This window comes from Excalfactoria chinensis, chromosome 8 (genome assembly GCF_039878825.1).
Source record: "Excalfactoria chinensis isolate bCotChi1 chromosome 8, bCotChi1.hap2, whole genome shotgun sequence".
NCBI classification, from domain to species: Eukaryota; Metazoa; Chordata; class Aves; order Galliformes; family Phasianidae; genus Excalfactoria; species Excalfactoria chinensis.
In genome coordinates this window covers 11737558-11809646 of record NC_092832.1, presented here as the reverse complement: position 1 = coordinate 11809646, position 72089 = coordinate 11737558, and the positions used below count along the sequence as shown (strand labels likewise).

Here is a 72089-nt window from a genome sequence, read left to right as displayed (position 1 = left end):
GTGGATACAAGTCTTCTACTGTTATTAGATCACAAAGCACTTTGAAGTTCAGACTGCATGGATTATGCCCACTGATAGCCTGTGGTAAAGCAATCATTTAAAAAAATATATATGTATTTTAAATTCATGTATGTTAGGAGTGAAATTCCCTGAAGTTCCCTTTTCCAAGTATCACAGTGACAAAACATTCACGGTTCAGAAATAGTAAAATTTTCTCCTAGATTATTAATCCAGTAATTATTGTGGTAAATGTCTCTTTTTCCCCACTAGGAATCATAGTAGAAGCATGCACTGAATGCTGAGAGCACAGGAGACCTGGCAGACAAAATTCAGGTCCATGCTTTAGGCATTAGGTAGGAATATGAACATTATAAATAGGTAAAATTGCCAAACAGAAGTAAGGTCCTTACCTATACAGTAAAAGACGGTGTGGATATGCTGATGCAAATACAGCAGAGAAGCAGAGCTGAAAGTCCCTAAAGCTTGAGATGGAACGATGAAACTTACAATTGCATTATGGGAGGAAAAAGAGAAAAAAAAGAAAATTAAGATTTAAACCAGGGAATGATTGGCTTGAACCAGTTTACTTGGGCATTATATAAAACAGTAATATTTTCATGTAGCTCAAGATGATCAGAGGAAGAGACGTAACAGGCAGAACGACTGGGGGGTGAAGGCTGGCTGCACCATAAGTGGGAGCTTCAGGGCAGCAGCACCACCTTGGCTCCCAAGCGCTGCCCAAAGCAGCATCTTGTGCATGAACAAGCTCAACGTCAAGAGCTGCTACCAAAGAACAGAGCTGCTGACAGCATCTTCCCAATATCAAAGAATCATTAAGGATGGAAAAGGTCACTAAGGCCATCCAGCTGAACCACGGACCCATCAACACCATAGCACTAATCACACCCACACATTTCTTGAGTATCTCTAAAGACTAAGTTGAAAAGGAGCTCTTAAAATGTAATAGGATAAGTAACACCAAACAAGAACTGTTTAAACATTATTTCCAGAGGAATGAAGCAAGAGCTAAAACTGAGTTAAAAATGGTTGATATTACATACCCATAATAACAGTTGCTGTCTGTCACTATGTAAGTTTTATTAGCGTGCTCTCTGATGCTCAGTTTAACCACATTGAATGAGACAAATGATAATGAACTCCCAACCCTTTGAAAATGTACTGTGATAGTTACAGGTTAGCATAAACCCTTTGCGATCCACCCACGATTTATTAGAAATTTGGAAACGAGTATTTCACATTTCCTTCCTCCATTTGCTATCTTCTGCCAGCTGTGTAAGGACTCAATAAAAAAGCCATCTATCCTCTTTTGTCAACCAATAGTTCTCCAGTCTCAAGTTACAAATGAACAGCACAATAAATTAAATGTTTGACAGGGAAGATGTATGGGTTCACAGCACTGTTTGATCTATGTTTTAAAGGAGAAAGCACTGAAACACGTAGCTTTAGTTCAGCTATCGATTACTGGAAAGACCTGTTTAAATAAAGAATACAGAACATCTCTTTTCACGTTTTCATCCAACCATGGAAATTATTCTCATTCACAGAAGAAACAATAAGAAATAAAAAAATAACAGCAAGAAAACTCAGTTGGGTGCTTCAAACAACTTTTTCTACAATCACAAGGAAAGATATTGATAGCTCAAGCTTAAAAGATGTTTCTGAAAAACACAGCAAAGGATGGGCCTTCTCTTGCCTTGTTGTCAGAAGTCACTGAATTAGGGGAAAATTCAAACCAAACCAAACCAAACCAAACAACAGCAAAAACCAGTTTTCTCCTGAGCTGACTTGCCTGCCAAATGCTGCTAGAACCCTCCCTAACACAGGTCAGACTGACCCATTGAGCTGCTTATCTCTCATGATTAATTTTGAGGCTAAGCTAGATGACTGGTTCAGATGAGATGCCTACTATTTAGGCAGCTAAACTTAGGAGAGATGAATCATGCCAAAAAGCCCACTAAGCTGTGGTTACAGTCAATAGGAAGATGACTTCATTTTGAGTCCTGTGCTATAAATGTCAAACTGGCCATTTTAGCAAATTAGTCCTGTTACTGTCATTCTGTAACACGCCATACCAAAACCCTTCAGTACTGAACTGTTTGAAACATTCCAGGATGCCTCTAGACCAGGCTTAGCACAGCTTTCTGCATTTATCACATGGGAAGAACTGCATCCAAGGAAGCCACCAGTGTGGGTGATTTGGCTTGTTAGAGTGGCTTTCAGGCAAGGAAAGCCAGGAAAGTTTGTTTCATAGTTAAAAATATAGAGCTGTAGCTTTAACCTGCATTCAAGGTACCTGTATCTGTGGTGGATAGTGCTCCCGCAGTACTGCCAGACCTTGCAGCACAACTCTACGGCTATGAAACATCAACATACACAGTGGTTAAAAGAGATGTCAACAGCTGGCACCTGCGAATGAGCTGTACCTCCGTGAAGTCAGGAAAACGTGCACCGCAGCTCTCCAGCAGCCTTCATGTGCTCTTCAACAGTGCTGAAAAGCATTCACCTCAGTTTCAATGTCTCACAGTAGGCAGAATCCAGACCGAGTATAATGTCCTCTTCAAGGAGCATCAAGATGTCCAAACTAACACGATTACAAAAGATAACTGCCCCTAAAAGGGTAGCATTAAAATATATATATATATATTCTGTAGATTACAAAAAGTGAAGTCTTACTAAAGATTTTCCATCCATGACCCCCTTTTCCTGACACATGAACTTTCAGCATCCAGTGCTGCACAAAATAACTGCAATTTTCCTTCGAGCACCTATTAACAGTGATGGGCTGACAGATGGGAAGCACGTGACCAGCCCACTCAGCTCTGTGTACCTGCCACAACAACGATGCTACTGAATGAAACCTGCCCCCAGATTTACAAATTTCCCAGAGAAGCTGGTGTGAAAACTTTCAGAACATCCATAAAGTAACAGGAGAATCAGCAGCAAACAATTTGTGAAGAGTCAGCCTGACATTTCTTTCAGATAATACCTAAATAATGAAGTTTACAGGGAAGTGGATGTTTGCTGCAATTTAAAACTGATGCAGAGCACTCTCTTAAAAATGTCCCCCTTCTAACAAGTTGCTAATCTGCCTGTAAGAAGTAATTTACAAGCACTTCTCACACAAAGATTATGGCACATCTTTATACTAACTGGAGTTGTTCAAGGCCAGCTTGGATGGGGCCCTGGGAAGCTTGGTCTAATATCAGATGTGGAGGTTGGTGACCCTGTCTGTGGTAGGGGGGTTGGAGCTTGGTGATCCTTGAGGTCCCTTCCAGCCCAAGCCATTCTATGATTCTAACAATTCTACTGGAAAAGGCTCCCTTATGTTTAGTGCATTTTTATAAAAGGAGTGACAAAAGGGTGGCTAACCCAGCATTTTGCCCATTGCAGGGGAGTTGGATTAGCTAACCTTTAAAGGCCCCTTCCAACTCAAATGACTGTAGAATTCTAACATCTGGGCTCACAGAGCTATGCCAATAGGGTACTGCCAAGCAACCCAAGCTCATCCTGTCCCCATCATCTGTGGCTGGCATATCTCTGGGGCTGCCCATGCTCCCAGCAGCACTCTGCCACTCCTCCTCAGCTGCATCCTGCAGAACATTGCCAGCCTTAACATTCCTATGGATTAAGCCAAGGTCAGCTCTACAGCAGTCCCCACAGCAGATCAGATACTGGCCTCCCTGGGCTGGGCAGACACTAGAAGAGGTTTTCCTTTCAGATGGCCTGTGGGCTGTCAGCATAGTTCACAGAATTTCCTCAACTGACCCAAGCTTCAGCAAGGAGAAACTTTGGATATTCAGAGCCAGATACACCGAACGATGCAAAGGATGTGGCAGCAGCAAGCAGCATGATCTGGTGCCATGAGTAGACTGCTTTATGAGCCACTACAGCTGGGAGCCTGAAGCCCACAGAAGGTCTTCCCCAACCTCATGGGAATGAGGGCATCCCCAAAGCCTAGGATAGCCCAGGGAGGTGCCTCAGCCTATATTGATGGGGTCAAAGGTTGCACTGGTGTGTCACACATAGCATGTCCCTGCGCTGCCTTAAGTAACAGCCTTCCCAGAAGTACTCCTAAAAAAATATCAAGTTACCATCATCTACTGTATTACAATAGCAACCAAAGCACTTATTTTTTTTCCCTGAAGCAGAGCCTGGAAATCACAGTAAAAAAAAGAAAAATCATGTTTTAGAAATGGAATCCTAAAAGACTGCTCCTTTGAAGAGAGCTCAGTAAATCTCTCTAAATTAGCTTCTGAATAGCTCTAAATTAACTTCTATTCAGGACTAGATTAAGGCAGTCTAGGTTCAAAGGTGTGTTATGAGAGAGAGCCACCAAATGATCCTGCAATCATCCAAATAATCCCCCACCAGGGATATTCGACTGAAACTGCCGCTCAGGCCTTCTTCCTCCTCAGGAGCCCTGCTCTCTTTTCTGCAAGCAGAGCCCTGGTTACCAGTGGGACACACCAGTGTTGGTGGATGGGCAAGTGAGACCTCACGCCATACGGCACACACGCTGCACACTGTCTTTTGTTGGTGTTTCAAGCCGATGCTGAGACATGGGCAGGCACCACAGCCTGCTGCACCCTCGGGCTCTGGGGAAGCTGAAGCAGGAGAAGCAACGCTGGTTGCAGACACCCGTTTATTCGTTGCTTGGGACATAGTGGCAGTGCATGTCTTTGTAATGAAAGCAAGTTTAAAAAAAATAATTCCCTAATATAGCGTCTCACTCCAATTTATAGGAGGAAGAAGAGGTTCTTGGGTATATGTATACCCAGCCTGAGATTAAGAAACAACGGTTCAAATGTCTGACCAGTTTATTACAAATCTTAATCAGGGAGATGGGGAAGGGAAGGACGGATGATTTCAGGTGATGGGGAAGAGAAGGCAGGCGATAGAAAAGATAGAAAAAGGCAAGAATTGCACAAAGCAGGGATAGTCACCACCAGGATCCAGCAGCATCCCATTGCAAGATGTTTCAATTGTCTGAGGCAAAGCAGAGGGGGGGAGAGCAGCAGCAGTGTGGCTAGCTTTGGCAGCACGGATCTGCAGGGTCCAGGAAGTCCAGGAGCAGGTAGCAGGATTCAGGTAGCAGGTTCACGAGAGTCCATCAGCAAGCAGGACTTCCATAGTGAGGGATCTGATGGCAGACACCTTCTTCAGCATGCAGGTCAGAAACCTTACTTGTTCTTCAGCATGCAGGCATCATGTTGTGAGGAATCTGATGTCAGAAAACCTAACTTCATGGCTGCTGACCCCTCTTTTATCCTCCTTTTTTCCTGCCTACCTGACATCCCTGGATGCACCTCCAGAAATGGCCATCTTCCTCGAGATAAGCCCACACAAAAGACTGCTTCCTGGCCATTAAGCTGCAGCTTATCTCTCTCTCATTGCCCCTTGTCCATCTGTGTCCCTCAGACAAAGGATTTCTCTACCCTTGACCAGGACTTGCTTGGACTTGTTCCTCTGTGCCCTTCAGCACGCTTTGATTCAATGGTATAAAAGAATAATCTCTTACATATGGCAATTCCTTAAATAGCTTGTTCAAGAATTCCGTAAGATCAGTGCTATTTTAAAACAAAAATGATATCATCTAAATCTGAACTCTGATAATTACTTTCATTCCAGAATATTCACACTGTGTACAGGTTAACATTTTCTTGGCCACAACTTGCAGGTCCTGCATTCAGAGGCGGTTCCTGCCACCTGACAGAGGGTTTAACACACTGCTCTACAATTGTCAGCTTCATGCTCTCGTGTGGGTTTGCACTCCATAACGCCAGGGCAACCCTAAAAATACAGCACATGAAAAGCCTCACAGGCACCTCGAGCTGTTAAGCTCCCAAATCTCCCTCACGCATTTTTCAATTTTTCTGAAAACAAAACCAAAAACACCATACCTTTCCCACCTTCTGAAATCCAGATAATCCTCTGTTACTGGTAATCTTAACTTCAATATTAGCTCTCATGTAGAACAACCTCTTCCTTCAGATCCAAACTGTTTTTCACATCTTCTTCAGTTATCTTAATCTCACAGCCAGGCCTGGTCATTTGCTCGCAGCCCTAACAGACATATATGGTATTGGCTGCTCCAAAAGGAATGCCTTTCCATGGAAACTACAACAGATACAAAGAGCACAATAACACCATTTTATAAAGCAAATTCTCAGCTACAAAATGCTACTTTTCAACGCAGTCACTGAAGGTTCAAGTCCAGGTTGAACAGGGCTCTCAGCAACCTGATCTAGTTCTTGATCTAGTGGGCGGCAATCCTGCCAAGTCCGAGGGTTGGAACCAGGTGATTTTTGAGGTTCCTTCCAACCTGAACCATCCTATGATTCTATGATTCTGTAACTTCAGTGATCTTTGTTTTGCCAAGTGACCTCTGCTAATAAAATTTCCTCTCTTTTGAGTATGAAAAATAAGTACAAACATCTTTTGTCAAAACTCATCTCTATATCATTTACATCTTTTCTTTCAGTATTGCACCTAAGTGTGTACAAAGATACAAGATGGTGTATTTGTGTAGATATGTTCTACAGTAGCTTGAAAATAAACAGACAGACACCCCCAACGTTCCTGTTTTTCACACTGTGTTCATAGACCCTTAATCAGATATTTAGAATGTTTGGCCAGACACTCCACAAGTTTGTATCTACACTCCCTCAGCACAGCGCACAGAGTTTATAACACTCATCTTAAATCTTTATCCCTGTTTTATTATTCTTATGTATCTAAACACAAGTTGCAAGACTCTAAATTATCCCCTTCCCCTGCTGAACTTTCAAATTCACTCTAATTACTTAAGAAATGATAATTCAGTTTGAATTAGCAAGAGTCTTAAGTTACCGACATCTGTAGAGCACGGAATTACTGCACCTTATAAAGTTACACCTTATCTTCATTGTCTCTAAGAGTCTTAAGAGATACTGTAAGATTCCCATCACAAAGCACAACTTGAGGAACAGCGATCTCATGTTAATCACATTTAATCTCTCATTTCAAATAATGCACATAATAGATGTGGATAGGAAAAAAAAAGGGAAAACAATCAAGAACTTTCTAATACCACGTCTTAAGCCTGGTTTCTATGTAATACCTCAGCCAGCAGCAGCCCAAGAATAATTTAAAAGACACCAGACACATCCTATGTGACAAAAAAAAAAAGGGAAAAACTCAGCAAGCTTTTAGCCTGGGAGATTAAGAAGGAAAGAACTCCACAGAATTTTCAATTAACACCTTACATGTTTCCATGACTTGCCTAAAATTAATGACAACTTTTTTTTTTATCTGCACCCTGCACTGATTTATAGGAGCCAGCCATAAGGAAACATAAAATGAAAATATTCTTCCTTTTAACTTGGCACCAGCTGTAAGTACCTCAAAGCCAAAATCCACCAAAGCAAGCATTATGCACTGGGAAACAGTGTTTCTTTCCCACTGGCGCTATGAGGACCTTGGTCTCCAGGAATTTTCTGCCAGCTCTTGCTGGGGGTTTTTATTTGTTTTGAACAATTCTTTCCATGAACCTGAGATCCATACCACTGAAGCTGATTATTCTTTGCAGATGGTTTCCTTCCCTAACATCTTGAGGCTTAATTCTTGTTACAGTACTCTCCTTACCCCAAGGAGCACAATTCCTATTGACCAATACCCTGCTCAATTCTGATTATAATTGTAAAGGCACCGCATCGAGATTAAACCTCCTACTTCCACATCCCGTGCACAGCAATCTGAGAGGGTTATTAAAACAGACTCCCTTCTGATCATCTCTGTAGACATTTTAATCTTACATTCGGTGTTTTTATATCCAAACCTTGCTCCTCACACACAGGGGGGAGGGAATTAATTGAATTGAGTGGGAGGTTGATTTGGTGGAGTCCATCGGAACCGAGCAAAAGTATATCTCATCTATTGAAAAGCACTTACCCTGAATTCTAACAAAAGAAGCCAATTTTTAAACTGCTCACTTCAAAGGAAAGAGTGGGAATTGCTTGTACTCTGTCTTTCCCCACCAGTATTTCTATTATCATTTCCCTTAAAAACAAAACAGGCACCTGGGAAAGGGCGATACAGCTGCAATTTATGCAGAGGAGATATTTTTTTTTCCCCCTGCTAATGTTAATTTTGATAAGGAAACGTGAAAGGCTCTTCAGGAGTCGTGGGATGAGGACGGACTGCAGGGGAGACCAGAGGCAGGCAGAGCTGCTGTGCCATCTCCAGCTGCATAAAAGCAGAGGTCTGGGGGTGTGCAGGCTGCTTGCCTCACCTCTTTCTGTTAGTCATTTAATATACGTGAAGGCCATAAGTAATAGCAACAACAAGAGAAAGGACTTCCTTAAAGCAGCCACACAACTGTTAGAGCCAATGCAAACTTCCTCCTGTTAGCACTGTGGAATGTTGCTTGCTAGAAGAGACAACATACAGCAGTACACAGACAGTCCTCACATTAGACCAATTAGAATATTAGCTTTTAAAACATAGGTATGAAGGTTCATTTCAGCTTCTACTGCTAAATTAAGCCCTGAAGACCAGAAGGCAGCACTCTCAAGTAGTGCTGTGGGGCTGTGGTCTGGGCTTCAGGGCCAAGATCTTTCAGAGAAGGTGCTGGCCAGCCTCAGTGCCTGCTCTACAAAACAGTGTCCTCTGGAGTTGCACGTTGCCAGTTTTTGCACCAAAAAAAGTAAAGCTACATTTTACTACAATCTCTTTCTTAACATTTTTCCAATAGGAGAATCTCAAGCAAGCTTGCCAAGCATGAGGCACTTTAAATTTAAAAGCGTCTTCCAGGACCTAAAGCGAAGCCGTAAGAAAGAAGTGGTACGCTATGATTGCACAAGGGGAAATGATTTGAAACTAGAAGAGGGGAGATTTAGACTGGATATAAGGAAAAAGGGGATTTTTTTTGTTTGCATTTTTACAATGAGGGTGGTGAGGCACTGGCACAGGCTGCCCAAATAGATGGTAGAGGCCCCTGCCCTGGAGACATTCAAGGCCAGGCTGGATGAGGCTCTGAGCAACCTGATCAAGCTGTGGGTGTTCCTGATCATAGCAGCAGTTGGGCTAGAGGACCTTTAGAGGACTGTTCCAACTCAAGTGATTCTATGATTCTCATCAACAAGAAAAAAGCAGTCATAAGGTATCCTGGGACATCAAGAGTAAGAGCACTTTTCTGTGGCATTTTGCTCCTTACATTAAATTTCCCCTCACTGTATTTCAACAGTAAGCCACTGTCCTCCCCAGTATTTGTAATTAATTGCTTTTATTTACTACAATTTTACATTTGTAAATCTGATCGATAACAAATTAACCTAACCTTCAAGGTCATTAGCAAACATGCTGAATGAAACTGCTTTCAGAAAGCCATGGGAGAAGCACGTGCATCCTCCTTGTTTGAGGCAGGCAATCATCCTTCTTCCTATCAATCCTTTCACACTGCCGCAATAAGCAAAGGGTAGGAAAAAACTTCAAAATACTGTGCAGAATAACCAAGACTATCATCACTAACTCATCGTTAAAAATACTTTTTTATGCCTCATTGAGAGGAGAAAAGGCATTAGGAATTTAAGCAAAGCATTTAGCATAGCCCATGAAGCTGATGTAATTCACCATTTTGGCAGCACGTAGCAAACCATTTCATAAGATGCTGCAAAGTGATGCGCTTACTACATTAACTTATGTTGTATCTGTATAATACACAGTATTTTAGTAATTACTAGTGCCTAGAAGCTCAGCAGCTTCATATGGCCATTTAGGTCAATGAACAGTGGGTATTAACTTAAAGCCAAGAGCTACTCAGTATTTCTACCAATATCTAAAATCCACACCAGTTCTGCCATTAAGGATGATAAAGTGTTTAAAAACTGAGATTTGCCTTTGTTTCGGCTGGGACAGTTCATCTTTTTTCCTACTACTGTGTTATGGATTTAGGATGAGAATACTGTTGGTATCTCCAGCTGTTGGTAACTTCATGCAGCACAAAAGGTATACCCAGAACACCTTCCTATCCTTGAAAGTCATAATAATGAGCAGCAATCAGGATTGTTACATGTTTCTTAGTTATTCTGCAATGCCTTATTATCTGGGAAAATAAAATAACTTTATTATCTGTCCAATATAATGAAATTTGTTATTGCAGTGAGGCAGTGTCAGGGATTATCATCTAAACGCAAGCAGCAATATCAAATTTGGAACAAAGCTGACATTCAAAATATTTGAATTGTACCATCTTTCGTACTGCTTAAAATGATTGCAAAAGAGGAAGGTTAAATGTTAGTAAGCATAAGGCATTTTAACACTTACAAACTTACCAAATACAGGTCCCAGGTGAAGAATGAAGAAGTCAGCATTGAGGTTGGTACCTTCACATAAACCAAGCAGATTAAACCATCAGCTCCGTACCAGTGGAAGGAGCTAATGCCTCTGAGTAACAGAATGCTGGTAAAGAAGCATTCAGTTACCTGACAGAATGGCAACTCAATGCACAGGTATCTGTTAAATAAATTTACAAAGTTCTGTTGGGATTCCGTACTACAGACCATACCAACCCAGATTATAGTTGTATTTGCAGTTGTCAATAATCCCTACCAAAAAAATCTATTAAAATCAGTCTGCTAAGTCACAACTAAGTTCAGTGTTTTAGGTAACTTCCATTTCATTGACTCACTCAGCACAGTAAACTATACACAGCTTGCCTCCATAATGCTGCTTGGTGAGCTTTAAAACTAAGAGCATAATTAAAACAATTCCAACTCATTATTGAAAATAGGGAAAAAAAAAAAAACAAAAAACATTTAAAAAGATGTGTAAGGAGACATAGAAGATGCCACGTATCTCATCTCAGCCCCCTCACCCTACCCGTGCTGTCACCCTTGACAGGGGAAGGTATCCAGTACTGCTCATTTCTGGAGAGCTGAAGTTCTTATACAACAATTCAGTATTTGTATTGCTCTCTTTCTTCTTCCTTTCCCTTGCATACTCACCCACTACATCTGGATGAACATTTTCTCCTTTTGGCTGAGCAAAGCAGACATCTGCTAAGAGAACACAGCAGCATTCAGAAGCAGTTGCCTAGAAACCTCTTTCTAAGGGGCAGAAGTCTAGACTCAGTTTTTCCAGCACGGAAAACACTGGCTGTTCCAAACTCTAATCCTACTGAAAGTTCATACAATTCTATATCAAGTATTACTGAGTTATACTAACAAACTTTACATTTACTATCAAACATACTGAAAGCGTAACACCAGGTTTTTAATTACTACTATAAAGAATTTTCAGAGCTTAATATAGTTTCTAAAACATGTTAAAATATAACATGAATCCTTTGTAAAGTTTCTGATATAGAACAAGGTTGTTGGTTAATCAGAATCCCAGCAATTGCTAAATATTAAGTGAAGCTGAAATTTAAACAAAATCTAAGGACTTCCAATATAGAAACTATCTCAAATCAGAGCAGAGGGCATCAGAGTCAGAAAAGAGTACAGCACTCAATTCACTCCACAGCACGTACCTTAGGAGTGCCCCAGCTCAGTACCCCCAGCACATCACTGGCGCTTGTCAAGTACAGCTGCCAAGAAACCCCCTCCTGCTTCAGAGAAGAGCAGACTAGTCCACCATGATGTCAGCTGCATCTAAAACATTCAAAGGATGCTGATGCTGCTAGAGGTAAACTACAGCACAAAGAAATCAAAGTGGCTTGGGTCAGAACAAAGGATACTGAAACACTGCACTGTTCCATTGGGCACAGGTAGCTGGAAACTTTTTAGCAGACAGTTTTTCCACCAAAAAATGGTTTCCCAACACTTCACTTTTGACGACTGTTTTAAGAACTCTCTTATTAGATCTTCTTAGATCCTGGTATACAACCCCCTGGAAAGCTATTCAGTGCCAATCATCTTAAACCATGCAGACATGGAGCCCATCCTATGACTAGTGTTTTCAGGCTTTCAGTTCCACCAGCTTCTAGGTGTCATGATCACTCAGCCTAGAGAGACCAATGAACATCTACAGCAGCTGTAACCTCCAGCACCTCCATAGCTGGTAAGAAGGGATAAATTATAGCAACTACCTGCTATTTACATAGTTTTGACATGACTTGTTTGTAAAATAACAAAAAAAAAAAAGTGAAATATTCTCTTCTTACCAATGATTTTTAGGGCTATTTATGCACAAAGGAAACATACACCTACAGAAAATCCCTCAGCTCTCTTCTGTCCAGCAACTCTACCTGCAATAAACTCCACCCAACAAGCCCAGGTCCTGCCATGTTTTCCACCAGTTACACAAAACCAGACACATGACAATGCAGGAAAAAGCTGTTTTTTCATCCCCTTTCTTGTACCTTACAAGCTAATGGTTGAAACATAGAAATGGCAACATACTTGAGACCATCATCTTGCTGACAGAAAGCTGCCTGTCAGGGGCATGAGGAACAAGCGGAACCATGAGTTTAGGGAACACGACACACATGTGGAGACAGTGTGATTAGGCAATTGTCATTTCCTTAAGGCAGTGGGACAGAATTCATAAAACATGCAGAACTCTGCAATAACAGAAGTATTATTTTAAGCTAAGCTCCCAGGGAGATGTCTAAGCCAATCCACATTTAATTCACATTTTCCAAGACAAAGAAAAGTCATTTGCTTTTCCTTTACCGTCTGTGCGCAGAACCGATCAAGAAAGAATACACATTTCGAATGTAACACATGGCAAACTCTAAATGGAGAAACAAAGCAACATACTTCTCCATCAACAAGCTACATTTGGAAGAAATCGTGGCCTACTGAGAAAGCTAGAAGGAATGTACACCATGAGATAAAAAGGGCACTTTGAAAAGTGAAGCAGGAGTTGACCAGTTTCCTTTTGTAAGCCATCGCGATGAAATCATGTTGCTCTGTGGGTGCTCCTGTGCACATGTATCTGTGTATGCACGTGGAGATGCACTGCAGAGATGTGCAAAGCTCATGAGACTCAGATTAGGCAATTCCACATCAATTATTACATTACAGGAAAATTTAAAGTTCATTGATATTGTATACAACTCCTCAGCCAGGCAGGAACCAACCTGCATGGATGAGAACTGCACCAGAACAATGCAACTGTCTCTTATGACAGAGTCAGGTACGAAGTATTGAAGGTATGACACGACCAAGACCTGGGAAAACCTTTAAGGAAGTATCTTCAAATACAATCTCAGCCGCATTCATAATTTATATATTGGCTTTTCTGCACAAGTGAGGATTACAGGAGATGGGACACTAAGCCAAATTATTTAAAAGAAAATTTCTTCACCTCAGGGAACGCAGACTCAATTTCAGGCTGTCCCATTAGGTGGAATGGAGAGGGGAATGTACAGACCCACAACAAATTCAATTTAAAAAAAACTCTCTATGTAAGGCATTTAATATTTCTCGAGATGGACTAGTAGATTTACATACCTGTTTGTACAGAAACATCCTCCATGCATTTTTCTAGTGTCCTATCAGAACCTCTTTTCTAAACAGAATTAAACAAATTATCTGGAATAAACTACAGTATGAAAACGCAGTGCCTTAAATTCTGAAGATAAACGTCAGTATTGTTGCTTTCATGCTGTGACACACTATAATGAATAAGGAATCTTGCAACAAATCAAAGAGTTTTCATAAGGTGACTTAAGAAACAAAATTACTGTAAAACGTTAAAAACAATAATCTACAAGCAGCCATTTGAGCTGTTATTCCTGCAAGGCAAAGGTGCCTGCTAATACAACACTGAACCGTGATAAATACAAGTACTTTAAATTACATTCACTTAACTCAGAGGTATTAGTATTACCACGATTGTTAGTCAGAATGCTATCAAGTTTTGTTTTACTTCATCTGTATGCTGTATTTGCCAGTGGCTATTTCCTGACTAACGCATTTGGACACGGTCTAATCAATTTCATTGTTTCATTACCAAAACCAAACAATTCATGAAGAAAATAAAAATCAGTAACCACTTTCTCTTAATGTCGAAAAACATTTTAAAAAAAACCTGAAAGTCAGTTTGGGTTACCAATATGCTTATGGAAAGACACCAGTGATGATCTAAAGGCTCATTCCATGGAATGGATTCAGTTATTCACAATCCTTATTCTTAATTTCAATAATGATGCATTTTTTTCATGTTCTGAAGAGCTTAAGAATGTGTACTGTATACGTGTGTATATATATATATATATTTTACAACAAAAATGTACAAATTAACATACAAAATGAACCAACATGCTTTGGAAAGTTAGGATATAAAACCTGTATTTCTGAAGATATTTAAAGATGTCCTTAAGGATGAGGTATCAACAAAGAAACGGTGGTTTTATTCACTGAATTCATAAAAAACTCTCTTAGATATTTCTTATGACAATAATTGCTTTCAATTTTTCACATAACAAATTTTGATGGAAATAAAAATATAAATGAAAAAATAAACACTATTGAATTTATATAAATCAAATTCAACATCTGTTCTCTTTCTTGAGACCTTTGTCACATTACTTTGTAATCTAAGGAGTACAGAAATCTATTTTAAGGAAATAACTATAAAAAGAAGGAAACAAAATGAAAACACAACCCTGTATTTGTAAACACACAAGCACTGCAGACAGATGTTTCAGAGTATCCACAGAATACTAAGATTCAGATCGTATTTCTACTTGAAGCATGTGACCGTGCTCTGAAATATGAAACATTTTAGCACTTGTAGCAACATACTGTACAGATGAAAAGCCTGAGACAGCAGCTCCGTGAGTTCCACAACTACAGCTCAAGACAGCTGTGAGATATTCGCACCCACGTCTTCAGGAGTTTCAGTCTCAGTATAACATTTTGATTCAGAAGCTTCGTTTATGGACAAACCTGATTCTACCAGTATTTCAGACTAGGTGATCACTGTGATTTCTGAAATATAATTCAGAACCTGGGTATATTCCTGATAAGGCAGGTAGAGCTTAATACATTCTGTTTCACACAGTGAAAACTAATGAAGGCCCCCTTTGCTATACCATGACTTTTAAATAGCTGAGAGCTATTTATTGATTTCAAAGCCAACCCAAAAGCCAGGCAAGGGGTCAAAGTAACTGGATATCAATAAATCTACAGCAGTTGTATTGGAGAAGTGACAGAAAAAATGCTTTGAATTGAAGACTGTAATAGCTTTTTGCTGCCATAACGCTTCCAGATTGCACATGCACTCTTAATAGGGGCTGTGCAAAAATTTGAACCCTATTTTTAATTGAAGAAAACAACCACATGGAGCACACACACACACTATGACAATCAATCCAAAACAGCACATTGAAACACTATTAAAAGTGCCCAATCTGCTTTAACATTCACTTGAACCCACACCTCTAAAAAGTTGAAATAACCTGATCTAGAAACGCATGGTCCACTAAGCTAACAACCTTGTTATTTCAACCCATGAGTATATTGTATGATTAGTAGAAAATTTTTAGCAGACAAAAAATGAAAAATGAAACTGCAGCAAGAGAGCATGGCGAACCTGAGACCTATTAGTGCATACATCTGCTTAAAAAACTAAAAAGATAGAAAGAGAAAGCTAACAAACTACAATAAAAGTTATGTCTTTAAAGCAATAGGTTACAACAGGGTGGGAAATGTTTAATTTGTTTGCATATGCCTGCAAAAGGGTCGCTATCTTTCTGAAAGATCTGGTATTTTTCACAGCATCAGATTTATGGCTAAAAGCCATAACATTATCTTTAGTAATTATTATGCTTTTCCCACCCTGGCAGAGAATAAACATGAATTTAGAAGCACAGTAGAAGTGAAAAACAAAGAGGAGGAGGAGGAGGAGGAGAGAGAAAGCAGCAGAGAAAGACAGAAAAGGTGAATACAGAGCTACAGAAGTGTTTATTGAGCATGCTACAGAGGTAAGCAGAGTACACACAAAATGAAATTAAACAACCATCAAACCTCCCAACTTTGTTAGAAAATTAATTTTTAATTGTGCCACTTTCAAACTATACTGAATTTTACAATTCTAAAGATGTAAAAACTCAACTAATAGAAAATATACATGACCATTTTCTCTACATAGATAACAGAATCTATGAATCTTGAAACTAAGTACATCAATTTCAAAAAGTATTGGTCATTTAAACAGAATCAAGGTAACAGTTCAGACTGACAGAGAACTGCTTTCAAATTAACTGGATCTGTAGATTCTGAGCCATGTTTATAGTAAAGTCAGATTAATTTCTAAATATAAAATATTTTGAAGAGATTTATTAAAACTGAATATTACAATGCAAGGTAAATTAAGACTAAAGGCACATAAACTTTGGTCCCACCTGGTTGTCAGTTTTAAAAAACTGCCACAAAATTTCCTGCAAGTGTTTGTTTGCAGCAAACTCTCTTTATCATTGAAAAATACATGCACCATTTCCTGAACTAGCTTGACCAGTCTGTACATGCTCAGAAATCCACAACCATATTCCATATCTTAATTACAAACTAAAGATGGCAATATATATTTAAATGCACATAAGTCATGTCAACTTCAAAAACATCTACGAAAAATATTCAGCCACAAACAAGACATTACTCAGTGCTGACATTTATATGATACATCCCACAAGAGTGTGTACAAAAAGGTTAAGATTCCACAATGCTTTCCACTTAGGGCTCAAAGTCACAGAAGTCAATTCTTGTCCTTTAAGAAATTAATATTCCGTACCTTGGTAATTTTAACAAATGCCTACATTCATAACTGAATCTAGACCAGAATCATAAAATACAAAAGGCCGTTTTTGTTTTTTTTTTCTTTAAAAAAAAAAAGAAGCATAAAGCAAAAAGTAGCAAAATCAAATAGCAATGTTTTACTCTTTCAGTACAATGTATCTTACCAAATAAAAAGAAAATTAAGTGACAAGCTAGCAGATAAAGAAATTAATTCCAAGCAGGAGAAACAAAAGCTTAACCTTTTTACACACCCCTGCCTAAACATATTCAAATTATCATGTAACAATGTGCCCCACACAACCAAATTCGTTTTCACTAGTTACGCAATTCCAGCAGTACTAGCTTTCCTTTATAAGGCACGTATGTCAACTAAGTTGAGAAACTGTGGTATTAACTCGAAATCTTTTAAACAAAGTGATGGTTTATCTAAACAACAGTTGGACAACAGCAGTTAGTATCACTGCTCTTAAACTTTTTCGTATTTTTTAAACAACCAAGGAATGATAACAGCATGGAAACAGAAAGAAAATCCAAAAATAGAAGACAAACTCTGGTCCCCGCTCTCCGGAACAGTCAATAGGTGACAACACCAAACAATGCAATACACCCTCATTTTCAATCTGCCTTTTTAAATAGTTGACTTAGAGAAAGAAACTCTCAGATGGTGATTTTCTCCAAGATTGTAATTGTGAAGATCAATCAAAGCCTGAATAGCTTCTTCTACTGTTGACATCTGAAGAAGTGCCATCTTGTGATCTCTTCTGAAACAAAATAATGGCATTAGGAACTCAAACACTACAAGAGCTGTTCCTAATGTTTGCTATACTCTAAGCACCTTTCCTTAAGACACACTGAAAAAAACACAATTAGCCTGTTTTCTGTTAAAACTACGCACAGAAAAATTACTTACTGAAAAAATTTAAATGCTTTCACAGTGCCTCCAGTGTTAGTAAACAGTGTGCGTAAATCCTCTTCTGCTACCGATGGTCTACAGACAAAAAACAAGCATAATCAGAAAACAAATTAATTCACTGTGTTATGATTAACAAAAAATACTACAGGCTTCCTAACAGGCCAGACTTACGGAATATTGGATAGATGAAGCGTTGCAGATGGAGGGAATATATTCTGGAAGTTTTTTGAACCAGGTTTCTTGAAACGATGCAGAGGTGAATTACCAAAATCTTTAGTCAGCCCTTGATCATCGAGACCCTCTCGAGGTAGTTGAACTGTCTGATGTTTAGAAAGGGTAACACGGATTATCTTCCCATACATTTTCTGTCCATTAAGATGGCTCATAGCTGAAAGAGACAACAGGTTTCTCAATGTAGTATTACCTTTGAGCAGCATGTGATACACTGTACATAGCCCTTCAAACAAGAAAAATCAAATAGTTGGTGTGCAGAAGACTAAGCAAAAGCTTGGTCTGCAGAGTATGTGAGTATTTAGAAAGCCAGTTTCAACTTTTGAGTTATCCTACACCATCAGGCTTTTGGAATACACATGGATGAAATATGATTTCAGATCTTGTCGGGAACTAACATACAAGAACTTTCAGATGTAAACATCTTCAGTTTTACACAGCTTAATTTTTTGGGAATAAAAATAGAAATCTAATCTTACCCAGCTGCGACTGGTTTCCATCAGCCATCTGTATAAGAGCACTGTCTTTCTTATTGTATAAAATCTTCACACGCTGCACATCACCATAAACACCTTTTCAAAGTCAAAGGTAACCCAAAAGAAAAAGTTTATTTTAAAGCCAGTTAGCTAAGTTACATATTTTCACATACCAATGGAACACTCAGACAGCAACAAGATCACTCGCTCCAACTCAACACTCTCACAAATGAATAAAGGAGATAAAGATTTTGAATAGTGAGTTTTGAAAAGAATTTCTGATAAACCCTCAAAGCTATGCGAATGATATTAAATTAAAGACCATGCAAAATATATTAGCATGCATTAAAAGAAAATCTGTGTCTATGGAGAGTTTTAAACAGCAAAAGAAAAACAGCAAAAGATTTACTACTCAATTTTAAGCCAAAGTGCTAGCTACAAATAAGAATTAAGGTGAAACAAAACAAAACCAACAAAAAGAAAAACAAACCAAAACAGAACAAAAATCAAATCAATAATAAAAGTATAGTGCTAACAATAACATACCGAAGAGGGTAAACAGACTTTGGGGCGTAACCATCTTTAGAAGGAGAGAAGAGCAAGCAGCGTAAGACAAGAAGAGAGAAGAGTCGAGGAAGAGCGGAGATGAACAGATCATCCATAACGAAGGGTGGTTCCCGCAGAATGGTGAGGTGGTCATGGATCATGGTTTCAAGGCGGTTAATTGGGGCAAGTTGGTCCGAGGAACATTTTGTTCAAGCACAGAAGCATGAACATAGGGAATGAAGACAGGGGACACAGACAAAGACGAGGAGAAAAGGGTAAAACGGGAAGGGGCATGGGAATTTGGGTAAAGACAAGGAAAGGGAAGTTGAACACAAAGGGAAAAGGATGAAATGGGGAGGGGGAAACAGCAATGCAGAAGAAAAAAAAAATAAGTGGGGAACAAAAAAAATAAAATATAGGTCAGTACATAGGAAATGCAGGAATTTGGTCAGAAAATGGTTGGTTTATGTACTGTACAAGAAAAACTGAGTAAAATGTAGTCACCCAAGACAAATATGGGTAAAGTACATTCATATCGAGAGTAAACTACAGCATTTCATCTCAACACGAAAATAAATAAAAAAGCATGCAATAGAAATTTTGAAATTTAAACTTCAACTGCGTAAGCATGGCTGGTTATGAAATGCAGGCACAAAATCTTTCCAAATGGCACTCTGACCTACAACATTTTAGCATGCAAGACTGTGGATGACAAAATAGTACCAGATGATAAAATAAGCTTAATGATTTATAGTGACAGAGGCCAGTTAAAAATGGAACAGCTAGACTGAAACAAACTTCCCACATTTCATACCAGCTTTCACAGCCATCAAAATAAAAGTAAAGGACGGTAAAGATGCATAACTAAACAAACTCCTTTAGATTTCAAAGTTAGCGAGAAAGATACAGTTAAGGTGAAAGTGCTCTGTCAATTTTTCCTTATTACTTTTAGACAAATGAGAAACTGCAATGAAAAAAATTACTAAGAGAGACTGGAAGAGTGCTTCGTCAAGATCTTTGGGAGAACCTTTAAAGAAAAACGTGTTAGAGTAGTTCACGTAAATTAAGACCTTACAATGTGAGATACAAGCATGGAATGAAGCAGCAAACAATTAGAAGAAACAAAACAGGAATTCTAAGTTTAAATGATCGTAATTGCAAAATAAAACAAAAAGTATTTCAATTCAAATGTCAAACATGCAGTAGTTATCATATTTAAGAAAATATAGGTAGCCAACTATGAAAGGACATTTTAAGTCATTAGCTACCTTGGAAAATGAAAGTATTTAACAAGGATAACTTCAAAATTAACTTTGGGGGAGTAGTAAGATAATAAAATATAACAGCAAACATACTATGAGCTTAAAATCCAAATATAAGAGACCAAAATCAAAGAAATAAAATGATGACCAATGACATATGGGTAAAAAGGAAAAAAAGAGTCAAATTATTTCACTGACCTCTTCATTTAAATTGCTAACCAAGAGAACTGTATTGCCACCGGCTGAGACTCCAGGCATTCCCACACGGCCAGCAGCAGCAGCTGCAGCTGCAGCAGCAGCATTTGGAATAGCCAGAGGACTCAGAGCTCCTGGAACAGCTGCAACAGGAAGCCCTAATTTTAAAATAAAGCATATTTTACGAAACACACACAAGTCGCTTAAGAAAACAGCACCTACATCAGTACAAGTGTTGAACATGAGTCTACAAAGTTGACCATTCTAACCGCTGTAGATGTCCAGAGGGTTGTAAAATGAATTAAGTGAATGTGAGGAATAGAAATATTAAATATTATTCAAATCAAGGCTTCAAAGAGATGAGGTGTAGAAATTACTCTCTCCTCTTTTCAAATAAGCATTCTAGTGCACCAGAACTGCTCCCCACTGTATTTGTATTGCCCTTTGAGAGGTACTGCTCACTTCAACTTCATGCTTCATACTATATACTGCCGAGCTGGTCAGGTGAAAAGACCTATGCATCTCTCACACCATAAATGAAGTGAGGAGGCACAGGGCTGCATCAAACTGGTTATTCCATGGCTTTATATAATCTGATTCCCTAAAAAACACTTTACCTCTCTTCCAAGGAAACTCAGTTCCTACAGAAATCTGGTTGTTGCACGTGGTGATGTCACTGCTGTACCTGACAAGTATGCTAATTCCAGGAGCTGTGAAAGATCTCTGCAACATATCTGCACTGCAGACAGCTCATACAGGAATATCCTTATCATATTTTAATCAAAATTTTATTTGCACATTTTACAGAGTCCAGTAAAAGGACATATATGTAGCAAAACATGTGCAGAACTTGAGTGTTTAACTTTCTCTACATTTTAGCAAATTTTCAGCAAAATACACTGACTTCCAAATTTGTTTACACTCAGCTACTGTGGAGGTCGTAGAGACACAAATGTGAAGAATGATGGTAAGGTGTGACAGATTTTCAGCTAACAACATGTTTTACGCTAGCTCAGCAGTGACCATTTAGGTATGAGAAAGTATAAAAATATTAGTGTGCTTCAAGTCTTTTAATGTGTCTGAAGCACCTCTCCTTAGCTTTAGAAACTCTAAGCTAGTCCAGCACATCAAGAAATAAGGGAATTTGAAGATGCCTAACAAAGTTATTAAGGCTCTTTCCGTAACTGAATGTAATGACACAAAAGATGCTTTAAAAGCCAAAATTCTTCATAGCATTAAACTTTCTGTAGGACTCTCTTGATCATACTGATGAAGTAAAAAGAAAAGATTAATTTAACAGCATTCATCCAAAAATGTTTTCAATTGTTATCCTCTAAAACAGATTCATTTAATAAGACTTTTAAAAAGGGGAAATTAGTGAAAAGTTATAATAAAAAAAGCCTACGAAAGACAGCAAGAAATAATACTGTGGGAGTTGTAATAACAGCATATTTCTAGCTGTAGTAATGAACAGCTAAATTGAAGTTAAACTAAGATATATCTTGCAATTCCAAGTAAATTTTGTTTAGCATTTTATTTGCATTTAGTTTTTTTTAGCAGTTCATTACCATATAGCTGCTGTTACACAAAAGGCTTTTTTTCCTGAAATCATCTCCCATAACTTTTCTCTGCTTCACATATAAAAATATAAACATTCCAAGGGGGGGGAAAAAAAAAGCCTAATTCTGATATGATGGCCATGATACTCACTTGAAAGCAACCCACCTGGTTCATTAGAAATTTTCCCCTTCATTCAAAAAAAATTGCAGGACTCACTGAAAATATGTCCAGTTTACAGACTAAGATTTCTGACAACTCAGCTTTATCATAGCTGAGAATGTAGGATATGAACAAGTAACAACGCATGTGAGCCAGGATAATCTACACGTCCAACAATTTTCTACTTGCTTATATAGCACATAGCCCTCATTTCCTGGAAGGGTCAGGACATATAACAGGAATTGCATTTTTTTATGGCTTTATTTTGTAGGTCTCTAACATTTGCCACTCAACAGAAGTCAAAATCTTTTTCATGAATAAAATTTATATCACTGTTATTGATCATCACTCAACTCATTGTTTATTGTTTAATGACTTACCTGCAGCTATTCAGAACTGTTGCTACTTTATCAAGAAGATGCACTGTATTGGAAAGCTTGGTCAGCGTTAACTTAATTTTAGCTTCCAACAATCATAGATAACAGGACTTTGCTTCTTCTGGATATTAATGAAAGCACACAAACATTACAGATCCTTCTTCCTAGCCATGGAGCCTTTACCCTCAACACAGCATGTCATGCATTGCTTAATCCCAGAGTATTTTTTGTGTGACTTCTTTTGTACAAGTTATTAATGGTATTTTATTAATAGGCAAATTAAAGTGACACTAAAAATGAAATGTTTAATTGTGTGTGGAAACAATAGACAGAAGAAATAATCATCTTAATGTAGGTATGTAAGACTATGACTGAACTGGATTTATTCCTAGTTGGGCTACAAACTTCTTTGTAACCTTATGTCAAGTAATCACTACCTTCTGGCACTCATCACTTTGCTCTTTGTCTTCTTATACTTAGCCTGAAAGCATTTAGGAGGGCCTACAAGTTTCACATTTCAGGTTTTACTACAGCACATCATAAAGTAACAGCTACTGAGGAAGAGGGTTAATTTCATGCAGAAGGAAACTGAGATATCTATGACATATATATACACACATATGATATAGAAAGACAGAGTCTCACCCTGTCACTAAACCTCTACTCATAAAATATTCAACCTAAGCCTCACTTCTGACATATGAATTACTTCATACACTATAGAAAAAAAGTACCGAAGCTGCAAAATAATCCACTATATAGCAGCACAATGTATCAAAAAACAAGGTCAAAACTGAAGTCTTACCACATTTTCTGTTAGAGATCTCATATACTAAAACAGCTATAGCAAGAGTTTTAACAGGAATGCCACAGGTGCGACACAGCATTGCTGCAAACGTAACAGAACTTGAAGAGCACCACATCAAGCTCAAAATGGAGTTCCACTATTTCATGGTGAAGTACACCCTTTGGGAACCATTCATGAATAGTGAATGGCAGATAATCTACCTAAGCACACAATGAAGCTACCTTTATCACTACTGACATTAGAGAAGACAATTTAAAGCAAATAAAAAATATAAAATAAGAAGATAAACAAGCAGCAGGAGGAAGGTCACTGCTATCATTCTGCCATACTTCACATCATACATTCCCAACCTTCATCTTACAACTCTCTGAACTTACAGCTGTTCTCACCTTTCTCTGCATCTGAATACAAATACAGTCATAAACTACATAACCACCCATTCAGGCTTTCAAGTTTCTCATTTCCTCCCTTCATATTCATATCATGTATTTTGTGCCTTTTTTTTTTTTCCTCCTTTTTTGCATAGAGTGAGAGCCTTGTACTTCCATATTCAAACAAGTATAATTCCCATTATAACAACTATTTGATTGGCAAAGGCAGCAATAATACCAACAGAACCCTTTTGTGAAGTTCTTCAGCAGCAGAGCCTGAAGTCTGTGATAAGAAATTAAGGCAAGCAGGAGGCAGTCAAAATGAAAGAGGAAACTAATGCAAAGATCAGAGTATTTCTATTTGCAAGATGAAGCAAAGTTAAGAAACAAAGCTCACCCAACTGGTCATTAGAATCAGAAAAGTTACCTCCCTCTCTTTCTTCCAATATAAAATCTCCATTAATAACCAAGATAAAGATTATGAAAGCATTCACTGATGCTCAGGACACTTTCAAGAACTGCTGTTTAAGTTACTTGTGTCACATCCCTTTTATTTTTCTGTCATTTGGGACAACACTACAATCAACAACACACATTCAGAGCAAGGGCTTATTTATAGTTTGTGCATTTCTCATTTGTCATGCATTCTTTCGTTCACTTCTCCAGGGCTTCTAAGGATAATGCAACTATATTACTAGAATTCACACTGCAACATAAACTGAATAGGCCTCCAGACACTATTGCAATTTAAGACTAATAAATATTTTCATCAAGTGACTCTGCAACACGTAACAATAAAGTCAGAGTCATACCTAGAAGAGAAGTCTCCTTTGCAAATGCTGCAGCAATAGCTGGGTCCAGCGCTGGCTGTCCATCACCAGATGGAAGATCAGGACGAGTGTAGTCCCTGCTTTTATCATTGTTGTACTTGACATTTAGATTCACCAATTTGGAAAAATCAATCCGTAGTGTACAGCAAGCATTATAAATATTCTGACCATCTAGGGCCTGCAAAAAGGAAACAATTCATTTAAAATAAATAATACACAATATAGGTTGGTTGCACTGGATCAGTATGTAATTATTTATCCCTCTTACTGTCTAGCTTAAAACTAATTAAGATTACAATGTATTAACCTCTCTTAACATGACTCCAGGATGCTTGACGTTTACTTGACGTTTATTTCTCTTACCAATAGATGGTTCATGCAGCAAGGTGCAAAGAAGTTGGTGCAATCAAATTTCTGCTGAATATAATTAGTATGTATTCCACAGTATAGCTTTAATGCAGGAAAAATGCCAAACAGCTCTCAAAGTAAAAAAATAATAAAATTCAGACCAGAAGTAGTCTACAAAAAGCTGACTTAAGAAGACCTCAAAAAAACAAGGCTTGCACATCATACAGTAGATGGCTCCATGCTAAACCACCATATTTGTTCCTGCCTGCTTTTACTCTCCCCTTAGAGGTAAGCAGTGCCAAAATTGAAAAAAAGAAAAAAAAAAACAACACATAAAACCCATTACCTGCTAGTCTAATGCTACACCTTAATAAAAGAAAATCCTACTTTCACAATTCTTACTTCTTAGGAGATGCTTACTAACAACAGAATTCACATGGACTCTTACCACAGTACCACATCTAACTATGTGGAAACATTTTCCATTAAGACCTAATTATATATGCTCTGACTATTCTCATTCTACATCAGACTAATTTAATTCCATTTGCATCTTGAGCATGCTTTCATATAGTATGTATAGCTCTTAATGCTACACAGAAGAAATAAAACTTTTAAAAGCAAGTTATTTTATGTTTCCAAGAAACACAGACTATTCAGTAGAAACCCTGGACTTTCAAATACAAAAGAGAGATCTTTCGTTTCTCTTGAGTAATACTGGACAGAAACGCATCACCTCTGGACCAAAGCAAGCTAGCTTAGTTATACCAGCAATGCACATTCCAACACATTTATGTTTTGAAAAGATGTACCACTTTGAATTAAGTGCTGTATGGAACTATTAGGCCTTCTGGCCATGGAAAGTAACACAGCTGTTTTCATACAGAGATGAATCCGGGAACTGAGTGACCCGCAGACACCTCGTTATGTCTGGGTTAGCAAGGTTGTCCTTTCCTACAAGCTGTATTATATAAGAACAGGTAAGTTAGTACTATTAGAACTGTCAAGTACCAGGAAAATAAAAGAATACAGAGTAAATAAAAAACAAAAACTGATCCTCACAAAACATACTCCAGCTAAGGTACCTTAGAGGTTATACTGTAAATCTCTGGAGAGATGTATCCTTAATGTATCCTTTGGATAAGCATTTGAATGAGGTTTGTTTATTTTGAGACAAATGCCTTGGATACAAGAAGTTTCTGTGACTAAACAATGAATGTAAATCACAGACCATTATCCAAAACCAAGGTTTTCTTGCTCTCAGTTCCTTCATTAAGAGATCAGTTATAGATCACATTCTTCTCTACAAAGCCGGAGCATCCAGGAAGCAAACACTATTACTGTACTTGCTGGGCTTTCTGACAGAACTGACACAATCCAGCACTCTGGTTGATCCAGGCACTGCCTATCATTTCAGCACAATAGTCTTTAGGATTCAAGGGGCATGAATGTCCTTAAAGCAATAATCAAGGGTAACTGTCCTGAAGCTAAAAATCTTAACTGAAATGTTGTTGCTTTTTCTTTAAAAAATGACCACAGGAAGCTCACATTAGATTTTATGGCAACAAGGCCTGGCAGAGGTCTTCTCTGCAGACTGCCAGCAGAACACAGCCATCATGAAGCAGTCACTCAAAGAAACTGGAAAGAGGGCATCTCCAGTGTGGAGTAGAGGAACAAATTCTCATCAGTACTCCAGAACATGACATCTTAGGTTCAAATGACCAAGTGCAACAGAAACTAACTGTGATATTTTTAACTCATGCTGGGTCAAGATAACTTTCATGCACAGCATTACTCCCAGTATCAAACCGACAGAAGACATTAGTGGCATTCCAATGTTTGTAAAGGGATGCTCCAAAAGTAATGCCTCCTATTTGATTATGCTGGTCCACACTGGAAATGGATGTCAGTGGTATGGCAGTAGTGGTTGAACTTCCCACCAATATTTCATTACATGTAGTTGCTGTGTGACATAACAGCAGAAGGGCAGTCTAATGGAAGGGTGTCTGACATGGAAGTGCACAAGAAGCAAAGGAATGCTGCTGAATTCCTCCATGCAGAAAAAACAATAACCACACCAACATACCCCAGTGTTTGCTGAACATTTATGGAGACCAATTAGTGAGTGTTAGCCTAGTGAGGCAATGGATGGTGCACTTCAACAGCCACAAAAGTGAAGTGAAAAACAAGTCACATTTCCAGACAACCACATACACCCATCACATCACCAAATGAGAGGGTCTCAATCAGCTCATCCAGGCAAACTGGCAGAATATGATCAGGGAACTGTGTATGGAGCTGAACACTGGCTTAACTGCATTGGAAACTATAGTGGCAAACTGGAATATCACAGTTTTCATCAGGTGAGTCCTACAAATGCCCACATAGGAAGAGAAACACCATGGTATGCAAGCCTGACAGGATTTACAGAACCAATACAAAGCTGCAGGTGATAGTTTCCTGGATCACACTGTTACCAGAGATGAGACATAGTGTCACCACTATGAGCTGGAGTGAAAACAGCAGTCCATGGAGCACTGACATGTGAATTCCTCATTGAAGAAAAGGATCAAGATGCAGCCCTCTGCAGGTAAACAAATGCGTGCTGTGTTTTGAGATAGGAAAAGGGTTATCTTTCTGGATTTCCTGGAGCCTGGACAAACCATCAACTCTAACCGTCATGACACTGACAAGCTACAGGCTCAAACTTTCAGAGTCAGCCAGAGAAGAAGATAACTGCACTCTTGTAAAACAGCAGCTTCAGGCCCCATACCAGTCTGAAGACCATGTAGCCCACTGCCAATTTTGGCTGGCTTGTCTTACCACACCCACCATATAGTTCAGATTTGGCACCTTCTGAACTCCTTCTTATCAGGACTGATGAAAGTCGGACTTCACAGGCAACATTTTCCTAGCAACAATGCCATCACAACACCCATGAAACAGTGGGTCATGTCTGCTGGCACAGATCTGTATGAGCGCAACACACAGGCTCTTGTTCACTGCTGGCAAAAACACACAGCTAATGGTGGTGACTGTTGAAAAGCAGTGTTTTGTAGCTGAGGATTTGCTCAACCAAATACTGTTACTGTGCTCTTTGTATTTGTTGTTGTTTCCATGGAAATACACAGAAGGCATTACTTTCATAGCAACCTAAGCATGCTTTCGGCTTCTGCTGAGGGCACTATCATTAACTGTGAAAATGTGCTGGCTCTGATGCACAAAAAATTTCCATATGAATACAGACACCTCCAGAATATCCCTTTGTTTCATCAGAAGAAGCACAATAGTTCAGCATGCTTTAGTGCTGCACATTCTCAGTACTTTCTCCAAACCAGGGCTAGACCGCTGCACTCAAAGTAACCTCAAGTCTGTCTTCACCTTTAGTTACAGAAATAATGAACTATAATGATCCAATCTGAAGGTGGTGATGAAACATGAATCAGTGTAGCCACAGTCTACTTTTACAGGAAATGAGTTTCTCACACAACAAGTGCAGCAGGAACGCAATTTTTCACTACTTGCTCATTCAGATAGCAGAAGTAGTCCCACAGGGCTAGAAGCTTCATATTGTACATTCTTGTCAGTGTCACTGGTTTCTCAGAACCTTCAAATGAATAACATCTCTCCTTGGTACTTACATCACTTGAGTTTTTCAAATTGCTCTTTAACTTCCTTAATAAAGTCTTCAATTTCTATTAAGACCACATTCTGATTTCCTGTGAAGAGTGCCAGTGGAAAATTAAATTTCCCCATTATCTTCTATAGTAACAACTGACGGAAAACAAATTGAAAAGTTCTTTACTCTTTTACCACGCTTTTAATTTTGAATGCCACGTAACTCAAACGTTGCCACCACACCCCTTTGCTTCTAACACTATTTCCAGATGAATTTAAGCTGTAGGCTTTTTCCTTATCATGTGACTTTCTTTCCTTTTGTCAGCTTTGATTTGGTGACACTTCATGTTTTATCACATTACCTTAATTGTAACAACAGTATTAATTTTACTCTATCTCTGGGAGAGAAAAGAGGAAGGAGAAAAAATAAAAATCAAATCTTCTTTCATTGAAGCATTTACTTAGAAATTGGTTAAAATAAGAAGCTATAAGCCTATTCCCGTTTCAATTTGTCACTAAGATAGGCTTCAAGATAACTCTGACAACAGCACACGCAGGTATCTCTGTTATTCAATTAAGTTTAGTCATTCACACATGAGTGCCATTAGTGACACAGCTACCCTAGTCACATGCAAAACCAGAGCAAAACAGACTGTTGTTGTTTCAAGTATTATGGCCAATAGCGTCCTGCAAGCTAATATCAACTTATCAGAAGTCAGAGACAGCAGGTTTATTTCCTTTCATACTTTTACATACCTCATCCTGTGTTATTCTGTCACTTCTTCAATAATACAGTTCTAGAATTATACTGATAATTTTCAGATTGCTACAGTTTATTTCACAGATGCCATCTTTCCATTAAATCTTCTGATAACATATTTAAGACTCAAAAAATAAAGTAAAAAATGTGAAGTAAAACATAACTATTATTATTAAAAAATAACTTCACAAATGTTGATCAAAACTGAATTACAACATCTGCAACAAATACCTGAAGAACACTGGGATCAAGATGTATCTCACAGGTGAATCCAAATGGTTTGCAGTCAGTTCCCACAGCAATTTCAGGTTAACGATCAAGCTTTTATGTCATTCTAAGTCTATTTATAAACCTGACAGCTGCATCCCATCCACACAAATTTATTTATTTTTACTAGTTTCAGTAATACATTTGCACACGCCTCCCACCTAATATTTTATATTACATATGTCAGTAAACAATATGACTAATTTAAACTGGATTCCAAAGTCTACAAATATTTGCAGACTACCTTCCTGAGGCTGACTACTTTAAAGCACATAATCAGAAACCAAGTTGAAAACTCTGCTTGTCCTAAGCTAGCTTTACTTTTTCTCAATACTTCCATGCTGCTTTTTGAAAAGACCTCTTATTATTTGCGGTTCCCTGTCTTGGCTGTCTCATACTTTTAATCAATGTTCACTACTTTATATGGTAACAAGAATGAAAATAACAATCCTCCACTTTTTAATGACGGTCTTTATCTCAATAGTGTCATCAATCTTTAAGAAGCACAGCAGAAACCCAAAGCCTGCTTTTTCTTTCCTCCACTACCAGAAACTCTTTACCAACTTCATCAGAGGCATGAATTTTTCCACTTTTACGTGATATTCTCAGCTATTCTGTCACTTCTGGGTAATATGCTCTTTCTGTGCTGCCAAGCAACATTTAACCAGCACATCAGTTTTAACCAACCTTCCAAAAAAACAAAAACAAACAAAAAAAAACAGACAGCACATGAATGTTAAAGAATATAAAGTAATTCTATTTAGCCCTTAAAAAAATTAGAATAAAAAATTAGATATGTGTATATACACACACACATAATCTAGTCGTCGCCTTTGGTTTACTTTTCTTGTTGTCATGGATGTAGACACATCATTATCACTTAATTCAAAATGTCTGGTCTTGATGACATGCTATTGATCTTCGTCCAATTTATATAAACTCCCATTTTTTTATTTTCAAGGATTTCTCAAAACTGGAGGAGGGATATTACAACTACAGTAATCAGCATTCTGTTAACATTGTAAAAATGTCTAGAGCACAGAAACACACCTACCCTTAAAAGAAAACTATACTTACTAGTTTTGCTTGCTGTGCATTCACTGGATCACCGTACTGGAGTAAAGCTTGAAACTGGTTATTCTTTGTGAATGTGATTATCTTCAATACAGCACCAAATTTAGAGAATATCTGTCAAAAACAAAGTTTTATACACATGTTCCTGCTAATTACAAGGTCAAATTACAATGAAATGCGTCTTACCTGATGAAGAACATCCAGGGTTACAGGATAGTACATGTTGTCAATAATTATTCTAAGCACCGGACTTTGAGCTGGAGTAACTGCACTCTCACTAACAGTGGTCCCACTTATGGGAGCATTTGTTGCCTGCACAGCTGTCACTGCCTGAAGAACAGCTTGGGCCCGCTTGAAAAGAAAATAACAAAGATTTTGCTATCTCAAGACAACAGCTAGAAATTAATTAGTAAGTCACATGATTATCCAGAAAAAAAATGAGGCAGAATATAAATATAATGCACTCCAATCTATGAGAAAATAAAAACAAATACATAAATTAAGCCTTCAAATAGCACAAATATCAGTCTTCCTAGTAACAAGCTTATTGTTCTACTATTAACAATAAAAAAAATAGGATTTTGTGGATGTCAAAACTCCTTACAAACTCTTAAAGGGGAAAAAAGTGCAGAAGCCAGTAATTTTAAATCTTGTTATTTCAACAGTTTGTATTACAGTTAATATTCCATTGCCACTTTAATTATGTGGAAAGCTCCGTGATGAAGGGAAAATGCTCAACACTGCCAAATTTCTCTGATGTAACACAAAAAAATAATGCAGAAGATTGACAGCATCAGAAAAGCAGTACCCACAGAAAGGTAAACAACCTGGTGCCTGCTATTTACCCTTCTTACTAAAAAGAGAAATAGAGAATCCTCTACTACAATGGGCACTTCTGTTTCCTTCTGTTGTTATTTGGCTTTATTAAGTAACAGAAACAGGTTTTAGAAATTCAAAGGTTTATGATGACATCACAAAAACATGTATCTACATAGCTGCTGCTGCTGCCAAAACTGGAAGTATTAGAAAGATAACTTTTTTCCTGAGAAAGAAAATGGAGAAGAAAAAAAAAAAAAAAAAAAAAAAGGGGTTCCAGTTGCTACTTCCATTAGAGCAGCCTCATGAAACAAAACAATACAAAACAAAGTGAGCACACCAGGCAAAACAAGTAACAACCATTAGAGTAAGTCAATGCATTACTTCAGAGGTATCAGAGCTACCTCATAGCTTCACATCTCACAACTTACAACTATGCTCCTCAAACTGAAATGAATCAATTTGATAAGGAAGAATTAAGAAAAAAAATAAAAAATAAAAGACCTGATGAACACTAGCTGAGAAAACAAAATTTAACTCCGCATTTAACAATAATTACTGTAATTCTATAAAAATGCCTTTTGATAAAGACATTCTTCTCCTCCCCCAGTGTACAAAAAACACAAATTTCAGGCTGTTCAGATCTTTGGCTGAGTTGTATAATTATTTCCTGCTCAGTCTGCAAGCATAGAAACAGCACACCAATTAATATTCATGTCTTTAAGTGATTGAACAATGTTGAATCATGCAACCTACAGAACCAAGACTTGTGGAGTTACTTTTAACATACAACCCTTGACAGCACTATTCACGTACGCTTACATATCATACTTCACTGCACTGAAGTTAAATAAATACATGGAGTAAAGGAAAGTACATGACTTAACACTCTCAAACAAGGATAATCTATAGAATGAATACAACAGTGAGCATTTTTTCAAAAAAGTTCAAGAACTATATTTAGGATTTATATAAACAGACACTTTTAAAGATGAACGTAAGGAAACAATCTTGAAATTAAAAAAAAAAAAAAGGTCATCATATTAGGAAAACTTATTTTGCAATGTCACTACTTGTGCTAATTTTCCTATTAGAAAGGAACAAAACATTTCTGTACTAGAAACAGGTATACACACATACCTTTCTTTGAAAACAGGTTCTGCAGAGGCAAAAACTAAATATTTTTTTCTTTCTGCCAACATGCACGTTAATCTCTGCACTGAGCATTAATGTGTTCTTTGGGAACAGCAGATCACAGAAGAAGAGCCCACCAGTGCTACCAGAGTAATCATTCAAAGCACTGAAATGTAGGCATTCACATTACTCATTATCACTAGGGAAATTTAAAGAGATTAACATCTCAGGTGTCAGAATTAAAAAGTTAATTTTCTCATCCTACACTTTCTAAACTAAGATGTAAATCTGTGAAAAATATTCAAGTTAAAACATCTTCACAATCTTTTCTTTTACACTAAGTAAATTCATCCTAATTCAAGGATCACATTGAAAGCAAATCTTCACTACCAAAACCACTGGAAAAACTACAGTATGTGAATGTGGACAAAAGTAGATTTAAATAACAGGTATTCTTGTTTGATGCAGTATATGTGTCACACACCCCACCGTCTACATCTCTAATACCATGTAATAGCAAATATACCTGGTTCAGTGTATTATCAGTCTTCAGTTCTTTATGATTGGAATACTGGATATAGATAGGTTGATTACGAAGATGAGGCGTCACAGCTGTATAGTAATTAACCATAGTGATAGCTGCTTCTTCTGTTGCAAGTTCCAAAAAAGCCTGTAAAATCAAGTTATACAAGTAAATTTCAAGTAGATAACCTTTGTATTAGAAGCACAAGAAAGAAGACTTAAGAGGTCTAAGAACACATTTTCCCAAACATACATCCTTAGATGTCAACCTCCAGTTACCAATTATATTTGCTAAGCCACTTCATCTTCAAAACATCATCTGAAGGAATGCAGAACTGCATATTTAACTTACAGTATTTATCCTACTTCCTAACTTATTTAGCCATTAACCAACCCACATTCCCAAACAGAATTTACAAGACAGCAGAAGCTGATTTAAAGAAACAAACAATGGTTTCTTTCCTCATTACTACTTACTGTTGCGTGACTTATTTCAATAGTATCTTAGCAGCATATTTTGAAATGAGAAAGAAAAGCAACAACAAATTACCTGATTTTTCCCTTTCAGCATCAGGATGTTGGTTACCTTACCAAAAGGTAAGCCTAAAGCAATAACTTCTGTTTCTGTCACTTCCCCAGGCAGTTTTCTGATATGAAGAACACGAGAAGGAGCCCCATCCATTTTATCTTCACTTTTGAATTTCTTGTTGTCATTACCATTAGCTGAAAGACACATTAAGACTATTTGAAGACTTTACTGACACTGTTAGTGTTCCATTTAAAAATGCTTTTTATTATAAACATAACTTTTAGAAGAATCGCCTTCTGGTCCTGTCTAAAGGAAAATGGGAGCGTTTAGAACAAATTCTGAAGGGGCAGCTAGAAGAACATGAACAAATTGTCACACGCGCAGAAGAAGGCAAGCTGAGCGCCACGTGGCCAAGAAGGCCAATGGCATCCTGGCTTCAGTACCAGAAGCAGTGCAGTCAGCAGCACAAGGGAGGTAACTGTCCCTCTGTATGCAGCACTGGTGAGACTACACCATTATTACTGTGTTCAGTTTCAGGCCCCTCTAAAAGAAAATCACAGAGCCCTGGAGAACATTCAACAAAGCTGGTGAAGGGTCTGGAACACAAGCCTTACTAGGAACAGCTGAGGGAACGGAATTGTTTTGTCTGGAGAACATGAGGGCCAGGGGAGACCTCACTGCTCACTAAGAGCTGCCAAAAAAGAGGTGGCAGCAATGTGCAAGTAGGCCTCTTTTCCCAGGTAACTAGCAACATGATGAGAGGTGGGGGTTTAGGCTGGATATCAGGAAAAATTTCTGTTCCAAAAGAGTGGTGAGGTATTGGAAAAGGGTGCCCAGGGAGGAGGTAGTCAACAACCCTAGAGGTTTTCATGAAAAGGGTAGATGCGGCACAGAAGCGGCATAGATGGCTTAGTGAGAATGGTGGTGATCGTTGGACTACATCTAGATCTTTTCCAGTCTTAATGATTCTACAATACTTGAAAGATGGACTGTTCAAGGATACCCCAACAGCTGTTTATGATAACTCAATTCCTCATCAAGATGAAAGGCACAGTCAATTTTTTTCCACCTCAATTTCTGTGACGTATCATGTAAAGCTGTGTACGAATACTAATTAAGACTCAGAAGGATTTGCATAAGAACTATAAAGTAGTTAGAGGTAAAACAGTTCTGTTTTTTGCTTTGTTTTTATCTTAAATGGAAACAAGAATGGAAAAGTTACAGAGCAAATTTATTGATGCAAATACAATAGTCACTAGTGCTATGAAGAACCATTATGAACCACAGGCTCATCCATAAGAAAGACCAGCTAATGACAATGCAGTTAACAGGGAGGGAAGAGCAAGACAAGTATTTCTACTAGAACAAGGAAAATAATAATAATAATAAAAAAAAACAGTGTCATACAAAGCACCAGGAGAAAGTTTTGAATGTTTTCCAGAATTCCTTGCACAGAATTCCAATAAAATTCACAAAAAAGAACTCAAGCCAGAACATATGAAATAAAGAGCCAGCTGGATGGAAGAAGATCTGCACTGAAAAATACGTTAAGAAATATTTACTTACTTCAGCTATAAGACAATAAAACTATTGCCCATAAATATGTGACTGAAGTAACATAAAGAATTAAAAGCTAAAGCACAATACTGTCTTAAGATACAAGCACACTAATGAATTAATGTTGAAAATCAGAACACATTTAGATGTGAGAAAAACAAGCATTAAGACTTCCTTTTTTGTATTTCTGGTCATAAAACATGCAGTGAGATATTCAATCTTTCATTTCATCTTTGAAAAGCCACTCAACAACTACTTACTCTTCTAAAAAAGAAACTAAAAACAGCCCTGTGAGTAGAAGAAAAATATATCTTATTAGGGTTCAAATTCATGGGTTGATGAGGATTAAAAAAATAATAATAAAAAAAAAAATTAACAAGACTAACTTTATTTACTAACTAAAAAATCAGAAGAAATAAGAGGAAGAGGGAAAAGAAAAAAAAATAAAAATCAATAGCGAGCATTTATGTTAAATCCTCCAAAAGCCGCACCTTCGTAGGAAAGCTGATGGCTGTGATTTCCAGAGGGAAGGGAATAAAGAAGTTTTCAATTATCACTCAGCTGTAACTGCAGAATACAGCTCAGACTGTGTGTCCAGGAAAATTATTTAGATCTAATCTGATCACTTGCATAAAAATATTTCACTCATACATGACTAAATTGAGAACAGTAAGTTATGCTAAGGGTACACCTAAATTAAAATTAAGAATTTAAGCTCTTAACTCAGTTTGCCTACATCACGGCAACTCAGTCAATATTAAAAACAGAGAATGGAATCAATTCATTTTTAGAAGCCAAGAATATCCACATTTCAATTCTGGATCCAAACAGCCAGACCAAGTAACATATTTCATGAACATCCCAGCACTTCTATCCAAACAGGCAAACTCCAGTTCTCTGGCCAAAGCTACAAACAGTTCCCATTTTCAGTAAACAAAGTCATTCCCTGGGTTTTCACTACTGGAAGTGATAGGAAAGGGAAAAGAAAAGATCTGTACATTGCAAATTACTACCACCACTCTTTTACATCTTTTCCTAACAGCTAAACTTCCTGTTCTAGTTCAGTGTTTCTGCTTTTCAGGTTCTTATACCACTGAAGATTTTTTAAGACTTCTTCCTATTTGTTCTAGAAAACAATAAAAACCTTACACCTTTTAAATTGATCAGAATTAAGGGGGTAGTTAAGTATCCAACAGACATTGCTAGGAGAGGATGAATGCAGTACTTTTTCTCTGCTGCCACATATCAAAACTATGGCTTGGTTTCATACCTGTGGAGATCTAGGGAATAAATATCCAGTTTCAGAAGATAAAATGTAGATAAATATATGGAAAATAATACACAAAAATATTCAGGGTAACACACTGAAGAATGCAAGACAAAAGACGGGCAGCCACTTGAGGACCTCTGGCAATAGTGCTACATAAATGCAAGTAAGCCTGACAGAGGAGCTGATTTCCTATTGGCAGGAGCATACTTCAGACAATGAAACTGATAGAATTCACAAAATGAAGCCACCAGAATTTACCCCAAAATGTTTAATATCAGATAGAAGATGGAAAAAAATAACAAATTAGTCACTATTGCTTTTCTTGAACACAGAAAAGAAGCTTTTTTTGCAATCTTCAATTATCCAGCCAGTATAGCTTAACTCAAACTTCCTACTTCAATAACAGCAGCAGCAAACTCTGTCACATACTAAACACCTGTGTACACAGACGTGAATTTTCAAAACATCTGTCAAACAAAGAAATTATCTTTTAAGACAAATAGTGAAGTTCCTTGCACCACATGAAGCATCTCTCACTAACTTTATACACTCTCTTATGTAAGAGTTCAAGCAATGCTTCTCTCTCGGAGACATCTTTAAACTACACTTGTGTACAGAAAACCAGTTTTTAAAACATGGAAACAATTTGTTCCGAACCACTGAAAGGTAAATGCTGTTAAAGCACCAACTTCATTCTTTAGCAAATAAAAGAAAAAAACACCAAAACCCAAGCACTGAGAAGAACATTATTCATATAGTCTGTTTTCTGACACAGGACAATGTAAAAGATGCTTCTGGAAAAAGGCAAAACTGCAGAAAATTGGGAAGGGACAATCTCAAAAGCCAGCCAATAACTACAACCAAGATAGTGCTATTGAAGTGGAAGCTTATTGGCAAGAAGCTAATCCACCAAAAGAATAAGAGCTGCTCTATAATAGCCACTGCACTGATGCAGAGTCCTCTCTGGTTCTCCAACAAGGAGAGAAAGAAAAATCCAGTTTCCATGCAACACCAGTTGCAAATTCTAAGCAGAATCTTGTCTCTACATAAGCCATTCAAAAGCATTATTCTCCAATCTAAACAGAATCCTGCAGTCTAAACATAATTGACACATAAGCCATATCCATACTGAACAGAAAACCAAGTCATGAAAATTGAAGGCATAAGATCTGACAAAGCCTATGAATGGGCATTATCTAAGCAATCTGCATTCCCTGATATCTGTAGTTAGAAACTTCTCTTTTATTAAAACAGGACTGAAAACCTATACGAACTGTAAAATGAAGCATAAGGTACACAAGTTAAGTCCATGGCATTCAATCATTCAAGCTATAAAGATTCAATGTTCACAGATAGTTTCTACAGAAAAACAAATTCTAAAGTTCAACGTAGCTCCTATACAAGAACAAGTAACATTTCCTGCTGAGAACTAATATTGGAAACATTTTAATAACATTTCATCCTAAGGAATTTTTCTTTGCACACTTCCTCCCCTACAAAGACACATAGAAATACAACCTGAAATGTTCTGAAGCCAAAATACAAGAGCTGGAAAATATACACACTGTTTTACCTTGAAGATATACAAATCCTATGTTTTGTGTGTGTAATTTTCTATGACAAGAATTGTAATGAATATTTACTCTAGAAATTAAGAGCTACTGCAGTGAAATAATTTTCCACATTCATTTTCCTCTAAGGTTCCTCCTCTCATGTTCACAATTTCTCCCAGTACAGAAATTGCTCAGGGCAAATATCTGGCATACAATAAGATTTAACTTCTTTCTTTGACATGAGGGGGGAAAAAAAAAAAAGGGTTAATTATAGATCTTCTTATACCTGCACGAACAGAGATAATTGATAAACCTGATTTCTGCACAAGTTACTCTGGATCACAATCATCACTACACCCCAATAACCAACTACAAAAGAAATTTAAGTATTCGTGCTTTTCTGGAACAGTTATTTTATCTTCCAGTACAATCACTTCATATACAAAGCCAGGATCCTTCCTAACAGATATATTCATAGTTGCTGCTAATGTCAACAATATTTGTACCACCTAAGTTGAATACACAAAACTCACTGTTAAGAAGCAGCATCAGGTGTATATCCATATAGAACATACTTGACTAAAAGAAGGCAAGAGAATTATGAAAATATTTAGTTTAAAATTGTGGATTCTCCCCAGACAGAAAAATCAAGTATCACGGTGGTTACTGAAAACAACCACCTGTATAAAGCAACCAAAGAAAACCACCAAAAAGAAATGCTGCAACACAAAGAAACCACCACAGCTCTGTTTCTGAGGTTTTCCTAAGTGTATGCACCTGGCCTGATATGGATGACAAAAGATAGAAAGAGAGGATCTTTGGAAGGATCAAGTGAGGGACTCGCTGCAAGAGTCAACAGGTTCCTAAAAAAGGGAACATCAGATTCTTATTTTTCATACAGATACCTCAGAATCCAAGCTAAAAAGATAAAATCTGGAATTCAGAACGCTTGAAATGAAGAAAACAGAATCTATAATGCATATGAAAAAAAAAAGAGAGAGAGAGAGAGAGAGAAAGAAAAATTATGAGATTAAGTTCTGTAAAGCTTGCATATTATTATTCTAAAATTGCAGGATACATGTTCTATGCTTACTCTGTCGGGCTTCTGTTGTTTTGAGAATCTCTGGGGAGACAGGAGTACGGTCTCTAAGACTTTAGGCTTAAAAGTATGCTATACTTTATTATCCTTATCCTGCCAGGCCACTACTGCATTGAGCAAATCATATTCCTTGTCTGAAGCATCCCATCAGTAACAACAGCTGGAGCCTTAGTCCAGATACAAGCCACAAGACAAAGGAAAATCCTGACCAAATAGTACTGAAACTAATCCTAAACTACAAAGAATATTGCCCATCAGCAACATGAGTTCAAATAAATAACCCACAGTCAGGCAGATAAAAGATTATCTATACTGCTCTTAATTAAGACCTAGAACAAGTGCATAACAGCCAGTCTGCTGCTGTTTCAAAAGCTACTGATGATTGCTTTCTAACTATAATGCAGTTATAATGTGGTATATTGGCTGTTGGAAGTTGCACAGGACTTGTGCAGCACCCCTGCCCTTAAGAAAAATAAAAATACTATGGCTAGAGTGCAGTGCAACTGAAATGAAATAAAAGCAAATTACAGCATAGTGATGCAGACAGAAACTAACTGAATTAATTCTAATAGCTGTATTCTCTCTCTCCCATCCGGAGATGTGGTTTTAGCTGGTTGCCGGTGGTGGTTTATTATTTTCTTTGCTGTCTACCTCCTGAAGTTTCTTAATTTACAGAAAGATTTAGTGTTCAAACTTTCTGCACATTGACATTCCGGCTGTCCACACACAACTGTCCACCTGATTCTACTCCAAAAGTAATGCCTCCTCTTTTGTTATGTTGGTAATGTTGCAGTAGAGTTAAAACACGCAAACATAAATAATAAAAGTGATAGTAGATATAACAAAAATACACTTTTGTTCATCTTTTGTCTTTGATAACTTTCACAAAACTTTCCTAAAATTCATTTTTTATCTATATCCCTTTAGAACTTTTTTTCTTTTGTAGATTTCAGTAACAGTTCATGGCACGAGCACCTTCATACACACAGCTGTTCCTAGAACTTCCATTGAGTAGTCCTCCACCTGAAAGAAAGAAGTCACACAAGAAGTTTGGCATAAAAGTAACCCCTTATAAAGGAAATAACCTTTGTAGTTCTTTGGAAAAAGGGACTTGATTCTCTTAGAAGTTGAAGAATAGTGTCAAGAAGATATTCCTTATATATCCAGGCTTCAGCTCTTGTTTCTCAGAATCCTGCTATCAAACTGTACTTCAGTTTACCTAAACTGTCCTTCGAGTCATTGCTGCTGCGTTCATGAAGAAACAAATTCAAAGTTCTCACAAGAAGGTTATTTATGCTCTTCTAGGATATGAGAGATGAGCATGATTATGATAGAAAGTCAGAATGGACTCAGCACAGAAAAGCTAAAAGAAAACAGTAACAGTGCAAGGTCTGTGATTCTGCAAATTCAACATATCAGTGCCAGCTGACAATAAAATATGAAGTCAAATATAACCTTAAAAAAAACAAACAAACACAAAAAGCAGATATTTGCAGACCTACAGCCTTATAAGCTCTTTTCCCCAGCAACAATCTATGATGGGATTCTACCCTTAGATGATTACAGAATGATCCTCTTTCATGTTGCTCATGAAGTTCTTCTGCAGCAAAAAATATATATATATATATCCCGTATGCTTTATAATAGACATGTTTAAATGATTTTCCTCATGGGTAAGAACAGTAAATGACTGCAGATGCAAGGGGTCAGAGTAAGCAGTAAGAAAATCTCACAAAGTCATACTCATTTATCCTTCTGTAGGATAGGAAGTCTGCCTTCCTTTTGAAGCAGCTCTTTTACTGAGGATACACAAAGTACTTAAGTTAGTAACTTGCAGTAAACCATAAAGGGAAGTTGGAAGTATGTTATGTTACCTATGCAGTCTTGAAGATGGGTAATGATGACCAAGCTGTTCAGAAATTGTTCAAGAATCATAACTTAAACTCTCAGCAATTTTTTTGGAAAACAGTCTAATATGCATCAGCTTTCCTTAATTTCATGCCATTTATCAAATTATCAGTGGCTCATATTATCAAATAGATGTTTATGCACCAATTACTCCAATGCAAAACAAATGCCTATCCAACAATTCTGCAAGGCTTTTTTTCCTTTTTTTAAATGATCCTGCAAAGGAGAAAGAAGGTACACATCTTTCACGCCTTTAAGAAGAATAAGCACGAGAATCCTTTTAGGAGCATTAAACTGAGGTATTCTATCTGAAAGAGAGTTGAATATTAAAAAAATTCTCATGGGACTATTACTATGATAAAAGAGTAAGATGATCGTTTTTAGAAACCTCATGTCAAACTTCACCTCTAACCCCAGAACCATCAAAGACAACTCAATTGAACAGAAAGTGTCAACTTCTGTGAACAGGTTTTGTTTGGAAAAAAATAAAACAACAAAAAGAGTTTTTAAAACCACTGCTTAACAGCAACAGATCTGATGCAAATTGTTTTATAAGGAGTTTGATGTATCTTCGCAGCGTGGTTTTCAAAAGAAATGAGGGAATAATTCACAAGTTTTTCTTCTAAATTTAGGCCTGTTAGAGCAGTGCTGTTTTCTGCATTGCATACTTTTACCAATGAGGTTCACAGCACAGCATCCGTTCAGAAAGTATCATGGAATCTTATGTTGAAAACATCAATAACTAAACCAGAGGTTTCTATGTATTGCAAAAGAAAACCAACAATGGACAGGTCTCATAAAATGACACCAAACTCCAAGCAGGCATTAGATTAAAGAGTTACAGAGTAGGTCAGTTTCTGTGAAACGCCTCCTTTACCAAGACCTTAAGCAATGACTACAGAGTCTCTCAATAGGCCTTGGAAAGCTACAATGGCTCAGCTACAGCTGAAAAATCCTTTTCACTGATGTTTTAAATTCATTTACTGAAAAATATAAGAGCACTGAAGTAAAAGGAAGGCATTAGTTTGGACATAAAGAATCTTTCAACTCATCTGGCTTCAGGAGACCGGTACAAAAAAAAAATTAACATACCAGTTTCCATTTCAGACCCAATCATTTCTGCATCTGTAATCTGAAATCGTAAAAGAAACCCATGCAAGTCTAGAAAACGTACCTTCCAGGTTCCTAATAAACGAGACATATATAAGAACATATGCATACTGGAATAACGCCGAAATGTTGATTTAACCTGCTCTACAGAATTTGTATGCTATTTGACCAAAGCAGGCAGAATAGAAGCTTGAACATAATGCCAAAACCCTGCATGAAAACAAACAAAGAAAACTTCCACAAACCAAGCAAGACTCCTTCCCACATACCTCTGTAGAGAAGAACTTGAATTAAAATATTGCATTTGTGATGGTGGGGCTTTTTTTGTTTGTTGCTTTCCCTGGGTACTTTTCCAGAATACTCCTTTATACCTAGTTAATATCAAAATTTGTTACAAACAAATACTACAGGAACTTATCTCAGACCACTGCCGGCTGACAATGAGATCTTTTTTTTTTCTTGGAAACCACTTACAGTTCCAGATGCCTAGAAACCTACCAAGAGGTTTGGCTTGTATAAAACAGAACCAATTTGTTTGGAAACAGTCTCTTAAAACCAAGATGGAGGGTAGGAGAATTTGCATTCATTAAACACAAACTCGTCCATCCACATCATGGAATCAAAGACATTTTTTCCAAAGAACTCCAAGATGAGACAAACTCGGATTACAAGCTTTAAGGTTACTTAGAAAAGCTTCTGAAAACCCAAACATATAGTTCTTCTCTTACCCCTTTAGCTTTTAACTTTTTAACTTTTTTTCCTTTTGATTAGTAAAACATCCATTTAGCTTTCCCGATTTTCAAGTTCCTCTACAAACACATGGAACATTTTCAGAACTTGCAGGAAAAACTAGTTTGTCCTGAAAACAATGACATTCCACCCCCATACTCAATGCTCAAACCCAAATGCTCCCACCCCCACAACTCTAACTCCCTTTAATTGCAGTTTCTCATTCAAGAGAAGCAAACTGCTGAAGCAGTATTATCATCTTGGACTGCTGAGGACATCAAGAAAATGGAAAAGATGTACCTGTTTCAGACATAGAAGAAAGCACAAAAAGCAGAAGAGATAAATAAGTGTTCCAGGGGCTCTAAAATGACCACAAATACATTGTATTTCTCTTCTGACACCCCACTCATTTTCCCTACGGTGTTCATGATCTAGAAATTGCATGGTCATATGACCAACCTGTAAGCTGCTCCAACAGAAAGCCGTTCTTCTTAGCAGTACACTTTAGTGCTGCATTAGCTTATCTTGCTAAGATAAGAGTATGAACTGAGTGGGGCAGAATCACAAACAGTTGCATGTTTTTTTCTTGTTTGTACTATGGATGCAGGAAAAGAATGCCCACTCCAGCAACAGCTGCCATTACAGCATGTTAAATATGTTGTGAACCTGTATCCAGAATCTTAACCTTTATTTACTTTGCTTTTAATCTAGTAGTAAATCTGGTACTAACACTGTATGTACTGCTCAACAAGTAAATACGGTGAGAATATACATATATTGCATACTAAAACTGTGAACCAAGCAACTATTTGGGAAGCCCAAGCAACACTGATACCATGAACTACTTCCTCTGTATTTCTAAGGAAAGAAAAAGAAGTTAGACGTTCTCAGAGAGAAAAAGCAAGACTGTGAGGTGAGCTCTCACAAGGAAATCAAAGCAAGTTCAAATGTCAGGACCATACACTGCAATGAAAGGCTTTTTATTATGTGCTAATTCCTTAAAAGCCTTTCTATCTAGTAACACCACAGTGGTTAAAGAACAACCTACCATTGAGATTTTAGTAACACTGCCATCTCAGACTGAACAAGCAAAGTGTAGTTTACTGCTTTTGCAGTCTAAATGAGAACAGACCAAATTCTCTTTTTTTGAATCCAGTACAGGGCAGCATTCTTCCCATAATGCCCAGGCTCACAGAAGCTACATGTGAAAAAAACAGAAGTCATAGTGAGTTGTTTGCTGTTTACCTTTAACTGGTAGCTCTGATTCCTTACTTTGAAAGCAGCAGAATAAGACAAGTATAATTTTTCATCCTGTCATCCACCTCCAGAGTACTGTACAGAAGACACCTGAAAGTTGCTCTTTGTTTCATGGGATCACTCTTCTCAGATTCCTGAGGATTTACCCTATATGTAAAGTCACTACAGTCTAATGCATGCCAACAGTTTATCCCTTTAACCCACAATGGGTTCTCGTTTCAGTGTTCTCCCCTTGCAAACAGGAAATGAGTCCAAGAATAAATGATAGATTTCTCCTTTGAAAGGGCATCACTTACCAGTAACTACCATGCTGCTCATGTTAGAGTTCGGGCTATTGAGTACACTGCCTGAAAGAAGTTCGTCAGATCCTCTCTAAAAAGAAAGAGACAGTAAGAGATTTTTTTTTTCCTCTATTTTGTGATTTTTAAAGATGATATTAAAAATGTCAGTTTGACAGGGAAAACCTTTAGAACTTAAGCAAGCATAACCAAACCTATTCAGATTTGGCAGACTTTCTCATTTCAGATATGTGCAACAACTTGAAGTCTACATAAAGCAGTATATTTACAAGGCAAACTTTGCAATGAGAGCAGCTCAAGCACATTTGTTTTACCCACCGCCAAAACTCAGCCACCTTAAGACACAACCAGAAGTGCTGAACAATAACTTTGATCAGCACTTCAAATTGTAACATAATAATTAAATGTTTATGTTATTACATCCAGATGAAACATCAAGGGAAATCTACATATATATAAATGGTGAGTTCAGCTCAATTCTAGCATTCCTATTTGGGAGAAAAAAAAAAAAAAGAAAAAGAAAAAAGAAAAAAAGACGTCTTCAGAGAATGCTATTGTTGCTCAATCTGGGGACAGTCATTTGTCCTGGAAAATAGAACTTAGGGCAGAAGGTAGCATCTACAGGCAACAACTATAACTCCTAAAATATGACAATTATCAAGTAAATGATCTTTTTGAAAAGCTGTAGAGTCATTTGCTTCTGCCTCCCCTGCTGCTTTACTCCCCCCCCCCCTTTTTTTTTTACTTCTTGTGCAACCCCAGTAGGTCTTTATTTCACACACACACACACACACACACACACACACACATTATCTTCCACTTAAAAATAGGAAATTATTAAAAAGGAATAAACTTGACAACCTTTAAACATTTTTTATTAGATCTTTTCCCACTTAAAAATACTTCCTGAACAGCCTTAACACCAATCCACGTCACCACTAAAATGGAAAAGAGGAAAGAAACCAATTGCAGCTCACCTCCTTTTACAAGTGAAAGCTTCTCATTTAGTTATGGGCACTACAATAAAATCTCCATGCTAGGTGGAAAACGTCCTGCAAAGTACCTCAAAACCACATTCCAAACTAACCTAAGAATATTGTCTGTGCATAAAATCAAACCTTTAGAATTGCAACACAATGTTCTGTGTGTATATATACACAAAAATGGCACCTGACATCCAAAGGTTCTTAAGAGCAGTATATATGCATACACAGACATTAAAGACACAATTTCTAGCATCAGCTCTGTAGTATCTTTATACAGCTTATGGAAGACTCTTCACTCTTAACAACCAACAAAACATGTGCCCATCACATCACTAACTGACTTCTTTTGAAAATAAATGACAGCTAATACTTGTTCTCAGTGCAAAGGTATATATCCAATCAGATAGAACTAAGGAAATATGTAGGTGGATGGAACTAAGACATATGTCAGAAAAGTTATGGGAACTCTTTATTACTCAACCTATATTGCTCTGTACTGTTAGTATCATACACTAAAAATCAGTACAAATGGCTACGCAAACATTTCTTCTTTCTCTCTAACGGCCTATTCCTCTAATACAGTACTTACATAGACGGAGTACCCTAAAGGTCAAGACTGCCAACACTGCTACTCACTCAGTAATACAACAGTTATTTCTGCTCACAGCTACTCATCCAGCCTTGCTCAATAGTCCTCATCTCTAGCCTGGACATTTCAACTCACTAGGCAGAGGCAGCAGAGACAGAATCCATTCAGAGGTAGGCAAATTAAATTAATTCAGTGGTAAATTTGGTTTTCCTTAATAGGCCAATCATCAGTTTGAAACAGTACAGCAAATGCTACACGAAGAGCTGAAAAATCCCCAGTACTGATGAATGAATGAATGCCCTTCCCAAACCCTACAGGAACTCCATAAATCTAAAATCTACAACTGATTCCAACTGTCTTCAACTTCAAGAAGTTACCTAAATGAACAACTTCTGACTGGCAGAATGTAAAAATGCCTCCTAAGAAACACATGATGAAAGCCTGATATATCCCTTAAACCACAGCAGAAGAAAATCCAAAATCAACACCAAGCCAAATAGTCAGAGTGGTTACTCAGTTATGTTTTAAGAGCAATTTTAAAAGTTTATTATACTTCAAAAAGTTACAAGTTTTTGCTTCAGAAGAACATGAGAGTTTCTAACACCGGTACATATTATAAACAGAACTTATTTTACTGTTATAAACCTGGGTTCACCATGAAACCACATAAAACCACAAGCATGTGACAGATTTCTGCAAACTCCCATACATGCTTGCTAAGCTTTTGGTAAAACAAACATACCTTATAATGTGAGCAGAGCACAGTGTCTTATATACATCATCACATTTCCCCATTGGTTTGTAAGCGGCATAGAAACCCCTGTACCTCATTAAATATGTAACTTAAAAAACAGCTATGCAGCAAAAGAAGCCACAATCTACTTGAAAACAGAGTAATTACAGAAATCAAAAGCAGTTAGCTGGCTGTTAATTGCTATTTACTTCAAAAAGGTCTCATAAGATGACAGCTGTTTTACAAAGCAATTTAATGTAAGCATTTCAAGTAAGCCAACTGACACTGCTATAATGACATAAGCACCTACAAAATTACAACAGAGGCAAACTTTATTTATTTTTTATTTTTTTAAACATCCTTTCAGCATAGGAAAGATTTTTATCAACTTGTGTGTTTGGACCAGTTTTTATGTGTATTTTCTTTTAGAGGGAGATAGGCCAAAAAGGACTTGCACTCTACTTCAAGGGCAACGTTCTTGGACATGCATTTCAGAATTACAGCTCACTTCCCAAGTATCTCGGGCAAACAGCAGTCTTATTCTCAAGCACACCACTTCCAATAGTCAAATCAGCCAACACGAAGAAACCATCAAGTTCAGGTCAATTCTATCGAGCGTTTCAGAAACAAGGAAAACAAGCTCACATATTTGAAGAACGTGGTGAATCAAATTCAATAAGGAATGGAAGATTCAAGAGCAATTTTCACTTAGCTCTTTTCCCCATCTTTGCAAGCTGCTGTGTGTCAAGCAAGTTCAAGACCAAAGATCACAAACAGATTGACAGAAAAGTCCAAATTTAAGTTTAAAAATAAAAAATAAATAAGCCAAACAAACTGAAGCTGCCACATCAACTTCCCTTCCAATCGCAGGCTGCAAAGAAAATTTCCTACAATAGCAACCTGATAGAAGCTACTTGAGTATTCATTTTAGCACGAGGGAAAGAGATTGCAAAGGACAAAAGAAGTACAAACTGCTATTGTGCACTATTAGAAGGTCATCTTCTGAGAGCTTGTCCTCAAGAGCAGAAGTTTTCAATGCCACACCTGTATTCCTATCAATGTCAAGAAAAACATCAAGTGGTAGCGTGTACAACCTCATACATTAACTATACCATAGACTTTCACGGACAAATGCTCTGGATTCAATGCCAGCCTAAGTAGTTTAACAAAGTAAACCAGGGAATGGCCAAACCAACTTCTTACAGTCCGAGAACTTTAGATTTCTTGCAGAATCAAAGCCCTCTCAAGGAGAGCAATGCTCTCATACCCCAGTGCCTGTCACTGAGTACTTCTGACAGCATGGTGTAGCAATAGCATATTAAGCTATGGTTCTAACCAACCAATAAAAACTGTGCAAATTGGATGTTTTCAGAAAAAGACAAAAAAAAGTTGTCCACTCAAGACTGAATACTTATTTCAAAGGAGCTTAAATATACATACATAAAAAACTTTCAGTACCTTAAATTGAAGATAACATTTCTACATTTCAGTTAATTCGTAAAGAAATCTTTTAGCAAATGCAGTTGTTGCATATACTCTGGCTCTTCAAATGAACAATTATACTAAGAGAAATAAAAAATAACTAGCTTAGGAAATGAATCTTCAAGCTCCCTGCTTTAGCAGTCACTGTTAACTCAGAATTCCTCACTACTGGAATTAAATTTATCTAGCTGGATTCCAGATTCCAATCCCTCCACTCCCCCACAACAGATTACTTGAGACTTCATGCTATCACAAGTTATATTAAGTACCTATGCCATCTCAGGAAGTTGTCACACTCTAATAAAAAGCTACTATTTACAAGTCGTTACCAATGATTTTCCTCACAGTGCTGATGGGACTTAAGTATTTCAAAATCCCCCAAACCTTACTACAGCCACTACTAGCACCCTTTAAAAAAAAGGCTAACAAACCACAAAAAAAACACCAAACTTGTCAATTTCGGCTTGAGAACCACCAGAGAGGTTTAGTCTTTCAAGCATCAGAGTACTTTTGACAACTGTTTATAAAAGAGAAATATTATCAGCTTTTTCCAACAATCCGAGGCTATGAAGGCCCCAGTAAGAAGTTACAGCTGCACATAACATGACGAACTCTGAATTATCAGAGGCTTATCAGAAGTGTGTGAACATGCAGGCCCTTTCTAACACTACAGAGATACCGAACTGATAATACTAGAAAGAATAACCAAATAAACTAACTGCATTTGAAAACGTCATCAGCATTAGAAAACGTATACAAAATTACTGAAAAATACTTCTCCAATAACTTCTGATTTGTAGTATAGAATATGCAGACATTCCAAACCTCTACCAATGACAGAATCACTTCCCGACCCCCATCCCTCCCCTCAGTGTGAGGGAGCAAAGGAGAACCTGAGCTGTGCAGGAGCTTCCCAACAGCCATGGCAAGTCAGGAGACAGCACATGATTTAAAGAATTGACAGTACTGTAAATATTTCAACAACATGTGAGAATGATTTAAAAGCAAGACCCAGAAATCTGGCACGATGGGAGACTGCAATGAGAATTCTAACCTAGACAGCAACATCCCACTCCAAAGAGAAAATAGCTGACCTGCCTTACTCCCTGACTTCGCACACTGCTATCAAAACACATACACCAAATTACCTAATGAACAAACTGCTACACGTTTCACATATACAGGATCACAGACGATGTCCTCATCAATGAGGACAGACCAAACCAAGTCAATATGCAAAACCCAAAAGAAATTCACTGCTGTTTCAGAGTACTTTATAAAGCACGTAATTTCAACTATAAGCTTATTATATCTTCATCAGAACCCTACATATATGGAGTATGTCTTCACAAGTGCTTAAGAATCCTATTACATCACTTGGCCTTAAATTCCCTATGAAGTAACTGGATAAAATATGTCTGCCTTCCCATACTTTATCCTCCGTCCTTTTTTTTCCCCTGCTTCAACCCTTTTCCATGCTGTAAACAATGTATGGTTGGCTGGGGCCATCTCCTAACAATTAACTGAAGTAACGAGTGTACAAATATTAAAGTAAGGACACATCTAGAAGAAAACAAAGTTTACTTTTTTTTTCTTTCAACTATAAGCCCAGCACATGCCACAGAAATTTCAGTAATTGAGTTATGCACAATCAAGGGAATCTGAAGTCTTTAAAACTGAAAGGAGACAAACCTCCACTCCTCTAAAAAGCCTCCAAACTCTCAATCAAAACAATGTGGAAAAAAGAGCCAAAGTTCTCAAATCAAGATGGGTGTACCGAAGCAGGCAGCTGAAGTGTTAAGAACCTTCACTTAAACCATGCCACCCAGCTTCGCTTCTAAAAACTCAAACTGTAATGAAAGACCTCAGTCAGAAATCTAGCCCAAGTCCAGTCAACACTTCAAACACCTTGCCTGAAGTACAAAGATCATTTATTCCAGCATGTCAGACTTATTACTCTGCTTTCACCAGCACAGAAACAGTTACTCTGAAGCAGATGTAAAGAAGGGGTAGAAAACTGGAACAGCCAAGAATAGCTCACAGGAGATATTGTTTGGATACACTCTCATCTTTTTGCTTAGAATATGGAGGCATCAAGAAGTGTTGTTCCATAGCAATTTTACATACCTAAAAGATCCATCAGAAATGTATTTTCTACTTGACCATCCGCTATACTGTAACAACGAGTGCCACATTCCAATGCTACTGTAGTCTTTAATGCAATAATGACATTAGGCATTCAAGGAAGAACTGAATTTATGAAAACGTAAAAATGGCTGTACATATTTGCAGCTTAATAAAAGACACATAAGTCTGAAATCCAACATCAGATCCCATAGTAGGTTGTGAAACCACAACTTCATTAATACCAACACCACAACCAAAAGCAACAGTCCTACCTTCTCCTTAGTCCTAAGCAATTTGTTTCTATTGCACTTCCCAACCAGTATGAAGTCTATATTGCTACAAGAGCTTATGCAACCATGTCAGATTTGCCCCAAAGCACCAAAGATGACATAACTCATTACTGCGTCAGCTCAGCTTCAACCTGGTTAAGTTCTCAAGAAAGGTGTTTGAAGTGGTTATTCAAGCATTTGTGCCTTAGGTGTCACAGAGGCAGAAAAAAGTGGAATGTAGCTTTGTTTGCCTGTGAAAACAGATCTCGGAGCTCAAAGAAACTGGAAAGGCATATGAATGGTGATATTCATCAAGCTCTTCAGACTGGGCAAATGATCACATTTCTCTTCCCGCAGTCCTGTCAATTAATACACAAGTTTAGGGGCTCTTTTACAAAAGAAAAGTGACTTTCAATTTGCAACAGACAACAGAAATTTCCCATAAGCATTCACAGCATTAATCTTCAATACTTTTTTCTCTCCACACTTTCAGCCTTTTCTTTTTATTTAATTGACATAGTACTCAACCATTCTGTCACCTTAAGAAAAACAAGTTCCAAAAACAAAAAGGAATTGTAGTACACTTTTCTGCAAACAAATATGAAAGCCACCTCCAACAGGGTCCATTTTATCATCTTTTATAAACAGCAAGTGTCTTTCACGGTATTGTTTCAGTTGCTTTTGCCAACAAGGACATACTTTACATACTCCTGCTGAAGAAACAAATCCAGATGCCAGTTCCAGACTTATGAACTTCAATCACAAATCACTCCCACTTCACTGTTAGAACGTTCTGAAAATTTCTACTTACTGGAGCTGCTGTAACAAAATATAGTTGAATATAAAAGTTCAACTGTAAACATTATCCCAGCTAACACAGTTCCTCCAGTTCACAGGCAAACAGCTTTCATACCAATGGCCTTAGCAGAAACTTTGTCTAATCTACTAGCAGCCCAACTAGTACGAGAAACAGTAGCTTACAAAAAATAAAACAAATCACCGCATGGCATTTGTCTGTAAGATTAGTCTAAAGGGAGGCTAAACTTATCGTTTGCTAACTTGCTAGAATTTCTAATAGATTATTCCTATGCTTCCTTTTTTAAAATGTATTATAAACAGCTTAAATAAGAAGACCCAATATGACCAAAATATCTGTTTCCACCATAACGAAGCTCTCCATTATTAATAGTAAAAACCGGTCAGTCTTCTATAATCTCCTAAGAGAAAAGAATATCTCAGAATTTGAGTTAAAAAAAAAAAGGAATTGAGTAGTGCTCAGGGAGTACTTACAAACACAGCTACTCAGGGCTCTCTTATTTCTCTCCTTCAACTTGTGCTGGTTTTAGCTACTGCCTTTCCTCCACACTGTTAAATTTCAGCAACCAGGAAAAAGAGGGCCTTTGTGATACACCTGTTGAAAAGCTAACAAAGTACTCGTATGCTATGTTCTAGCACTGCCTGCCCAACCCTAACATTACCAACTAAAACCACTAACAATTTCCTCTTTCCTTAGGCATACTAAAAAGACAGATGCTCTGATTCTTGGGGGGAAAAAAGATTCTTCTCCCAGATCTTCAAAACAAACCTACATTTACAATAACATATGAAGTTTCTTCCCCTATACATAACCTGGGCTGTTTACATTTGGCAGCTGAAGCTCCACTCTTGGTCAGTGTGTTGCCCAAAGCAGTTCCACAGTGCTACAAATTCCCAAATGTTATGTGCCAAGTAAATGTATTAGAAAAAAGAACAAAGAAAGAAAACCTTCACCTCCGCCCCCCTCCCCACCACCTTTTCCTGCTCATCAGTTAAGAGTGTCATAGACAGACTGACTGCAGCCAGCCTGAAACGTGCAATGCTCATCCCCAAATGAGTCACTCAATTGCTCAGGCCACATTCACTGCACAGCTACCCGTGCCAATGAGGAGAAAGAGGATACGTTAAGCTGAAGTGGTGCACGCTTACAAAGAGAACTATCAATACCAACTAGCAGCTCACCATATAGTTATTCCCTCCATCTCTGTGACGTACATTCTTTCCATCACAGCTTCTGTGTCTCTGAAAATTCTTGTTATTACTCCAGAGAAAAGACAGATTATGTACTTCCCACATTTCAAAAGGCCTCCACCACTCCAAGTACCAAGTAAGTTCACTTAGCCAGATAAAAGCTTCCTAACTATAAGGAGAACACAAGACAGCAACTCTTAACTACAGCTGTCAGACCCAGATGTCAAAATGCCAAAATTGACATTCCTCACTGACTACAGAGATAAGATGCTAACTTGTCTCTGAAACACCCTGAAATTTAGGATGCCATTTTGTTTTAATAACTGCGGACCACAAGTCATAAAAACAGAACAACTAAAACGTACACTTAGAAAAAACATTTTATATAACATGACAATTCTCAAAAGCGTGCACAGAGAAATCTATAAACTTGTACAGAATTCCTTCAAGAAATGAAAAACTGAAGAAGTAACAATCGACACAGTATTACTGTCATTACAGGAAGCCTTCAATCTGTTGTTCTACTCAAAACACTTTACACAAGCTGTTTATATACAGTGGGAGCTAACAAAGTAACATTTGACACAGAGTTAAAACTCAGTATTTTCATATTGCTATCTAAATTGTACTGTAAGGGGTGTACTTTGTGCAAAGGCAAGCCATGAATTCTAAGCCAGCCAAACAAGACGCTACATATCAACTCAAGTATGAATTACTTTATATTATGGTCACAAGTCATCTGCATTGATATATTCTAATTCTTCCAGAAAATAAGCACACTGCTTCTCCGACAGATGTTAGCTGGGAAGTATGCTCTCATTACGCATTTGATTTTAGACAGAACACCACGTTTACACCACATAAACCAAGCTTTCAAATAGCATTCATCATTTCTCCACTCCTTCATTCTGTGCTGAATGCTTTCCTCAGCTTTTGGTATTAATTTCTTCTGACTCAGCACACAAATAAAACACTCAAAGAGTTTGTTGAACAAAAAATGCTTTAAATCAAGCCAACCTGCATAGCACAAATAAATGGTAATAGCTTTAAATTTAAACAACCTCATTAGAAATTTGCAGTTAGACTATCTAACTGAGAATATTACAAGCAATCTTTCCCTTTATTTATAATCACCTTGCCTACACGCAGTTCCTAAAGCTGAAACCCCTTTTTCCAATCCAAAGACGATTCCCTGTCTGTACTTGTTAACTTCCACTACTAGCCTTAGCAAACGGGTTTAAAACATAGCTAACAAGCTCACTTTTATGCCTACAAGAAAAGCCTGCCAGACAATAGTTAACACAATTTCCATAGTTGTATCAACATTGCTGATGATGATTTTGATAAACTGTATTTTCTAAGAGAAGGGTCACAGTCCTTTTCTTCAAGTATAACCAAATATGCTATAGAGCTGATCAGCATAGGTATAGCAGGCAAAAAACCTCAAGAAAGTGTAAGGTCACACAAATACCCTCGGTAAGTTGATCATGTGCAAGTACAGGTAAATCCTTGTCTGCTTCTAATGGCTGTCCAATCATGATAAAAGCAGTACTAAAAGAGCATTAAATCTGCTGATGCAAGACCTTGGCGCTCAAAAGCTGCTCTCTACCCACTCCCAACATACCCCTAAGAACAGATGACAGCTAAGTTAAAGCCACGTGAATTTTCCCTGTCATATATAGCAACTAATAGGTAAAGCATCCCTCAGCTAAACAGCAATGAACGTCCACCAGAAAAAAAGAAACACAGAAGTAACGCTTCCTAGAAAATATGAGTAGAGCCAACATTAGACTGCTTACACAAACTATGAATTGGTAAGAAATTCCATGTCACATTCTTCTTGGTGTCCTGAGACAGCTACAGAAGCTCCAGGAGACAGTGCACTTTATCCCACTCATATTTAACAGCTGCCTTCAGAAAACCATTGTCTTTATTTTATACCCTATGCTCCTGCATACAGACTGTTTTCTTCTACATCAACAATACCATTTTCACATGACAAAGATCATGTCTTCATATACTTGCTTGCATTTCCCTGTATTTAACTTAATCATTTTCTGATACACTTCCCTTGCTTTCTTTCTTGTATTACATCCACAATTTCTACAAGCAGCAGAAAGCAGTAACGTCATTTGATGTACCTTCATTCATTGCCTGGCTAGTACCTGAAAATACGGATCCAGAATTGCTCTACACACAAAGTATTTCAGGAATGCTCAAATTTTCTTAAGATTCTAAGTCACTCATACTAAGAATTGATGTTGAACCAACTTCTCCTGAACTATGAGCACCAGAATTTTACATTCAAATAACACATGGACTGTCTGAAACTGCTTCTTCATTAGAAATGACTGAGAGTGATTTTATGAATTGCTTTGCCACAAAGTTCTTCATGTGGTGCAGTTTATTTCTGAAAGACTTGAATTTAACTGTCAAATACACTCCTACACTTGTAGGCAGTTGACACTGTCCTCCCAGGTAATGGGGAAACAATTGTACCGGTCTATATTTCTGAATGGCATTGAGCTCCCACAGAACTACTTTAATAACTGTACTTTTCTTTTGACTCCAAGAGTGATTTATCTGTAGTACTGAACACGCACATGGACCCAAGTAGGTCCAGAACATACAGTTTACTACAACTCCTCCTAGAAGAGAGCTTACTCAAACATAATGCAGGTTCATTTGACACATAGTTGCTGCTATCTAAAGGCTAATTGTATTATCTAAGATCTAGCCCAAATCCAGCAGAACCACTACTGAACCTGAGCCAGGCAGCTTTACTACACAAAACCTGGTTCACCAAGCAGTTTATGTGAACTAGCTTTTAAGGCAGCCATGTAGTACAGTTCCAAACTGCCCAGACAAGCGTAGAGCCCATTTTCATAAGAAAACTTTCATGCATACCCCTGAAACAGGATTTTTTTTTCTAACACGCACTAACAATTTAAAGTTCTCGCACGGATCTTTTCATTCTCGTTATTTCTCAAACTGTTTTTATTAAGTACTGATCCAGTTCTTGTAAAAAAACAAACAAACAAACAAACCTGGATACAGAAGTGAAATAAATAATTAATAACCTACAGGAAACTTTCCTTATTAAAATAAATATGATAAAAATTCATAACTGAACTTGGAGAGAAAAAGTCAAGCAAAGAAAATGTTTACTTCTGTCTACATAAATTCTAGCACTCATTTTGTTCTGTACTGATAAAACAACTTTTTCTAATTTCAGTGTTAACTGAAAGAGGATGAGGGGAGAAGAAAACAACAAAACACACGAGAAAGCATTGTTTAGAAAAATAATCTGCAAATAAAGCTTTTAAATAGGAATCTGATAGCACTACATTAATTTAGAACTCCTGTTTACAGTCTACTGCCTAGAAAAGTCTTTTGTGTAGGGCCTTCAATTTATCTGTAGGGATTTTTTGTTAATAAAGCCCATACTGCTGACTAAATATCAGCTGACAATGACTGCTTAAAGTCTTAAAATTTGCAGTGACACATGCTCAAAGCAGCTCATTTTGTATCAGCAGTGTACCCGCTTATTTGTTAAGTGCACATCCTACCTTCACACCAACTGCAACATCAGTGACAATGCTGTAAGAAAAAAAAAAGAAACAGAAGTCAATCAATTTGTTTCTCATAAAACCAAGGGCTTCTGTTGGTTTGTTCTGCAACATCAGAGCAATTAAGGATCACAATAGTTAACAACTTTCCCAACCCAGAATGTGTGGCCAAAGGAAAAAAAAAAGTGACAGAATATAGAAACATACAAAAGTTCCAACTGCTCCATTGGCTTCTACAGAGGAGTTCAAAGTTTCATGTAAACATTACTCTAATGCAACACACCACCAGGGCAGTACTTTTTAGGAAACATGGGTTTCTGGATGACGTGAGATTACAAACAGGGTGAAAAAAAGAACTTAAAAGTAAACACAGAACTTTTCTCACAAACCCTATTGTTTAACCCACAGGCATCCAGTTCAACCTAGAGATCTCCTTACAGAAAGGAAAGCGATAAACACAGGTTTTGAAACAAGCTTGGAAAAAGAATGTATTGGCCGGTACCAAAATTTAACCATCAGGTATCCTATCTACACAGAACTCTGCAACGGGTATGCCAAGGTAACACCATCTTCTTAGACACTGTAACTTACACTATGCAACAAAACTCCAAAGGTAGCAGAAAACACCAACAGTAAAAAAGAAAACTGCAAAATATGAACATGTAAAAGCATTCCACAGCCTAATAAACACTCATGAGTGCCAAGACTACTTCGCCTAAACTTGGAACTCCCAACATTACAGTCAGAAGTAACCATAATAAGCCTTTAAAACTCTCACAGTTGAAAGGTTACACGCCTAAAGCATACCAAAAGGATCGTTTCTCTGTTTGAGCAAGAACAGATAACTTGTTGGGGCATCTGGCAGCAGGAAGGTTCTGTGTTTTATACTGATGAAGACAGCAGAGAGCAGCTCCCTCCCTCTTCGGGTCCAAAACTTCGGGGCCCTAAGAGCTCTTCCTGCCCACTCCGCGCTACCCGCCAGAGCGAGGGCCTCGTTGCCTCTCGACTCCTCGAGAGTTTCCTTCTCTGGTTCCTAGTGCCCCGTCTCCTACACACACAAAGGCACCTTTCTACCTGGGGAGGGGGAGGAAGTCAGAGGGCAAGCGGGCAGTTTCTGAAAACAAAAGAGCTCCCGCCGGTATCGCTCCTCCTCCCCATCCTGCTCCAAAACACGCCGCGTGTCACACGGAGCGGCTCCTCGCCCCGCGCCTGGGGGAACGGAGGGGGCCGAGGGGCAGCCGAGGGGCAGCGCAGGGGGAGCAGCACGCTCTCCCCCGCCGCGGGACCGCCCGGCCGCAGCAGGGGGGGCGGGATCGCGCGGCCCGAAGCCGTCGGCCGTGTAAACCCAAGACCCCAGCAGGGGGCCCGCGTTGCGGGGAGGCCGAGTTCCCCTTCCCCACCCCGCGCAGGGCCTCGCACTCCAGTCCTCCCGCAGCCGGTACCCGGCCGTCCCCGTGCCGCCGGGCAGCGGCCGCTCCCACACCCCAAAGCCGCGACGGGACCCGGCGCGCGGAGCGGTCCCACCACCGAGCGGGCGGCCGCGGCCGGGCCTCATCCCACCCCACACCAACGCCGGCCGTTGCTCTCACCCGTCCATCGCCGAGCAGGACAAAGCGCTGACCAGCGGGGACGGAGAGCCGCGCAACCGACGAGCACGGAAAGCCTGCGAGAAAATGGCGGCGGGGCCTGCACGGGAAATTGCCGAACGTTGCCGAGTGCCGGATTTCCGCTCCTCGTCCTTCGCCGCCACGGAGCATGCGCCAGAGTCCCGAGCGTGCGCAGTAGGAGTCCCCTGAAGTTTCTGCCATCAGCTGCCCGGACCCTGCCGGCTCGTGAGGCGGCGTGAGCCTGCCCGGCCTGGGGGCGGGAACGGGGCGCGGCCGCAGCTCAGCGGCAAACTATCAAAACGCGTTAGTTCGTTCAGGTTGCTCACTCAGTTCAGTATTTCATTATCCTCTTCAAGTAGCTTTTTGCCATAAAGGTATTTCAGTACGCTCTTGGACACCTCTGTCTAGCAGATTTAGAACGCTGTGATTCAGTAAACCACCTCTATCAAAACCCTCCGCATTTACTGGTTATGTTAAGAAACAGTTGGGCTAATGCCCCTTCGTTCATCTTGTTCTAAGAGAACTTCTGAAGTGAAGTGTGTAGATGATTATTAGCGATAGAAAAGCCCAGTACTTTCAAAATTCTATTAATCTCACTCTTAGAGTAACATATTATTTTCCAAATAATCTCCTCTGGTCACCATGGCATTTGGATGTTTCTCTTTCATTGACTGTTCCCTTTTCATTTCAAGAGTGGCAAATAAAGAACAGTCACAAAACTTAAGCTCTTTCCTGCATGGTAGTCGTTCATTTAGATTTAAGCATTTTCTGTGTATAGTTTGGCTTTTTTTTTTTTTCCTCCTTTGCATACAACTTCCATTTTTCAGGGACAGAATTTAACTTGCCATTTTATCATTCAGGTCGCAGAGTATGACGAGAGCTTTCCACAATTCTTCACAGTCAGCTTTTGTTTTTATTACCATGAATAATTCAGCATCATCAGCAAACTTGGTCACCTCGATAATACTCCTTTTTCCACATCATTTAGGAATATGCTGAACAGCACAGGTCTCTGTGGTATGCTACAAGTCACCTCCCTCTTCGGTAAAAATATAGACTATTTTTTCCTTGTACCTTTATATAAAATCTTGTATTAATCCACCATTAATAATTGATAAATAATAAGTTATTCATATATCAAAGAATGTACCTGCTAATCTTGTATCACCTCAGTCTCAAGAGATCTGGCAGAGAACTTCAACTTCTTTTTTTTTTTTTTTTGAGACTATATTGTGTTGTCAATCAATCCTAAAACACAAACATACTGACTCCTGTCAAGAATTTTATTTCTTTTGCTGCTGGATATACTTCTACAGTAACAGCTTTTCATTTGTTTGGATGACCAAAACTAGAAGCCTCTACCATCTCTTTGCTTTCCTTATATTTTAACAGTGAATGGTGTTGCTTAATACATTTGTTCCTCTGGATATTATTGGAAAGGTTGATGATTCCGTTTTCCAGTCTTTGTTGCATTCAACCAAATTATTCTATCTTAAATCAGTTCTTATCAACTTCATAATTCATAAATCTCCTAGATGCCTTTGAGCAAAGTCCTAAAATTTATTAGTAGCTATTCATCTTTTTGTACTCCTGCAAACAATGTTACTTAAATCAACATTTCTTTCCAACAGTCTGTGTTGATTTACTTTCTTTTATTGAACAAAGTTTTGAAGTTACTCAAGTCATTCTTACAAGCCTTGTACCAAGTAAAAGTATCTTTTCTGAGTTAGGTCAGAATTTGTCTTGTTGGTCCAAGTCCCACAAGGTATTTTCCAGCATCTTATTTCTAGTATTTCTCCTAGAAGACAGCTTTATTTTGGAAGGGTAAGGAGTGTTACTGCTCTCTACAGTCTTAAATACCAAAACATGGACAGTTCATACTGCACTTTACTAAGCACCCATACATATCCAAAGATCAGAATATTATTTGCCTGCTCACTTTTCTCTTGTTTGTAGCATATCCACTGGAAATTTATTTCCAGAGCAGATAGACCTTTTTCCATCACTTTTTATGGTTCTAAACATATGTCCATTTACCTTCATTAGGTCTGGAGATCAATGTTTGTTTTTGCTACGTATGTGATGATTGCATATGTCTTTCATATTCTAATGGTGTCTTGTTTCTTGCCCTCAGCTGGTTAGTAGCGGTGCGAGGGTTGTGTCACGGGGAAAGCAGGGCTGCAGATCTCTTCCCACTGCTTTGCTCTGTCATAAAAACAGAAACGAATTATTTCTTTCTGAAAGCAAAGATAAAAAGTCTGTGAGGTTATAAGGCAAAGTTCTCTGCTTCTCCATCTAATTAAACATATGGATAGATGTCTGAAGGTTGGCTTGGCATTCTAGGAGAACCACCTGAAATATCCCAATGATTGCTTTCCGAGTATGTTAACAAAATTATTTAGTAGCCTTGTGAAAAGCTAGCATTCCCATGAGTGTATGGGGGAGTATGACTGACAGGCGCTGAGAATGGCTGCCTTTCTGATGTGTGGTTTGCCAGCCCAGGTCTTTATTCCTGCTGACAGGAGTGGACTCACACCAGAGCTTTAAGCCACAACCTGAGTAAATAATTGCATACTTGAGAAGTAAACTGCAATTGCTTAATATTTTGTATCACAAAATTTGGCACAGATGTAAGCTGAATGGGCTGCTTAGCTGTATTTTCTGATCATCCTCTTAACTCACTGGCCAGTGTCAGACAGAAAACTTTGTGAAGATCCCATGCCTGTACAAGGCTTGAGAATGCATAGATTTTAAAACATGGTAACTATAATTAGTAAAAAGATGGAAAAAAATAAATAAAACATCTTTTACAAAAAGAAATGAACAGAATATTCAACATTAGAAATTAAAGGAGCCCAAATCCACAGCAACATAGGAAATTTAAGCAATGCATTCTCAAAGAAAGAAATCTCACAGCAATTTCAAAGAGCTGTCTTTGTGCAGTTGGACTGAAATGGGAATTTTTCCTATTGATTTCAGGAATCCACAACTTGAACTCTGAACTCTTTACAATTTAAAAGGCCTAAAAAGTGGTCTCATGGTCATTTTTTAAAAGGTCACATAAGTGATGTATGAGCTCACCATTCCACTTTACACTTTGATACCAGAAAATGGAATTCGTTTTGCAGAACTTTTTCAGAACTGTGCTCTCATAACATCCCATCTATCACAGGTTCTTCCAAACCATTTTGCACCTTACATAGAAACAATATGAGTTCCTGGGCTTATTTAATAGAGATTATTTTATGGGACTCCTACAGAAACGTGTGAATTTTCAAAAAGAGGGAAAATATTTTCTAACAGATACTGTTCACACTGGTGAAACAGAAATGGCTTTAAGAAAAGTATCTTCAAAGAGGAAACCCAGTAATGTGACTGTTTTTAAAAACAAAAATCTTCAAAGCAGGCATCTGCTGGTGAGGAAATCCTCAAAGAGGCATTTCTCCAGAGCAAGAATCACCAAACATGAAATCTCTTCACCTATATGAAAGCTCTGAAAACTATAACCCATTCCTAAAATTGAAGGCAGTATTTCCTTGATAGAATATAGAGTGGTATTAAAGGGGGAAAAGACTTCATTGTTGCTAACTATGGAGGTGCTTAACCTTTACTTCTTCAACAAAAAGGACTTAAGATCATTAAATGCCTTTTAACATAATGACTGTATTGGTTGTTAATATACAGATGGTAGCAAATGTACAGAAGGAATAAGCAAAGGAAAACTCACCAGTGGTGGTGCCTTAGCTGAAGAAGCTGGGGCAGTCCTCACTGGAGAGCAATCTCCAAGAGATGCTGCCAGAGTGGGAGTCAGCCCTTAAATGAGGTCTCAGAGGGGATGGAGTTGAGCTCCACCCCTTCCGGGAGCACAGCTACATCACTCTCACCTGTGCTCCCACAGCTGACCCCACACTTGCCTCAGCTGATTAATCAGAGGTTCAGGCTGTGATTACCAATCTCCCATACAATGACATAGTTATGAAACTAGAATTATTGTTTTATAGCATTTTTTATAGTATTAGAATCATAGAACATCCCAGGTTGGAAGGAACCCACAAAAATCATCGAATCCAACTCCTGGCTGTGCACAGGAACACCCAAACCCTATGTCTGAGCACGCTGTCCAAACACTTCTTGAACTCCAGCAGCTTTGGAGCCATGACCAGTGCCCTGGAGAGCCTGTTCCATGCCAACTGTTCTCTGGTGAAGAACCTTTTCTTAACACTCTCTCCTGACAGCTCTATGTTTCCCTTGGGTCCTGTCACTGTCACCAGAGAGCAGAGCTCAGCACTACCCAGGAGCTGCAGCCACCATGAGGCTTTCCCTCAGCTTCCTCTGCTCTTGGCTGAGCAAACTCAGGGACCTCAGCCACTCCTCATATGTCTTAGCCTCCAGATATTTCCTGTCTTCATAGTGTTCCTTTGGACATTGTAATAGTTTTATGCTCTTATATTGTGGCACCCAGAACTGCACACGGTGCCCAAGGTGAGGTTGCACCAGTGCGGAGGAGGGCAGTACACTGTCACACTGAAACATGATGGTCTTTAAAATGACTGCTGTTAAAGCATTTCTTTGATTAAAGCCAGGAAATTACCCTACAGTGTCACTCAAAGGGTCTGTCTGCTATGGCACTCACTACTGCAATGTGAGTGGGATGCGGATGACCCAAAGCCAAGGGCAAGCCAAAATGATTTCCTGAGCAAGACCCTGGAGTTCATAGCATCCTAAAAAGACAAAGTTGTTTTTAGTTTTTTTAATTAATAGATTAGAAGATAAAATACGTATTGAAACACCCGAGTGGCTGTTTTCCTTCTTACCTATGAGGTTCTTGGCCACATCATCCTGATCACACACCGTTTCAGCCATGCAGACCTGAAGTGCTGCCAATTACCTTCATACAATCAAAAATACAGTAGATACCGAATAGTGCTGTGTTTACCCAACTCTCCCACAGTCTCTTCTTATGCTACCCTCACACCCTCCTCCCTTCAGGTTTTGAGAACCACAAACGCTCTTAACAAAATGAAGCTGAGGTCACGCACTGTAAGACTGGGCTGGTTTTTAATTGCTTTGCTGTATGCATTCTTCCTACTCCTTTATTTGCCTAGCAGCAGATTAACTGGCATCACTTAAACATCTTTCTGTATTAAATATTCTGGATAAAATTATTCTTTCAGATCTATTCATCTGAAATATTTTTTAGCATATCAATTTCACAGAACTGTGATTCCTGTAGTGTTAGTGGGAGATTTAGTACATATACATAGGAGGCAAATCTGACCTAGTAATTTCCCTTGTCAAGTCTAACCCTTCCTGTCTTTGAAATCCGGAAATAATAGAAAACTCCAAATGTTTCTGAGGGCACAGATAATGCTCTCTCACCTGGATGGTGTTTTCCATTTGAAATTTGTGATTTACCTATCAACCATATAACATGGATGCAGCTTTCTTTCTTTCGTATGTGCCATAAGCAGTTTCATAAATGTGTAAAAAGCACATCAGCTGATTCTGAGAATCTAAAAACAGTTGCTGGATAGAAAAGCAAGAAGTTAGTAAGTTCGAAATAATACTGTTAAGTTCATTACACCTCCAGAATGGATATCAATAAAAAACAACAACAAAAAACCATCTTATATTTGCGTTTACAATAACTAATGTACTTTATAATTTTGAGAGTAATCTTCTGTGTAGTCTGCTGTCATTTAGGACTGCTGATGTAGCTGGAGAACAAGAGCAGCCTGTCACACCGCATTATTAACCGTCTGCTGGCAAACCTCAGAGAATTTCTGCCCACTTGTGACTTAATATCTCATTAACTTTTCGCAATATCTAAACCCAAAAAGGATATTTGCATTTTGTGAATAAACACCACCCATCATCCCAACTTCTTTTGTGAACAGCAGCAACTTCAACAAATACCATCAGTTGTATAGTCCAGTATCTTCAAATTTTAGATTGTAGCAATCTTCTTTAGGGCAAATTTACATGTCTATAGCATTTACTTATTTTTCAGTTCAGATATCAGTTCAATATAATGCTTGCTGTCTGCTGTGGTGACATAGTAGATGTAAAAAATGATATTAAAAGGGCAAAATTTGCAGCCATTATAAGCACCGGGTGTCTCACAAGTTGCTGTCATGTGATAAGCAATCAAAACAATAGAACGCTGTGCTCCTGATGCAGGTTTTCAGAGGGACTTGAGTGTTGGGGTAGTCACATTCCTCCAGCTTTTACACAGGGGCAGGCAGAGTTAAGCCTTGCCTTTGGGGCGTGTGTGCTCGCTGACTGGGGAAGGAGTCAAAGCTGCTGACCCCACTCGGGGATGAGCAGCATGTTCAGGGGAGCAAGGTATTTCACAGCTCCAACCCAACCCGAGGCAATGCAGCTCCTTCCTGTTACAGACATGCTCTGCTGAACAAAACAGGGCTCTACACAAACACGATCCTAGGAGCTTTAGAGACTCTGTTTATGCATCTCTCAACTTCTTTCTTGGCTCTGGGAATTGTTATTTCTTTCCAGACACCAATTGCCCTGCATTTGTTTTGGTTCTTAGCTGTATTTATATCTCAAAATGTTGCTGCAATCTTCAGGCTTAAAGTTTAGAGACAACCAGACCTAAACCTTAAATCTCTGGCTTCTAATTATCTAACAAAGCTAAAGGCATATTCTTAGTGCTAGAGAAACAGCAGACTTACATGCTCACTTGAAAAGGGAAAGTTTTAGTACACAGCATGTTCTTGTTCAGAGACCACATACTTTCTCTACTGGCAAACTGTAGAATAAAAGGCTATTGCTGTATCCAGCTCCTCAACTTACTCCTTTCTCATAGCATGCTTCTTCACACTGTCACTTTCAGAATTAGACACCCTATGCAGCAACCTGTACCTGTTAAGACCACACTCAGTTGGACAATGCATTAATAGTGCAGCTTTACAACAGTAGCAAAACTTTAAAGCCGACAAGAATTGCAGGAGTAATATCCATACTCTTCTGCATTCTCCCCTTTCAGCCACTAAGGACACTGGATTGTCCAGGAAGGGAACTTCGAAATTACCTCCTAAAAGAGATAGAAGTCAGTAACAGATGAGACAAAGGGCAAAAGGATACGTTTATGAGTGACCCACAGATTAATCCACAGGACAGGAAAGGGAGAAGAAGGGAAGCCAGCAGGACAGTCTCCGAGCCATTGGTTCTCCTGTCATGCAGCCTGAGAACTCAGGGAGCACTTTTCCTTGCAGTGTGGATTCGGTAGCCACCCACAGCCTGTCAGCAGAATATAGAGAAGCAAGAATAAGAAGGACAAGCTTTTGCATTTGATTTTAGGATAAGTGCAGTTTTATTTCTGTGTTTACTACTGTCAGGTTTGGATTTTGTAAATTAATACTTGGCTTCAACAAGACACTTCATTGTAAAATGGTTTCTGTTAAGAGAGTTTGTGGGGATGGTGACTAAAATCACAGCATTACATCTCAGCAGCTGTAATAATCCTTAAATGCAGGTTACTGGAGCCCTTTTGCAGCACCTATTTCCAGCTATTGAAAGGTGAGCAGCACAGTTTATACAGTAGTGATGCAGTGCTCTGCATGGAAGAGATACTTTTGGGCAACCTGCATTAGCAGAACACACAGAAAGGAAACAGCTGAAGAAGAGTTATGTTCTGGTTTGTTCTCTAAGGTTGCGGCTGTCATAGCTTGTTAATAAAAGCATCCAGATTTTAATTAAGTTGAAAGTGGTGCCTGAATGGGGCATTTCAGGCACACAGAGCTTGCTGTAGAATGTGGCTTCTTAATTCTGGATACATAGGACCCTTATTAAATGTCACAAGAGTAAACAGAGCTTGGAGACGAGGAAAACTGGTTGTATGTCCAGGTTTCTACTCACTTCAAAAGCACTTGGACCAGCGGAATTTCTAATTGTGACTTGAACTGGAAAACATTTTATAATTTTATACTGTATCAATTCATCCTTCATTAAGATTTTAACAAAATCTAGAAAGTAACATACCTGGAAAGAGCAAGAAGGAGAGAATCAGAAATCCCTCTGTGATACTGTTACATTTACACAATGGTACTTCTGTTCAGGTGGGAGGGAAAGTGGAGGAACAGAAACTTTACACACATTTTGCTTTCACAGCCTGGTAGAACTGCCAGGAGAAATTCCTAGCAGTCCTAATACTGACCATAGCTGAGACACAGCAAGCTTTTAGTTACGTGCTTATCCCCTGAGTCACACTCCATAGCTGTCTTTCACCTTACTTTCTTGCTCCAGTCTACATCCTTATAAAGAAAGAAGCAGTACTTAAGTGTATCATCAATATCAGCATGACATTAAGAGGATCAGTCTCGGGCTCATTGTGTACCACCTTCCTCTCCCAGATCAGCACAAGTCATCTTTCATTTTCTCTGGGCACCCTTCATTTAATGTGGTATAAAAGGAAAATTGCAGTTTACAGAAGTACTGCATCAGAGTTATCAGAATGAGTGTGCATGGGTGAAGGCGTGAGCAAATAGATAAACTATTTTGCTTTTTTCTGCTTATTTTTCTTTTTTTAAGATCAGCGCTGATAACATAGCAGCCAGGATATTAGAAGACAGGGTCTAGAATACCATCTAAATGCAAGGAAGAAAACAAGGCAAAAAAATACATATTTTTGAAGTCAAGCAGGGCAGTTGGTGACCTGCAGCAAGATGCAGTATTTACAAATGAACATAGGTCAAGAGCTGATGTTACCCATCTTTGAATTAGAGAGCTGACGATGCACAGCTTGGCAGAGCGCAGGCTTGTGGCAGGGCAGCCTCCTCCCAGCTGCACTGGTTTATTTCGATGTTCTGCTAAAAGCAGTTCTCATACTCCTCCACAAGCTGCAACAATGCACGTTGCAGGCAATGAATTGTACAAAGTAACATTTACTGGTAGCATACACCAGGACATGCTCCATTTCTTTAGACGCCATTTATTTCTGTAATTCTTTACAATGAACAATGGCCTTTTCTTTAACCAATTAAAAAGATGAAAACGTTTTAATGACTGTTGAGATGAGCACCTCATTACCAAATCCACAGTGTGGAAAGCTCCTGTTTAGAAGGCAGCTTGCTGGAGCCAGGCTGTGCTCCATGCTTTGAGAGATCCCACTTACAGACAGCACTCCTTCCTTTAAGTAGCAGTAACTTTCTCGTCTGCCTCAAGCAATTCTTGGGATGTCACACATCAAAACACAGCTTTTCTTCGTTCATCCTAATAGGTAGCAAAGAGTTCAGAGTTTTTAGGTTCAGAGGCTGATGTAGTCTTGTTTTGACCTTTCTTAACATGCTGAATGCCCTGCAGTGCTCTGCACTGGAGTGTGGCAAGCACAGCAGAATCCCCATCAATCTCACAAGGAGAGGCAGCACATCTGAGATGCACCACAGCTTAACAGCACTGCCCCGACATCTTAAAATCTGATGTTGCAGCCCATTTGCTGCAATGGTAAGTGCCTCAATCACTGCAGTTAGCCTTGCAGAATATTCAGCAGCAGCTTCATGTCTCTCAATGCTGCCAGCTCTCATTTTACTGGCAGCATGTAACATACTTTAATTTAAAGCAAGCAGTAATGACAGTATACCTTAACCAAATTCTGCTTGAAACAAGGAAGTCGTTGCTATCCCTATGGCATAAAGTGCCTTTTCTATCTGTTGCTGTCTCCACTTGGGATGCACAACTTGCCAGAATGACAGAAAGTTTTCTCTTTCCAGCTTATGCGTCCAGCAGCTTCATGCTTCCCTGGGGTTAGAAACTTGGACTAATGCTGGATGCTAAATCTACACAATAGATCATAGTAATTCTTTGGTTTTATTTATAATGCTGCTCTTTCTTCTCCTAGAACTTGACAGAGGTACATATCCTTACCATCATTTTGTAGATGAAGGTGTTGAGACAGGATAAGCTGTTGTGACTGGCCCAGGTTTTGGAAGAGCAGAGCTTGTCTTATAGCAGCTCAAACTTCTCAAAGTCAAAACCAAAATAATGACAAAACACTTTTTTTTTTTTTTTTTTTTCTCCCCAACTCAGTGGGAGCTTTTTCACTGACCTGCCACTCTGAGATATGACAAACCTTGAATAATTCAGAAGGATAAGAAGTGAGAAGGTAAATGAAGAGTATGTAAGGTGAAGTAAAATGTGAATAAGAAACAAAATGCATCTATAGTTTTACAAATGAGGTTAAAGACCTCTAAGAAAAGTAGCCATTTCACCTGTTTGAGACAACTCCTGCCATCCACATGAGGTGTGACACACTGTTTCACTCCTCAGGTGCTGTTGGCCTTTAGTCCAAACAGTGGAAAGCTGCACAACCCTTTCCCTCATCTACCAGGTTATGAAAAATATTGTCCACTATGGGAAAGGCAAATTTGGTTGGATGACAAGACTTGTACGAGTCCTAGTTACATCACCATCTGCATCAACACACAGCATTTTTGCCAGGAACAGAGGGCAGCAACTCACAAGCAAAAATCATTTGTTCTGGAAGACCCCAATGTGGCAGTTTCCCCACCTTTCAAAACTTAGGAGCATGAGTTCCCTGTACAATCATTAGAAGATTTAAAAAAGGTGGGATAAGGAAGAACCATAATCTAAGTTACACGTCTTGTGTTAGATGATTTTGTATTAACTATAGAGTGCAATAAAACAACTGAAAAACTCTGAGTTTGCTGCTTGTTCTGCAATCACATTAATCACTTTTATTTACACATGAGCAGCTTAAGGTTAGCTATGCTTCGTCTGCTTTGCACTGTCCATTAAGACAGTAAATGTTAGGGGATCTCTGCACATTTTCTTACTTTTAAGGAAACCCAGATGCAAACAAAGGGGAGAGAATGTAAACCCCAGAGAGCCAGCCAGTCTCTGTCAAGTGCCAGCTAAGCAGCCTGTGATGCTGCTGGGCTGCTCTGCTTCATGCCACCCAGCATGGAGCTCAGGACCTGACAACACAGCCCACCCCTGGGCTGACCAACCAGCTGAATTGCTCTCCCAGCAGGGCTCAGATATCATAACACAGACATTATTGCTAAATAGTCAGCAAAACTCCATTTGCAGTGCAAAGTATCTGACAGTTAGTACTTTGGAGCTGTATATTGCTTGAATAGAAACCAAAATTACTCCATATGATAAAGTTAATGGTGTACAGTTTGTAAGTTAGTTATAACAACACCTCAAGCATTTCTACAAAACTTAATTTAATATTCCAACTCATTAAAAATCTTATTACAGAAACCACTTACAGGCTTTATAAACACATTTTTATATTATTAGGGAAGGATCTTAATAAAGAACAATTTGAATGCAGAAATGCACATGTAGAGTAAATTGCTTATAGTAAAACAGGCTAAACGAAATTTGCTGTCAGCAAACCTCCTGACTAGTTTCTTCATCTGCTTTACAAATGTGCTACGTTTCAGTGTATCTAGACCTTTTCTAATAGAAAGATCGTACCAGAGACTTCCAGCAACTGAGATAATGGTGCAAACGTTGGCCATAATGCTGCCTTGTGAGCCAAAATATCCCAGAGCAGTCAATGATGAGCACTTGGAGTTGATTATGACAGTGAATGTAACTCCCATCCCCAGAATTTTCTCTCTCACAAGCTGTAACAGCTATTTAATAGTAAAAATTAAAAACAATATTGAATCTTTGGACAAACCTCAACAGCATCTCATAGAAAACCAGTGTTGACCTACTTATAATAGTATTTGTTACATTTAGCTAGTAAATAATCTACTGTTTTATTATATTAACTAATTATCGTTATACTGTGACATCTCATGGTGATATACCAGCAAAATTAATCATTAAAAGAACTAACTGAAAGCAAGTATATTTCATCTACATAATGGTTTTTTAAACTAAAGCAGAAGACTGATAGTGACTTGATGGTTGATTTGCAATCAGAATAAGAACCAATAGCATTTTACATCATCTGTACTCTTTGTGAGCATTGCTGTTGTTGCTTTTCATATTACGTAAAATTGAGAAGCCTGTAAGATTTGAATCTTCTGTGGCAGATATTTTTATTCTTATGTTTAAAATTTTGTGCACTCACAGCCTCAGATAGGTGGAATTTCAAATCTCTATAAATAACATAATTTGTTGTTTTCAGCAACACTTAAAATGTTAATCTGCAGATCCCTATCTTAATGAATGAGTAATGCCTTCTGTGTACAAAATAAATGCAAAAGGTCAGCTTACTATCCAAAAAACTACTGCAAAGTGAGAGAATTAATTTTGTTTTTCTGCTGAAACTGCATGCAGTCACAGGGGTCTGTATGGGTGAAGTGTTATTAAGTTCTGTGCACTGACACACACCACAAAATACAACAACAAAAAAAGAGCTAAGAAGTGCAGGCTACTGAAATTACTCCTACGTACAGTCAGGTTGTTTAAAATACAGGCTTTTCAGACATTTTGATGACAGACCCATAGCTGCAGTTAATCCTCCATTGATTCCTGCTCCTCTCTACAGGGATGTACTTGTGAGCCTGCTGGAGCCAAGTCCTGTTCCCCTAGATCTGCTGAGAGCACTAGCCCCCTCTATGAGGCAGGTTCAAAGTGGCAGCAGTAGCAAGGTCACCTGAGCTAGAGAGATGGAAGGAGAGCCTGCTTCTGTTCATCTCTCATGGTGGCCAGAAGGGGCTAGAAGGGATGGGAAAGAGTGGGGCTTCTGGAAAGTGGGTCAAGGATAGAGAAGACAGTGGGTTATGTAGTTATTAATCTGCCATTAATTATGAAAACACTGAACCAGGAAGCAAGATTCACTAGAGAGAGAGGATCCAGGAACACGGCCATGTGTACAACAGCCATGGCCTATCTGCATTAGTACTCTCTGCTTTCCTCCATTTTCAAAACTCATTGCTCACCAGCAAGCTGTGGGTGTACAGAGCTTTGCCTGCTCTGACTGCTTCATGTGCATCCAGCCCCAGTCTTCCAGCCTGGAAGCACCTGAGGTCCTCACTCATGTTTAACCATGGTGAGTCCACACCCAGAGCAAAATTCATAATTTGTAATTCGTAGTTTTCTTCCATACAACCACACATAAGAATGAGGGATCAACAGAGGTGGCTGCCTTGTCTCATACCTGCAAGCCTTTCAGCCAGGATCCCTCTCACCTCTCAGGAGATTGAAAAGCTGCAGAAGATGTCACAGCTGACACCTGGAGGTTTTCTGCAGGGAGAAAAGATAGCTGATGCAATGAAGAGTGATGTGAGGACGTGGCCAAGCTCTCTGGGGGCTTTCTGCTGCCCCCAAGCTGTCATTGCTTTGCTGTTTAACCCTGCAGGTGGCTCAGAATCACACAGTCATTCCCTCACTCCTTGTCTTCACAGTAGGATAGGGCAGAGAACTGAAAACAACATAGAAGTTGTGGGATAAAACTATTTGCTGAGATAGAGAAAAAGAAAAGGTTAATAGTTATGACTACATATATGTATATATATATACTATATATATATATCTTGTCAAGATATATATATAACATAGGCCCTTCTCTGTGAGTGGCCTTGGCTCTGTATCAGCAGCAGCTATAAACATCAGTGTGTTATCAACATTGTTTTTCTCCTACAATCAAAACATAGCATCATACCAGACACTATGAAGAAAACAATTTAATCCCAGCTGAAACTAAGGCACACACACTGTCACTTCACATGAACCCAAACACCCCAAGAAAGCAGTATTTAGAAAAACAGTATTTAGTTGCACTTCATGCCTGGCTACATGTCATGCAATCTGTAAGGAATAAAGAAATCCAGTCATGTTTAGCTGTGTTCTCTCCTTGACCCTTCTAAGCTTTCCTGATTCATAGCAATCTGAACTTGAGGGATGATGAGATGCCACTTGGGTATGGCACTAACAACAGGAAACATTTTCCTTGTGAAAGAATCTTTCTGCCCGGAACATGGGCAGTCCTACAGATGGTTCCTGGCATGGGCAGCACACCATCTAGGGCTTGAGATTCCTTGCAGAACTTGTAGATTGCAGGTTTAAAGTCCAGTAAGGGTAAACTTACACCACTGTGCCACTAACCCACTATTCTAGAGGAAAGGAAGGGGAGAGGACTTGCTCTAGAACAAATTTGAATGTACTGTTTGCCTGGGATTTTTTTGTTTAAATTAATTAATGATTTTTTTGGCAGTGCATCCTGTTGTTTCTTTTTTAAACAAATCTGGGAAGTGAGCATGGTATTTCACAGACCTGTGTCATTTCATTTTCCTCTAGCACGTTTGCTCATGACCCTTTCATTTATTGCAGAAGTAGGTCTTGCTTTTGCAAGTATAGAAGACTTTAGAAGAATGGATTTTTTTTTTTTTTTTTTTTTTTTTTCTCTTTTCAATATCTATTCTATTGATGCTGCCCTTGTGGGCTTTGTATTGC

The 72089-nt window shown here is 38.4% G+C and overlaps 1 protein-coding gene across 6 annotated transcripts; it reads right to left on the bottom strand.

Annotated features, from left to right (window-relative positions):
* Positions 1-15890: 15890 nt before the first annotated feature.
* On the bottom strand, positions 15891-57844 carry PTBP2 (polypyrimidine tract binding protein 2). Of its 6 annotated transcripts, none has more exons than XM_072342925.1 (14): positions 57675-57841; positions 56086-56116; positions 44321-44396; positions 33563-33735; positions 33017-33160; positions 30727-30891; positions 30544-30654; positions 24456-24651; positions 20372-20526; positions 18912-18945; positions 18369-18461; positions 17830-18046; positions 17656-17733; positions 15891-17506 (listed from the first exon to the last, which is right to left on the bottom strand). In XM_072342925.1, exons 1-14 carry the CDS (start codon positions 57680-57682, stop codon positions 17374-17376), a joined length of 1614 nt encoding a protein of 537 aa, XP_072199026.1. In that variant the 5' UTR covers positions 57683-57841; the 3' UTR covers positions 15891-17373. The 6 variants fall into 6 exon arrangements, with proteins under 6 accessions (XP_072199026.1, XP_072199027.1, XP_072199029.1 ...); XM_072342926.1 differs by having other exon boundaries at positions 15891-17503; XM_072342928.1 differs by having other exon boundaries at positions 20372-20511.
* Positions 57845-72089: the final 14245 nt, after the last annotated feature.

What these genes read in the sequence shown, in the direction of transcription:
- PTBP2 (XM_072342925.1), bottom strand. An exon ending in ATGCACAGCAAGCAAAACTA is followed by an intron (nt 24,652 to 30,543) that starts GTAAGTATAGTT and finishes TCCTTTTTGCAG; the next exon opens with GCCCTAGATGGTCAGAATAT. An exon ending in TGGAAACCAGTCGCAGCTGG is followed by an intron (nt 18,047 to 18,368) that starts GTAAGATTAGAT and finishes TGTCTCTTTCAG; the next exon opens with CTATGAGCCATCTTAATGGA.